Source organism: Melozone crissalis, unplaced genomic scaffold (genome assembly GCF_028551555.1).
Source record: "Melozone crissalis strain CALT ecotype California unplaced genomic scaffold, PUWL_Pcris_2 ptg000272l_1, whole genome shotgun sequence".
Lineage (NCBI taxonomy): Eukaryota > Metazoa > Chordata > Aves > Passeriformes > Passerellidae > Melozone > Melozone crissalis.
The window spans coordinates 415810-486764 of NW_026536026.1; positions in this window are offsets into that span (position 1 = coordinate 415810).

The window sequence follows — 70955 nt, forward strand, 5'->3', positions numbered from 1 at the left end:
CCTCGGCAGCCGGCGAAGTGTCTGCTGTGCTCGTTTCCAGGTCCTGGAGGTTCCACCTGGAACCCTCTGGGCGCTGTGATGTCACTGAAGTTTCAGGGGCGCTGTGCAGTGGGAGATGGGGATGGCAGAATGATCAAATCCTTGAATGGTTTGGCTTGGAAGGGACACTAAAGATGATGTGGTTCCAAGCTGAGCAAGCTCCCAGCACACCAGGTGGATGTTGCCCCTGTCCCACCTGGCCTTGGATGTTTCTGGGGATGGGGCATCCACAGCCTCTCTGCACTGGTCCCTGTGTCAGGGACAAGCACCCTGAGAGTAAAGAACTTCTTCCCATCATCAAATCTCTTCCACCTCTTGCAGTCTGATCCCATTCCTCCGTGTCCTGTCACTACAGTTCCTGAGAAAATGTGTTCTCCCACTTCCCTGTGTTTCAGACTGTTCCTACAGGGTTACACGTGTGACTTAACCTGCAGACAGGAGAGAGACAAGCCAAGTTCCCAGTCAGAAAAAATGCGGAATGTGGCTTGAGAACTGAGAGAATAAGGAAAAAGAAAAGACAAGGAAGTCTTTGGGTTGCGTGGGCTGTGGGATTCATGCCTTTTATTAGAGGCCCGGTCCTTGGTGCACTCAGTTCCTGTGTTGCAGCCTGCCCACAGCAACCTCTGCGATGGACCTGCACTCGCAGTGGTGGGAGCCGGCTTGCTTGGATGGCTGATGGATGAGGCAAGAGAGGGATCGTTGTGTGGGAATCCAAATAATGTGGATTGCGCTGAAGAGGGTCCAGAAATGGAGACAAAATGGGGCTGGGCACACAATATGGGGGTGAACAGCGCAGGATCATTACAGTAAGCCAGGACCAAATTGATACAAGAGAGTTGGAACATTCCGGGGGAGTACATATAAGGAAAGTGCAGCAGTTGAACTGGGTGATGCCAGCAAAACGTGCTGCATCACCATGAGCCTGCAAATGCCCATGGGCGACACCATTGCATTCAGAGCGGTGACTTTTTTTACCTTGGTCGCTTTGCCCTGAGGTATTACAGTTCCAGTGGTAGGCCCCTGGGCCCTCACATCTCCCCCTTTTTGTTATCTATAAAGAAGGTTTCTGCCATAGACTTTGGGAGGTATTTAGCAAAAAAGGATAAAATAACCAACACAATGAATACAAAAAACAAAACCCACACAACAGTCTTAACTAAAGATGAAAGCCAGCCTCGCAAACCCCTGTGTTTGGAAAGTCCAGTGAACCAGTTGTTGTTGCCTTCCATCTGGATCTTGTTTCCTTGATCTTTTAGCAGCTGGATGCCCTGGTATACTGACTCCCTATGTGACAGCAGGTAGAAAAAACACATGCCTTGTAGTGCCTGACAGGCATGGCCATGGACAAGAAATTGTGGCTTGTCTGTGGAAGCGCCCAGCTGAAGGCATGCGGCTCAGTGAGGAACATCCAGTTCTGTGCTGCAGTGGCTACAAACGGCAGCATCCTCTGACGTAGGCTAATTTATTATCTGGAGGCTTGGGTGTCCTAAAAGTAAACAGATAAAGAGATTAGAAGATGAAACTTAAGTTGTGTTCCCACTAAACTTTCTCTTCTGTAAGGCAAGCGTGTGAACACAGCTTATTAGAAGAATCATGTATCAATGCTAAAATATAATTTTTACAAATGTTAAGACATAGATCCTGGTTAGTGGTGTCTGAGCTATCTTGGTCTTGGTGTGTGTGGTCAACGCTGCGTAGGAGATCTTCTTCTGTCCTTCTCCTTCTTCTTTTCCAGGCTGTTGCTGCCCCTCTTAGGCTTTCATTCTGTTCTTCCTATGGTGGCTCTGGTGTTTGCCTCACCATTCCCAGAAAGAGTTTTTATGTATTTTGCTGGGATCGATCTTAGGAGTGTTGCTGTAAAGACAAGAGCATCTTCTCTTCCCCAAGTATTTAATGGAAAAGGGCCCATAATTTGTTTAGATTCAGGGTCTTTGGTCAACACAGGTGGCTGTTTTTTTAATTGGGCTGCAGTTGAATTAGTAAAATGCCTGATGACTGGGGGAGTTGCCTCCATAAATGAATTGTTCAAAAAGTTGAATACATTAAAGGCCTTGGCCAGTCTGTCAGTGGAAGATAATATCTGGATTACCCCTCTCAGTTGATCAAGGATCCTTTTGGTGGATCAGTGGGCCCTCTCAGCTATGGACTGTCCTGTGGTGAAGTGTCGTATGCCTGTGACATGTTTTATACACCAGTGGACAGAAACTTGTTGGAATCAGTGCAAGGTATAAGCAAGAGCATTATTAAATTTAATTTCCTGTAGAACTGCTAAGGTGGAAAAAACGAAAACGTAATGTTTTATAGCATCTTCTGATTTTTCACCAGCATGGGCAGAGGTGAAAACCGCAGTGGAAAAGGCATCGATTGAGACCTGGATGTATTTTAGTCTGCTGAAAAGGACTTAGTGTGGGATGTCTGATTGCCAGATGTGGAGACTCTCTATTCCTCTTGGATGGACTGCAGCTCTGGCAGAAGCAAGGCCATGTTCCTGACAATTTGGGCAGGTGGCTACAAGGGATCTTGCCGGGTCTCGGGTGTTTTTGAACATCCTGAGCATCGCAGGAATGTTTTGATGGTAGAATTGGTGGCTGATCCTAGCCTGTGTAAAACCGATCTAAGGCATATTGCAGTGGTTCAGATGTTTGAAGTATGCAATTGAGCGGCTCTTGAGTGAGAAGTAAGTATATATTGACACGGTCTGTTCCTGCAAGGGAGCACAGATGCTCTCTAGCTTTCCTGATAAGTTGTGCAATAACTTTCTGTTGGGTTGTTATCATTTTAGTAGGTTGGTGTGCTCTGAAAACACATTCAATTTCTATGAGGGGATCTGAGATAGTTGAGTCCCCCTGAAAGAATAATGCATGGAATATTGGACTTACACCAAGGATTGCCAGGGAGAAAGGAAATGTAGTGTGGTATCTGTGTGCCTGTTTAGTTTGAATCACCCAGGATGCCTTTTGTACAGTTGCTTAAGCCTCCGGTGTCAGTGATGACGGGAATTGAGTCCTTCACTGCCTTTAAGGAGCAGCAGGAACAGTGGCGTGAGATCTTCTGTGGTGATTCCCAGCAGTGGATGTACCCAACTGATGCTTCCACAGAGAATTTGGGGTTCTGGCAGAGTCTTTGGGTTTTCCTTGACGTGCAGTGTTTGTGGCGTGATGGTTCTCTCTGCAGTTTTTAGGCCGAGACACTTGCAAGGGGCTGTCCCTTGAACTTTATCTGCTGCAATCTTAAAACTTTTCTCCTGTACCGCAGTGATGACATCATGTACTGCAACATCCAAAATGATTTGAGCTTCTGCTCAAACTAATGTTGCCTTAGCTAGGCTGGCATCATGGTGTAAGGATATCCTAATGGTTGATGCTTCGGCCATTTGTGCAATGGTAGGTTTTGGGGAAAGTGACATGAGGGATGAGAGAAAGAGGAAAAAGAGACATGCAGGTCATTGGGTTAAATAGCCTGTGGAATTTATGCCATTGATTGGAGTCCAGAATCTCTGGAGCACATAATTCCTGCCTCTTCCTAAAATTTCATTGCTGGGTGAGGAGCTCAGCAGTGCTGAAAGCAGAGGCCTGTCCTTTGTGATCCCTTTGGGATGGCAGTGGAAGTGCCCTTAGTGCACAATCAGAGGCACCTTCATGGCTTCTCATGCCATGACACCAAAAGCAAATGTGCAAAGTGGCTTCCTAGAATGACATGTAGTCCTCTGAAATATCTGCAGGCAGTGGTCTGAAACTGCTTTCTGAGCCTGCTCCTTGGGATCAGCTGTGAGGGCCTGAGGGCTGGCCTGAGCCCGGTGCTGTGTCCCACTGGGAGCAGCCGCACAGGCTCACGTGCAGAGCAGGCACTGCCAGAGGCCCTGGAGATCTCACCTGCCCTGCAGCCACCACTGTCAAGGTGCTGTAGACATCAGCTGGTGCTGACTATCCCCTTGGACCCCTTGGTTTAGTCACTATGGGGAATTTCTTTCCTGAATCCCGTGGGATTTCCCCCTGGCAGGTGTGATGGGGATGCTCGGGGAGTGTGGGGCTTTGGGGGCACCTGCCCAGGCAGGGACTGAGCTGGGGCCCCTGTTGGGCCCATGGCCCCCAGCAGCAGCAGCAGCAGCAGCAGCAGCAGCAGCAGCAGCAGCAGCAGCAGCACCAGCCCCCGGCCAAAAGCCCCGTGCCCCCTGCCCAGCACAGGCTGCCCTGTCCCTGCAGCTGTCACCCGAGTGGGGCCCAAGGGCCAGTGGCCGCTGGCAGCAGCAGGAATTCGGGCAGGGTGAGGATACCCTGGCTTGACTTTTGTCTCTGGAACAAAGCGGGCTCAGGGCAGTGCTGAGCAGGCTGGGAAGCAGAGCCCAGGGCCTTTGGAGGCTGCAAGGCTTAAAGATCAGCCCCTGCAGCAGCCCAGATGCAGGTGGCCCAGTTGCCAAGGCTGTGGTGACCTTGAGAGCGTGCAGGTGGATTTTGCATGGCTGTGGCCTGCTGGCGGCTCTAGGCCCAGGAGTGCCTGTGGCTGCAGCAGGAGGGGTGGCTGAAGGTTTGCTGCCTGCTTTGGTGGCCTGGCTGCCGGGGCCAGTGCTGGGAGAGCCTCCTGTGTGAGAGCTGGTGAGAGCTGAGCTCTTGGGGACAGCGCTGTGCCCCAGGCCAGGAAGAGCAGCAGTGCCCAGTGCCAGGAGTGGTGTCAGTGGGAGCCCCTGTGCACAGGGACCCCCAGCCCCGGGGTGGCCGTGCCAGCACCCCCAGGGACCTCCAGCCCAGGGAACGTGGAACAAGTGGAACCCACAAGTGTGCAAAGGCTGCCTGTTCCCAAAGGAATGGCCAGGAGAAGTCAGGTTTTAAAGAGAAACAGTATTTATTTGCCGAAGATTGGCAAATCTAGGATTTACAGAACATGTGTCATTATAACAATTGTTATAACAACAACAACAACAATGTACAGAACATATTGACATGGGATCCGATGGGCTAACAATCTTCAAAACGTATTTACAGAAAACTTCTAACGTAGTCAACGTATTTACAGGAACTTCTAAACTCTCAAACGTATTTACAAAGGCGTGGCATCTGCGCCATGATGTGCATGAGTCCTGGAAGAAAGGAAGCAGCAGAGCTGGACTCAGCTGGCAGCACTGGGCCCAGCAGGGCTGGGAGCTGGGCCCCAGGGGCTGGGCCGGGGCTGGCAGGGCTGGCGTGGCCCCAGGCAAGCGCAGGGCAGGCCGGGGCTGGTGCTTGTGGCAGCACAATCCAGGGCCCCTGCGGGCACCGTGTCCCTGAGCGGGGCCATCCAGCCCAGCCCCAGCCTGGCGTCAGGGGACCCAGTGTGTGTGTGGGCAGGGTGTGGGAAGCATCTGCCTGTCTTACCTGTGGGGCTGCATCTTCATCCAAGGACCATGGGCTCCTCCTCATCCTTCTCGTCCACTTCCATATCTTCCATGTTATCCTCCTCATCCACCTCCATCTCTTCGTAGTTGTCCTCCTCATCTACTTCCATGTTCTCAACAGGGGAGGACATGGAAGTAGAGGAGGAGTCCACCTCCATCATCTCTTCGTCATCCAGGCCCAGGTCCACTTCCATGTCCTCCACAGTGTCTCTGTCAGTCTGCAAGGGGCAGCACAATCTCCCAGTGGGCTTCCTGTCCCACAACATCCATTCCCACATGGCTGCAGCCTGCCCAGGCCGGGTGCCCCCTGCCTGGCATGGCACTGTACCTCCATTGGCACAGCAGAGCACATTGTGCTGGGATTGGCACTCCAGAGCAGGCGGCAGGAAAAGCCCAGGCAGCAGCAGCAGCAGGTCTGTGCTGAGGGTCAGAGTGCTGGGTGAGCAGCAACTGACCCTCGGCAGCCGGCGAAGTGTCTGCTGTGCTCGTTTCCAGGTCCTGGAGGTTCCACCTGGAACCCTCTGGGCGCTGTGATGTCACTGAAGTTTCAGGGGCGCTGTGCAGTGGGAGATGGGGATGGCAGAATGATCAAATCCTTGAATGGTTTGGCTTGGAAGGGACACTAAAGATGATGTGGTTCCAAGCTGAGCAAGCTCCCAGCACACCAGGTGGATGTTGCCCCTGTCCCACCTGGCCTTGGATGTTTCTGGGGATGGGGCATCCACAGCCTCTCTGCACTGGTCCCTGTGTCAGGGACAAGCACCCTGAGAGTAAAGAACTTCTTCCCATCATCAAATCTCTTCCACCTCTTGCAGTCTGATCCCATTCCTCCGTGTCCTGTCACTACAGTTCCTGAGAAAATGTGTTCTCCCACTTCCCTGTGTTTCAGACTGTTCCTACAGGGTTACACGTGTGACTTAACCTGCAGACAGGAGAGAGACAAGCCAAGTTCCCAGTCAGAAAAAATGCGGAATGTGGCTTGAGAACTGAGAGAATAAGGAAAAAGAAAAGACAAGGAAGTCTTTGGGTTGCGTGGGCTGTGGGATTCATGCCTTTTATTAGAGGTCCAGTCCCTGGTGCACTCAGTTCTTGTGTTGCAGCCTGCCCACAGCAACCTCTGCGATGGACCTGCACTCGCAGAGGTGGGAGCCGGCTTGCTTGGATGGCTGATGGATGAGGCAAGAGAGGGATCGTTGTGTGGGAATCCAAATAATGTGGATTGCGCTGAAGAGGGTCCAGAAATGGAGACAAAATGGGGCTGGGCACACAATATGGGGGTGAACAGCGCAGGATCATTACAGTAAGCCAGGACCAAATTGATACAAGAGAGTTGGAACATTCCGGGGGAGTACATATAAGGAAAGTGCAGCAGTTGAACTGGGTGATGCCAGCAAAACGTGCTGCATCACCATGAGCCTGCAAATGCCCATGGGCGACACCATTGCATTCAGAGCGGTGACTTTTTTTACCTTGGTCGCTTTGCCCTGAGGTATTACAGTTCCAGTGGTCGGCCCCTGGGCCCTCACATCTCCCCCTTTTTGTTATCTATCAAGAAGGTTTCTGCCATAGACTTTTGGAGGTATTTAGCAAAAAAGGATAAAATAACCAACACAATGAATACAAAAAACAAAACCCACACAACAGTCTTAACTAAAGATGAAAGCCAGCCTCGCAAACCCCTGTGTTTGGAAAGTCCAGTGAACCAGTTGTTGTTGCCTTCCATCTGGATCTTGTTTCCTTGATCTTTTAGCAGCTGGATGCCCTGGTATACTGACTCCCTATGTGACAGCAGGTAGAAAAAACACATGCCTTGTAGTGCCTGACAGGCATGGCCATGGACAAGAAATTGTGGCTTGTCTGTGGAAGCGCCCAGCTGGAGGCATGCGGCTCAGTGAGGAACATCCAGTTGTCTGCTGCAGCGGCTACAAATGTCAGAATCCTCTGACGTAGGCTAATTTATTATCTGGAGGCTTGGGTGTCCTAAAAGTAAACACATAAAGAGATTAGAAGATGAAACTTAAGTTGTGTTCCCACTAAACTTTCTCTTCTGTAAGGCCAGGGTGTGAACACAGCTTATTAGAAGAATCATGTATCAATGCTAAAATATAATTTTTACAAATGTTAAGACATAGATCCTGGTTAGTGGTGTCTGAGCTACCTTGGTCTTGGTGTGTGTGGTCAACGCTGCGTAGGAGATCTTCTTCTGTCCTTCTCCTTCTTCTTTTCCAGGCTGTTGCTGCCCCTCTTAGGCTTTCATTCTGTTCTTCCTATGGTGGCTCTGGTGTTTGCCTCACCATTCCCAGAAAGAGTTTTTATGTATTTTGCTGGGATCGATCTTAGGAGTGTTGCTGTAAAGACAAGGGCATCTTCTCTTCCCCAAGTATTTAATGGAAAAGGGCCCATAATTTGTTTAGATTCAGGGTCTTTGGTCAACACAGGTGGCTGTTTTTTTAATTGGGCTGCAGTTGAATTAGTAAAATGCCTGATGACTGGGGGAGTTGCCTCCATAAATGAATTGTTCAAAAAGTTGAATACATTAAAGGCCTTGGCCAGTCTGTCAGTGGAAGATAATATCTGGATTACCCCTCTCAGTTGATCAAGGATCCTTTTGGTGGATCAGTGGGCCCTCTCAGCTATGGACTGTCCTGTGGTGAAGTGTCGTATGCCTGTGACATGTTTTATACACCAGTGGACAGAAACTTGTTGGAATCAGTGCAAGGTATAAGCAAGAGCATTATTAAATTTAATTTCCTGTAGAACTGCTAAGGTGGAAAAAACGAAAACGTAATGTTTTATAGCATCTTCTGATTTTTCACCAGCATGGGCAGAGGTGAAAACCACAGTGGAAAAGGCATCGATTGAGACCTGGATGTATTTTAGTCTGCTGAAAGGGACTTAGTGTGGGATGTCTGATTGCCAGATGTGGAGACTCTCTATTCCTCTTGGATGGACTGCAGCTCTGGCAGAAGCAAGGCCATGTTCCTGACAATTTGGGCAGGTGGCTACAAGGGATCTTGCAGGGTCTCGGGTGTTTTTGAACATCCTGAGCATCGCAGGAATGTTTTGATGGTAGAATTGGTGGCTGATCCTAGCCTGTGTAAAACCGATCTAAGGCATATTGCAGTGGTTCAGATGTTTGAAGTAGGCAATTGAGGGGCTCTTGAGTGAGAAGTAAGTATATATTGACACGGTCTGTTCCTGCAAGGGAGCACAGATGCTCTCTAGCTTTCCTGATAAGTTGTGCAATAACTTTCTGTTGGGTTGTTATCATTTTAGTAGGTTGGTGTGCTCTGAAAACGCATTCAATTTCTATGAGGGGATCTGAGATAGTTGAGTCCCCCTGAAAGAATAATGCATGGAATATTGGACTTACACCAAGGATTGCCAGGGAGAAAGGAAAAGTAGTGTGGTATCTGTGTGCCTGTTTAGTTTGAATCACCCAGGATGCCTTTTGTACAGCTGCTTAAGCCTCCGGTGTCAGTGATGACGGGAATCGAGTCCTTCACTGCCTTTAAGGAGCAGCAGGAACAGTGGCGTGAGATCTTCTGTGGTGATTCCCAGCAGTGGATGTACCCAGCTGATGCTTCCACAGAGAATTTGGGGTTCTGGCAGAGTCTTTGGGTTGTCCTTGATGTGCAGTGTTTGTGGTGTGATGGTTCTCTCTGCAGTTTTTAGGCCGAGACACTTCCAAGGGGCTGTCCTTTGAACTTTTATCTGCTGCAATCTTAAAACCTTTCTCCTGTACCACAGCGATGACATCTTGTACTGCAACATCCAAAATGATTTGAGCCCCTCCACAAACGACTGTGTCGTCCATGTAATGAAAAATGATAGTATTAGGATGTTCATTTACTGGTCCATATAACGAAAAGCGATTAGCATTAGGGCTTGAGAATTTGAACATCAAGCCATTGACAAATATTTTGTCTACTCTTCAGTCGTTGAGGCAATACAGTCCACTGGTACCTCTTTAAAGGTGCTTGTCGATTTAGTGACGGAAAAGGCAACCCTGGAGGGTGTCATTTGGCTGCATTTGGGTGTCAAAAAGTATTCATTAAGATATATATCAACCATCTGCCAATAACAGTGTAATCATAGGTACAATTGGACTAAACCTCCCTGAACTAGCCTTCCTTCAATTCTCAACCCATGCAATGTTCAAAGCAATGCTCTTCCTATGCTCAGGCTCCATCAATCACAGCCTAAATATCGAACAAGATATCCGAAAAATAGGAGGACTACAAAAACTGCTACCCACAACTACGGCATGGTGCACCATCGGCAATCTCGAGGTACCATGGAGGCTGAGGGCAGTCTGGACTGGAAGGCACCCATGTCGTCGATGACCTCATTGATTTTCCTGAGGTCCTGCAGGAGCCGCCTCTTGTCCTTGCCAGGCTTTCATATGATAATGACAGGTGCATTGCAGGGGCTAGTAGATGGTACAATGTGGCCCACAGTCAGCTGCCTCTGCAGGAGGGACTGCAGGGCCTTTAACTTTCTGCCTGGGAGGGGCCACTGATCCACCCATACGGGGTTGTTGGTCTTCCAGGTTGACTGAAGTGTGGCGCGCTGCTCTGTGGCCCCATCTAGAAATCCTGAGGTGTTGATAGGGTCTCTGGCCCTGTCCCCCTTTGGGACAAGAGGTCGTTTTCCTCAAATTGTTATTGGTGCCTGGGTGACAAAGGATCTTACTGTCGAAACTGTGCCCTCAGGACCTTCCCTGCAGATGTTACTGTGACTCCAGAAGCTGGTAGTGGCTCCCCTGGTAGCTAATACTTACCAGAGCAGTTGGAACCAGGGGCCATTCTTTAGCCAATCAGAGCAGTAAATTATAGTGACATCAGGTCTTGTATCTAATAGTCCTGAATGACATCTCCTTCTCCCTTTACATGACAAAGCGCACTTTAGAATGGGTCTATTTCTGCCTGTTGTCTGTGCCCACATCACCATTGGATCAACTGGTGTGGTGATCATGTCCAGTAGGAGGATGGCTCTGGCTCTAACTGTTCCTTTTAGAATGAAAAGGGGAGGGTCTAAGCATAGAGCCTGGACAGTTATCTCCTGCAAAGATGTCAAGGCGAGCACCTCAGGTAATGTAGTGAGTGTCTCCATCTCTTCCCTGGTGTTGGTTAAAATCAAAATGCCTCTAGGCCATTCTTCAGGCCCGTATTTGCCTGTTGGAATATGGTGAACATAAAGTTAATGGATTGGAATTGAAAAGGCCCCTACTAGCTGCCTTTAGGTTCCAGGGCAGAGCTGTCTTCTATTTTCTGCAGCGATCGAGCTGTCCTGATAGATCTGAGAAGGTCGCTGTGCTGGTTCTCCATGATGTTGGGGAGAGTATGGCGGAACAGCCTCGCATTTTGTGTCATCGTGCGTGGCCTTTCTGTGTCTGTGTGGGGTTTCCCGCAGGCCACCGGTTTTGCTGGTGTTGGAAAGCATGTGGACGAGGGGGGCAGTGAGGACAGTGGTTGTGACGCCTAGAAGCTCTCCAGTAATAGCCTTTAGTTTTGCAATTCTGTTAAAAATGCCCCATCTCTCCACATAAAAAGGAAGGTCCTTTTTCATATGTTTGTGGGTGAGAAACTTAAAGGGTATTAGCACTTCTACTACACCCTGACTGGTAGCCTTATCTAGGCTGGCATCATGGTGTACAGATGACCTAATGGTGCATGCCTTGACCATTTGTGAAAGGGCAGGTTTTGGTAAAAGTGACATGAAGGATGAGAGAAGGACAAAAATAGTACAGACATGCAAGTCATTGGGTTTAGTGGTCTGAGGGATTTATGACTGTTATTTGAGGCCAAGTGCCCTGGTGCACGTAATTCCTACATCTTCCTGAGATTTCATTGCTGGGTGAGGAGTTGAGCAGTGCTGAAAGCTGAGGCCTGTCCTTTGTGATCCCTTTGGGATGGCAGGGGAAGTGCCCTGAGTGCACATTGAGACGGACCTTCATGGCTCCTCATGCCACGACACCAAAACTAAATGTGCAAGGTGGCTTCTTTGAATGCCATTTAGTCCTTTGAAATATCTGCAGGCAGTGGTCTAAAACTGCTTTCTGAGCCTGCTCCTTGGGATCAGCTGTGAGGGCCTGAGGGCTGGCCTGAGCCCGGTGCTGTGTCCCACTGGGAGCAGCCCCACAGCCTCTCGTGAAGAGCAGGCACTGCCAGACGCTCTGGAGATCTCACTTGCCCTGCAGCCACCACTGTCAAGGTGCTGTAAACCTCAGCTGGTGCTGACTTTCCCCTTGGACCCCTTGGTTTAGTCACTATGGGGAATTTCTTTCCTGAATCCTGTGGTATTTCCCCCTGGCAGCTGTGATGGGGATGCTGGGGGAGTGTGGGGCTTTGGGGGCAGCTGCCCGGGCAGGGACTGAGCTGGGGCCCCTGTTGGGCCCATGGCCCCCAGCAGCAGCAGCAGCAGCAGCAGCAGCAGCAGCAGCAGCCCCAGGGCCGAAAGCCCTGTGCCCCCTGCCCAGCACAGGCTGCCCTGTCCCTGCAGCTGTCACCCGAGTGGGGCCCAGGGGCCAGTGGCCGCTGGCAGCAGCAGGAATGCGGGCAGGGTGAGGATGCCCTGGCTTGGCTTTTGTCTCTGGAACAAAGTGGGCTCAGGGCAGTTCAGAGCAGGCTGGGAAGCAGAGCCCAAGGCCTATGGAGGCATCAATGCCTAAAGATCAGCCCCTGCAGCAGCCCAGATGCAGGTGGCCCAGTTGCCAAGGCTGTGGTGGCCTTGAGAGCGTGCAGGTGGATTTTGAATGGCTGTGGCCTGCTGGCGGCTCTGGGCCCAGGAGTGCCTGTGGCTGCAGCAGGAAGGGTGGCTGAAGGTTTGCTGCCTGCTTTGGTGGCATGGCTGCAGGGGCCAGTGCTGTGAGAGCCCCCTGTGTGAGAGCTGGTGAGAGCTGAGCTCTTGGGGACAGCGCTGTGCCCCAGGCCAGGAAGAGCAGCAGTGCCCAGTGGCAGGAGTGGTGTCAGTGGGAGCCCCTGTGCACAGGGACCCCCAGCCCCGGGGTCGCCGTGCCAGCACCCCCAGGGACCCCCAGCCCCGGGAACGTGGCAAAAGTGGAACCCACAAATGTGCAAAGGCTGCCTGTTCCCAAAGGAATGGCCAAGAGAAGTCAGGTTTTAAAGAGAAACAGTATTTATTTGCCGAAGATTGGCAAATCTAGGATTTACAGGACATTTGTCATAACAATTGGTATAACAACAAGAACAACGATGTACAGAACATATTTAAATGGGATCTGATGGGCTAACAATCTTCAAAACGTATTTACAAAAAACTTCCAACGTAGCAAACATATTTACAAGGAACTTCTGAACTTCAAACGTATTTACAAAGGTGGGCATCAGTGCCATCATGTGCATGAGTCCTGGAAGAAAAGAAAGCAGCAGAGCTGGACTCAGCTGGCAGCACTGGGCCCAGCAGGGCTGGATGCTGGGCCCCAGGGGCTGGGCCGGGGCTGGCAGGGCTGGCGTGGCCCCAGGCAAGCACAGGGCAGGCCGGGGCTGGTGCTTGTGGCAGCACAATCCAGGCCCCCTGCGGGCACCGTGTCCCTGAGCGGGGCCATCCAGCCCAGCCCCAGCCTGGCATCAGGGGACCCAGTGTGTGTGTGGGCAGGGCGTGGGAAGCATCTGCCTGTCTTACCTGTGGGGCTCCATCTTCATCCAAGGACCATGGGCTCCTCCTCATTCTCATCCACCTCCATGTCCTCGATGTCATCCTCCGCATCCACCTCCATCTCCTCGATGTTGTCCTCCTCATCTACTTCCATGTCCTCAACAGGGGAGGACATGGAAGTAGAGGAGGAGTCCACCTCCATCATCTCTTCGTCATCCAGGCCCAGGTCCACTTCCATGTCCTCCACAGTGTCTCTGTCAGTCTGCAAGGGGCAGCACAATCTCCCAGTGGGCTTCCTGTCCCACACCATCCATTCCCACATGGCTGCAGCCTGCCCAAGCCGGGTGCCCCCTGCCTGGCATGGCACTGTACCTCCATTGGCACAGCAGAGCACATCCTGCTGGGATTGGCACTCCAGAGCAGGCGGCAGGAAAAGCCCAGGCAGCAGCAGCACCTCAGCGCTGAGGGTCAGAGTGCAGGGTGAGCAGCAACTGACCCTCGGCAGCCGGCGAAGTGTCTGCTGTGCTCGTTTCCAGGTCCTGGAGGTTCCACCTGGAACCCTCTGGGCGCTGTGATGTCACTGAAGTTTCAGGGGCGCTGTGCAGTGGGAGATGGGGATGGCAGAATGATCAAATCCTTGAATGGTTTGGCTTGGAAGAGTTCCTAAAGATGATCTGGTTCCAAGCTGAGCGACCTCTTAGCAGAGCAGGTTGCTGCGGCCCCTGTCCCACCTGGCCTTGGATGTTGCTGGGGATGGGGCATCCACAGCCTCTCTGCACTGATCCCTGTGTCAGGGACAAGCACCCTGCGAGTAAAGAACTTCTTCCCATCATCAAATCTCTTCCAACTCTTGCAGTTTGATCCCATTCCTCCTTGTCTTGTCACTACAGTTCCTGACCAAGAGCCCTCTCGCACTTTCCTGTGGGTCAGGCTGTTCCTGCAGGGTCTCATATGTGGCCTGACCTTCAGACAGGAGATAGAGAAGCCAAGTACCCAGTCACAGACAATGCAGAATGTGGCATGAGAACTGAGAGAATAAGGAAAATGCAAGGACATGCAAGGCATTGGTTTGGGTGGGCAACCGGATTCATGCGTTTTCTTAGAGGTTAGGTTCCCTGTTGCACTCAGTTCCTGTGTTGCAGCCTGCCCACAGCCAGCCTCTTTGAGGGACCTGTACTCCCAGAGCTGGGAGCACACTTGCTTTAACTGCTGGTGAACGAGGCGAGTGAGGGATCTTTGTGTGGAGCTCCAAACACTATGGATTGCACTGAAGAGGGTCCAGGAAGGGAGACAAAATGGGGCTGGGCACACAGATGGAAAATGGTGGGAAAAATCAGGGTAGCATTGCAGTGAGCCAGGACCAAAAAGGTAAAACAGAGGGGAGAACCTTCTAGGGGGTGTACATATAGGAAAATACAGCAGTTGAACTGGGTGATGCCAGCAAAACGTGCTGCATCACCATGAGCCTGCAAATGCCCTTGGGCGACACCATTGCATTCAGAGCGGTGACTTTTTTTTCCCTTGGTCACTTTGCCCTGAGGTATTACAGTTCCAGTGGTCGGCCCCTGGGCCCCAAGAACTTCCCCCTTTTTGTTGCCTTTAAAGAAGGCTTTTGCCCTAGATTTTTGCAGGCATTTAGTAAAATAGGATAAAATAAACAACACAATGAATACAATCAACATTGTCCACACAACAGTCTTAACTAAAGATGTAAACCAGCCTTTCATCCCGCCATGTTTGAAAAGTCCAGTGAACCAGTCGTTGTTGCCTTCCATCTGGATCTTGTTTCCTTGATCTTTCAGCAGCTGGATGCCCTGGTATACTGACTCTCTATGTGACAACAGGTAGAAAAAACACCTGCCTTCAAATGCCTCTCAGGCATGGCCATGGACAAGAAATTGTGGCTTGTCTGTGGAAGCGCCCAGCTGAAGGCATGTGGCTCAGTGAGGAGCATCCAGATTCCTGTTCAGTAGCAACCAATGGCAACATCCTGTGACTTTAGCTAATTTAGTATCTTGAGGCTTGGGTTGCCTAAAAGCAAACACATAAAGAGATTAGAAGATGAAACTTAAGTTGTGTTCCCACTAAACTTTCTCTTCTGTAAGCCAAGGGTGTGAACACAGCTTATTAGAAGAATCATATATCAATGCTAAAATATAATTTTTACAAATGTTAAGACATAGATCCTGGTTAGTGGTGTCTGAGCTATCTTGGTCTTGGTGTGTGTGGTCAACGCTGCTTAGGAGATCTTCTTCTGTCCTTCTCCTTCTTCTTTTCCAGGCTGCTGCTGTCCCTCTTAGGCTTCCATTCTGTTCTTCTGGTGGTAGCTCTGGTGTTTGCCTCACCGTTCCCAGAAAGAGTTTTAATGTATTTTGCTGGGATCAATCTTAGGAGTGTTGCTCAAGAGACATGGGCATCTTCGCTTTCCAAGTAATTAATGGGTAGGTGCCCATAAATTGTTTAGATTCAGGTTCTTTGAGCAACACAGGTGGCTGTTCTTTTAATTGGGCTGCAGTTGAATTAGTAAAATGCCTGATGACTGGGGGAGTTGCCTCCATAAATGAATTGTTCAAAAAGTTGAATACATTAAAGGCCTTGTCCAGTCTCTCAATGGAAGATAATATCTGGTTTCCCCCTCTCAGTTGATCAAGGATCCTTTTGATGGCTCAATTGGGCCTCTCGGCTATGGACTGTCCTGTCGTGGAGTGTGGTATGCCTGTGACATGTTTTATACCCCAATGGTCGGAAACTTGTTGGAATCAGTGCAAGATATAAGCAAGAGCATTATCAGTTTTAATTTCCGGTGGAATTGCTAAGGTGGAAAAAACGAAAACGTAATGTTTTATAGCATCTTCTGATTTTTCACCAGCATGGACAGAGCCAAAAAACACACTTGTAAAGGCGTCGATTGAGACATGGATGTATTTTAGTCTGTCCAAAGGAGCTTAGTGTGTGATGTCTGATTGCCAGATGTGGAGACTCTCTAGTCCTCTTGGACTGACTGCAGCTCTGAGAGAAGCAAGGCCATGTTCCTGACAATTTGGGCAGGTGGCTACAATGGATCTTCCTGGTCTGGTGTAATTTTGAACATCCTGAGCAGCACAGGAATGTTTTGGTGTTAGAATAGGTGGCCGATATTTGCCTGTATAAAGACTGTCTAAGGCGTATTGCAGTGTTTCAGATGTTTGAAGTAGGCAATTGAGGTGCTCTGGAGTGAGAAGTAAGTATATATTCACAAGGTCTGTTCCTGCAAGGGAGCACAGACGCTCTCTAGCTTTCCTGATTAGTTGTGTAATAACTTTCTGTTGGGTTGTTATCATTTTAGTAGGTTGGTGTGCTCTGAAAACGCATTCAATGTCTTTGAGGGGACCTGCAATAGTTGAGTGCCCCCGAAAAAATAATGTATGGAATATTGGACTTACACCAAGCATTGCCAGGGAGAAAGGAAAAGTAGTGTGGTATCTGTGTGCCTGTTTAGTTTGAATCCCCCAGGAGACCTTTTGTACGGCTGCTTCAGCCTCCGGTGTCAGTGATCACGGGAATCGAGTACTTCTCTGCCTTTAAGGAGCGGAAACAGTGGCGTGAGATCTTCTGTGGTGATTCCCAGCAATGAACGTACCCCACTGATCATTCCACAGAGCGTTTGCAGTTCTGACCGAGTCTTTGGTTTGTCCTTGATGTGCAGTGTTTGGGGTGTGATGGTTTTATCTGCGCTCTTTAGCCCAAGGTACTTCCAAGCGACTGTCTTTTGAACTTTATCTGCTGCAATCTCAAAAACCTTTCTGTTGTACCACAGTGATGTCATCTTGTACTGCAACGTCCAAAATGATTTGGCCTTCTGCACAAATTACTGTATCGTCCATGTAATGAAAAATGATAGCATTAGGATGTCTTTTCTGTCTGGGCGAGAGATTTTGGGCTCAAAGCCATTGACAAATAGTTGAGCTAGTCTTCTCGCTTTGAGGCAATGCAGTCCCCTGGTACCTCTGTGAAGGTGTTTTTCAGTTTAGGGGCGGAAAAGGCAAACCGGGGGGGTGTCATTTGGATGCATGAGGGCATCAAAAAAGTATTGAATTGAATTGAATTGAATTGAATTGAATTGAGAAAGTCTCTGTGCTGTTTCTCCACGATGTTGGGGAGAGTGGGGCGGAACGGCCTCGCGTTTGGTGTCATCACGCAGGGCCTTTCTGTGTCTTTATGGGGTTTCCCGCAGGCCACCAGTTTTGCTGGTGTTGGAAAGCGTGTGGATGAGGGGGGAAGTGAGGACAGTGGCTGTGACAGCTAGAAGGTCCCTGGTAATAGCCTTTATTTTTACAATTCTGTTGAAAATGCCCCATCTCCCTACACTTAAAGCCAGGTCCTTTTTCATGTGTATGTCAGGGAATAACTTGGGAGGCTACTAGCACCTCTACCACACCCTTACTGGTAGCCTTAGCTTGGCTGGCGTGACAGTGTTGGGATGCCCTAAGTGTGCATGCCTCGACCATTTGTGCAATGCTAGGCTTTGTGTTGACTGGTAGCGAAGGAAAAATGTCTTTAAAGGTGTTGTTAGCATTTGTTTCAGCAAGTTTATTAAGAAGTTCCTTCCTGGCTTTTGGATGTTCACCTTGCTTCTCTATTGCTTGTGGAAGGTGGTCAATAAATTTTAGAAAGGATTGCCCAGGTCCCTGCAGAATGTCTGGGAAATCTAGAGTAGGTGTTGTTCCATTGGCTGTCTGCATGAGAGCTGTCTTTGAAGCACTTCTATCTCTTCTAACAGAGCTCTGGGAAGGTCTATTGAATGAGGTTTTGTGAAATCTTCCTCACGGGCTAGATGGACTAGTGGTAGGTGTGCCCACCTGTCTTCCCTAGTATAGTCTTCTAATAATTGTTTTATTAGATTTTTCTCCATTCCTTCCCACAGAATAATTTCAGTGGGAGAAAGTAGGATGTGCATAAAATGGAGCAGATCGTGAGGCACCATAACATGTGCAGTGAAGGTGGCATTTAACAAATTATTAAAATATGGTGACCTCCTCCCATGGTCTTTCACTGCTTTACAAAGGTCTTTCATCTCCCGTGTGTGACAGCTTCTCATCAGGGGTTAGCCCCACACTGGTACTGCACCGGTGCTGCTTGTATTTTAGCCACCAATTCCCAATCCCCCTCTTCTGCCACCAGCTTCCACATCCTTGTCCAAGAATCCTCAGGCTCATGCTGAAGATGGGATGAACCTTCCCTCTCCTCGCCAGAAGAGGGAACTTGTTCTTTGGCAGAGGAGCGGGGCCTTGGTGTGACTGGCCAGGCCCGGTGTTGTGGGCCTTTGGTAGCCAAGATGGCGGCCTTCCGGTTACCGCCCCTCACACTTCCGGCTCTGACAGTGTGGGGTCCACAAGGGGCTGAGTTGGAGGGGCTAGGGCAGCGGGAGTAGGCAAGGAAGCGCTGGATCCCAATGCAGGGGTGGTACCTGACACAGAGCTGGGACCCAACACAGGGGGAGGACCCGATGAGAGAGCTGGGGGTGGGAGGGAGTTTGACATTGACAACCCCCTCCAGAGGAGGGACTCCATTTTGTGAGCTATCTGAGGGGGATCCAGGGAGGAGAGGTACTGGAGAATGGGTTAGGGTAGAATCCAGGCCGGTGTTACCTGGGCAGGGGGTGGAGAAGGAGGGAAGATGTCAGACAGCAGGTGGCTTGTTTGTGCTTTACAGCAGTTCCTGTCTCTCACCCTTATCTTGGTATCAGTGGGTTCAGGAATGCCAGGGGCAGAACTCAAAAAATTATTTGAGTATTAGAGCATTGAACCCTTGAGAAAACTCCATAAATCATATGAAAAATTGGGTAAAATTTTGCGACTCTTATCCCTCTCTGAGTTTTCAAAAGAAAGAATCTTTCCCGAACTGAGTCCCAAAATGCTACATGACAAATTGAATCAACAGAAATATCTGGGAACTCCTTTAAAAGCCAATGAACAAATGACTTCCAGCCTCCCTTAATACAAGTCTTCCCCCATGAAAGGAGAACCTCCCTAGTAGGAACATATATGTCCCTAACAACTCTGGATAATTTGCTACCCAGAGCTGCCCCTGATGTAAAGGGTGGCCCACCCACAGGACTAAAATATCACCCAAGGATCCTGCACTGCAGGTGGCTGTGGGATCTCAGTCTCTCAGAACTGGGGTGCAGGGTGAACGAGACCGCCCCTGGGGGGCTCGGGAGTCCTGGAATGTTGCCAGAAATGTCTGGTGGCTGGACTTTGATCCCACATGGGAGATGACATCAGTATGAGGACGGGAGGATTTCACTGGGGTGAATGGTGAAGGGACAAGTTAATTGGAGTGTGAGATACAGGGTTTAAGATCCCTGTACAGGGGGGTCTAGAGAGGTAAGATGGAGGAATTGGAGCGTGCCCTTCTCCTTCTTCTTCTTCCTCTAGGCCTCCATCTTCTGTGGTGATGTTGGCACTCCAGGATTGGACCTTACTAGGGGAACACTGGTTAATAAGGGTAGAAGGTATTGGAGAAAAATGATAAATATTGTATACGTAACTCCGGGTATAAAGATAGGTGGCCGCCCCAGGGGCTCTCAGTGTGTGCCCATGGCTGACTGCTGAGCAGAACTCTGTCAGGCCAAGAGAAAATCTTTTAGATAAGCAATTAATAAACACCGAGACCGAGAACAAATCTGAAGCTTCCTCTCGTCCTTTCGAACCCGGGGGCCCAAGGCCATCTTTGGGCTTTTCCCAGACCATCTAAACAGCACCCAAAATCCGACAGGTGGCTGTCTCCCCATTCATTGCTCTGGTGGCTCTGGATGCAGAGGTTTAAAAATATCCCCTGAGCTTCACCCGCTGAGCCAGCCCTCATCCCTCATGCTGCTGCTGGGTGCTGGCGCGGCATTCAGCAAGCCCTGATAAAACTGATAAAACATTGCATTTAGAGGGCTGCCACACTTTACTTTAATTTGTCATTTTTGTTGTGAGGTATTATAGTTCCACTACTAGGCCCCTGGGTCTGCACAACCCTGCGTCCTCCTGAGATATCATTGCTAGTGAGGAGCTCAGCAGTGCTGAAAGCGGAGGCCTGTCCTTTGTGTTCCCTTTGGGATGGCAGTGGAAGCGCCCTGAGTGCACATTCAGAGGCACCTTCGTGGCTTCTCATGCCGCGACACCAAAACTAAATGTGCAAAGTGGCTTCTTTGAATGACATTCAATCTTTCGAAATATCTACAGGAAGTGGTCTGGAAATGCTTTCTGAGCCTGCTGGTTGGGATCAGCTGTAAGGGGCTGAGGGCTGGCCTGAGCCCAGTGCTGTGTCCCACTGGGAGCAGCCCCACAGCCTCACGTGCAGAGCAGGCACTGCCAGAGGCCCTGGAGATCTCACCTGCCCTGCAGCCACCTTTGTCAAGTGGCTGTAAACGTCAGCTGGTGCTGACTTTCCCCTTGGACACCTTGGTTTAGTCACTATGGGGAATTTCTTTCCTGAATCCCGTGGGATTTCCCCCTGGCAGGTGTGATGGGGATGCTCGGGGAGTGTGGGGCTTTGTGGGCAACTGCCCGGGCAGGGGCTGAGCTCGGGGCCCTGTTGGGGCCATGGCCCCCAGCAGCAGCAGCAGCAGCAGCATCTGCAGCAGCAGCAGCAGCCGCCCCGGGGCCCAAAGCCCCGTGCCCCCTGCCCAGCACAGGCTGCCCTGTCCCTGCAGCTGTCACCCGAGTGGGGCCCAGGGCCCAGTGGCCACTGGCAGCAGCAGGAATGCGGGCAGGGTGAGATGCCCTGGCTTGGCTTTTGTCTCTGGAACAATGCGGGCTCAGGGCAGTGCAGACCAGGCTGGGAAGCAGAGCCCAGGGCCTATGGAGGCGCCAAGGCTTAAAGATCAGCTCCTGCCGTAGCCCAGATGCAGGTGGCCCAGTTGCCAAGGCTGTGGTGGCCGTGAGAGTGTGCAGGTGGATTTTGCATGGCTGTGGCCTGCTGGCGGCTCTGGGCCCAGGAGTGCCTATGGCTGCAGCAGGAAGGGTGGCTGAAGGTTTGCTGGCTGCTTTGGTGGCATGGCTGCAGGGCCAGTGCTGTGAGAGCCCCCTGTGTGAGAGGTGGTGAGAGCTGAGCTCTTGGGGACAGCGCTGTGCCCCAGGCCAGGAAGAGCAGCAGTGCCCAGTGCCAGGAGTGGTTTCAGTGGGAGCCCCTGTGCACAGGAACCCCCAGCCCCGGGGTGGCCGTGCCAGCACCCCCAGGGACCTCCAGTCCAGGGAACGCGGAACAAGTGGAACCCACAAGTGTGCAAAGGCTGCCTGTTCCCAAAGGAATGGCCAGGAGAAGTCAGGTTTTAAAGAGAAACAGTATTTTTTTGCCGAAGATTGGCAAATCTAGGATTTACAGAACATATGTCATTATAACAATTGTTATAACAACAACAACAACAATGTACAGAACATATTTACATGGGATCCGATGGGCTAACAATCTTCAAAACGTATTTACAAAAAACTTCCAACGTAGCAAACATATTTACAAGGAACTTCTGAACTTCAAACGTATTTACAAAGGTGGGCATCAGTGCCATCTTGAGCCTGAGTCCTGGAAGAAAGGAAGCAGCAGAGCTGGACTCAGCTGGCAGCACTGGGCCCAGCAGGGCTGGGAGCTGGGCCCCAGGGGCTGGGCCGGGGCTGGCAGGGCTGGCGTGGCCCCAGGCAAGCGCAGGGCAGGCCGGGGCTGGTGCTTGTGGCAGCACAATCCAGGCCCCCTGCGGGCACCGTGTCCCTGAGCGGGGCCATCCAGCCCAGCCCCAGCCTGGCATCAGGGGACCCAGCGTGTGTGTGGGCAGGGCGTGGGAAGCATCTGCCTGTCTTACCTGTGGGGCTCCATCTTCATCCAAGGACCATGGGCTCCTCCTCATCCTTCTCGCCCACTTCCGTGTCCTCGATGTTGTCCTCCTCAACCACCTCCATCTCCTCGATGGTCTCCTCCTCCTCTACTTCCATGTCCTCAACAGGGGAGGACATGGAAGTAGAGGAGGAGTCCACCTCCATCATCTCTTCGTCATCCAGGCCCAGGTCCACATCCATTGCCTCCTCAATGTCTCTGTCAGTCTGCAAGGGGCAGCACAATCTCCCAGTGGGCTTCCTGTCCCACACCATCCATTCCCACATGGCTGCACCCTGCCCAAGCCGGATGCCCCCTGCCTGGCATGGCACTGTACCTCCATTGGCACAGGTGAGCACATTGTGCTGAGATTGGCGCTCCAGAGCTGGCGGCAGGAAAAGCCCAGGCAGCAGCAGCAGGTCTGTGCTGAGGGTCAGAGTGCAGGGTGAGCAGCAACTGACCCTTGGCAGCCGCTGAAGTGTCTGCTGTGCTCGTTTCCAGGTCCTGGAGGTTCCACCTGGAACCCTCTGGGCGCTGTGATGTCACTGAAGTTTCAGGGGCGCTGTGCAGTGGGAGATGGGGATGGCAGAATGATCAAATCCTTGAATGGTTTGGCTTGGAAGGGACCCTCAAGATGATGTGGTTCCAAGCTGAGCAAGCTCCCAGCACGCTAGGTTGCTGTGGCCCCTGTCCCACCTGGCCTTGGATGTTGCTGGGGATGGGGCATCCACAGCCTCTCTGCACTGGTCCCTGTGTCAGGGACAAGCACCCTGAGAGTAAAGAACTTCTTCCCATCATCAAATCTCTTCCACCTCTTGCAGTTTGATCCCATTCCTCATTGTCCCGTCACTAAAGTTCCTGACCAAGAGTCCTCTCCCACTTCTCTGTAGTCCCTTCCCTCATTGGAAAGTTGCTGAGGTCTCCTATGACTCTCTGTACAATGCTCATAAGATGAAATCTGCAAGTTGAAGCTTGTAGGCCCTCTGCAGTTATATAGTGGCACTGGGGTGGTTCCTCAATTGCAACACGAAATTCTGAGGTATCAATTCATCAGCTGTTTTTATTGTGGTGGGATCTGAAAATTTTGGTCAGCAGAGCCCTATATTGCCAGGGGGAGCTGTCTGTGAGCCTGACACAGAATCCAGCACTCAGACTAATCTTTTCTTGAGTGTGGTAGCTTTTTTCATTCCTTTCCTCCTGCCCTTAGCCATTGCTAGAATGTCACAGTGAAAATAGAATTGAGGCCATTTTTCACTCATTACATGTTCTTGTTTGTTTTGTTTCTTCTGCAAGGCTGGGCAAGGTTGATCTCGATGCAAATTCATTCACATCTGAGGAGCTTAAAAAGGCCTTGGCTAAAATGAAGGAAAGTGAGAAGGCAGAAAGGAAGGTGAGTTTCCCATTTCTAAAGCAATGCACATTGCAGGGATCTGAAAACACCCTGTTACACTCTGCTGAAACACAATGGTTAAAATGATTGCTTGGAAAACACTGTGCAAACTAATTTTGTGGTGAATATGGACCTGAAATACCTTTATTAACCTGTTAGTGATATTGTTCCCTGACTTTTCTGTACGACTCGAAGATTCTGTGAGTGGTTTGGGTTGGATATGACCTTAAAGCTGATCCAGTCCCACCCCTGCCATGGGCAGGGACACCTTCCACTATCTCAGGTTGCTCCAAGCCCCATTCAAGCTGGCCTTTGACATTTCCAGGGATCCAGGGGCAGCCACAGCTGCTCTGAACAATGTAATTTATCTGTTTCACTGCAGCTCAATTCACAAAAATGTCTGCAGACCCCAAAGGGAACTGGATTGCAGCTGACGGTATTAACAGAGGGTATTTCCCTTTACTCTCCTTGCTTTGGCTTTCCAACCTTGTGCTCTGGATAGCAAAACCCAAGTGGCCATGGGGAAGCAGGGGCTGACATTTCCTTACACAAGCTCCAAGTTGTCCATTTAGTTACAAAACAACCCACAACCCGAAGTAAATAGGTGGGAAGATGTGTGACTCATCAGGTACATCAGAGCCTCTTTCCCTTCTCCCCCTCAGCAGTATTTCTTTAACCCTCGCTCCTCCTGCTGCCTTGGTCTTGGCTCACTCAAACAAAAACTGAGAGGAGTCAAGGCTCTAAAGTTCTGGCGTCACAGAAAGGCTTTTTCTTCCCTTATGTGGCAGCAGGGCATGATTTCATTTGCTGGAGATTATTTCCATAGCAGCATTGCTGATTGATTGCAGGACTGCTGAAAAGGGCTGCTGGAAATGAGGATCATTGAAATGCAAAAATTAGTGATACTCTATTAGGTGAAAATAAGCCATATTTTAAAACCCCCTGTTAGAATAGCTTTTGTCCCAGCAACTGGGCTAAAAGCAGCTACATCTAATGGACCTAAAGTATTCCATTTGCAGTCACTCCTGCAGAGAGCAAATCCATCCCTGAAGGCTCAGTGTCAGAGGAAATGGAGTTACACCGAGCCTCTCTGTGCTCCGGCAGAGGCAGCTCGGGGAGGGATGGGTTTGGTGTGGTACCTCTGGTAATTTATCATTCCATTGACACAGCTTTCACCTCCGTTGCTCACTTGTTTTTCCTCCAGCCCTCTCTGATCCCTCATGGGGAGCAGGACAGTGCAAACCCTCCAGCTGAGGCTCACTCCGCATACAAACACATCTTGGCATTTGTGACAAATGCCTTCCAAAAGGGGCTTTCTGCCTTTCTCCTGTCCTTGGGGCAGCCCAGCTCCAGCATGTCTGTTCAGGGCAGCCCTTGGGGTGCTGTTACTGCGAGGGAGATGAGCTCAGGACAGGCTGTGTGCTGGCCAAGCCCCATGGCACAGCACGTCAGCTGCCCCCAGCTTATCACTGCTCCTTCTGCCTCCATTTCTGACAGCTTCTGTCCTCACACCTCTCCCTAGGAGATAGACCCTTCCAGGAATTTGCTCAACACTTGGAAAGGCAAAAGCATCTTTGTCTGTGTCTGAGAACTCGTTGGAGTCACTGGGCACTTTGGGCTGGATGGGACCTCTGGAGCTCTCCAGCCTCATGTCCGGTTCCAGAGAGGTTCAGCTGTAAGATCAGGGAGGTGCCTCAGGGCTTTTTGCAGCCAGGTTTTGAGAAGATCCACTTGCAGGCAAGCAGAGAACAGCAGTACTGCTGCCTGTGGGCTTGATGTTGAATTGGATGGAAATGGGATGTAGAAATAGTGCACAAATGCTGTAGAGATGTAGAAGTGGTGCACAGAGCTCTACTGTTCACTCATATTGTGGGTATATCACAGCTAACTGGGTTCCTGGGCTTCTCAGAAGGAACCTGCCCCTGCACTTCTGATGTAGAGCAATAAATCCATTGGCACAGACAGCCAGGTTCCCTTTGTGAATTTTGGGGCTGGCATTCCTTTCTGTGTCTGTCTTGTCTCTCTTCATCTCCTATCTTGTTATCTCACATCTGGTTTTTCCTCCTTTTGTTTCCAAGGCCCGAGAGGAAGAGGTGAGGAAGAAGTTCCGGCCCATAGAGCAGCTGAAGGAGGAGTTTGAAAAGCTGAACATGAAGATAGAAACAGATTATGAAATTATGGTTAAATTAATCAGCAAATTCAACAGCTCTGCCTCCACGCTGGATGAGAAAGTCGCGGCGCTTTATGATCTCGAATATTATGTTCACCAGGTAACAAGAATGCCTCAGTAACTACCTTGTAAAATCCAGGGGATACGGTGTCATAAACGGGGCTTTATTTTTCTTATCAGTATCAGGTAATACAAATTGCTTAATTACCATAATCCTGGGACAATAACAGACAGCAGAGGACTAGTGCAGGCTTATTTTATATCCAGGTTGGAATTAATCATCGCTTGTGCCAGGAGCCAGCAGTATCCTGGTGGTTGCCTGATTTGTTGTCTGTTCTCAGGCTGGTTTTCTTATCCTCTCTTTTTCCTTTTTTATCTCCTTAATGTTACAAAATGGGGTTTTAGCTGCCATTTTTGGGTAAGTAGAGTGGTGGTTGCTCAGAAAATAATTATTTTCTCTCTGCTTCCATGGAAAGCTGCCGTGGTTGATGGTAGGTGCCTTTATATCAGTTCACAGAAAACGTCTTTGTACCAGGAAAGGTGACAGCCACCCCAAACCCCCTATTTTGTCTTGGTGTGAGTAAGCAGTGGCAAGCAGAGCCTCGCTGTGCTAATTAGCTCTGTGTGAGGGTGAACATATTTCCTGGCATCTCGCTTCCTGGGGTTTGTGCTCACACTTTTCCCCCCTCTCTCTGATCTCTCTTGCTCTGCTTTCAGCTCACACATTCCTACCTCCCCTTGGATGCAGCTGCAGGCACAGAGCTCTGCTGCCCTGGGCTTGGTGCCTGCCTTGGTGCCACCCCTGGGAGGGTGTCTGGGCATCCAGCCTCTGCTCTGCCGTGTGGGAAGGGACTTGGCTTCTCCCTCCCCAGTGACTGGGGAGAGTCTGGAGTGCACTGGGAGAGTTTCCAATGGCACTTTGTCATTTCAGAGGGTGAATAGGACAACTCTTGGGAGGTGCCAGTGCAAGCCCTTTCACTGGAACAGCACTTGTTGAACCAAATGTGGTATTTGGAGGCAGGTAGCTGAAGTGTTGCTGCTGTGAGAGAGAGAGTCCATGTGCCAGCTGATACAAGTGTTATTTCCAGGGCTCTTTGTCTTGAATTTCCACTCTGAATTGTCATTGTGGGCATGCAGAGGCTTCCTTGCTGTTTGTTCTCCCTGCTTTTGTGTCACTGACAGCATCTGTGTGACTCAGAGAATAACTGTGAACAATGGGCACCCAAAGAGCTTCATATTTGTACTCAGGGCTAATCTTGCCTGATTAAGGGTGCCAGAGCATCAGGCCATTGTGCTAAAAAGCAACCCCCAAATGCCCTGGCATGCCTTGAATTCCAGCATAGCGATCTGGACTATTCCAGCAGAAAATCCCTGCAGCACAGGATGGGGCAAACAATTTCAGAATGGCAGAGGAGCAGGGACTGGAGCATCAAAGGGAAGCACATGCAGCATCAAAGGGGTCAGAGAGGGGGAATGGCAGGAGGCTGGCAGGAGCACAGGGGCTCCTTTGTGCGCCGATCACAGCGCTGCTCTGTGCCCGCGCTGTCGGGGCAGATGGCTGGGCAGCACCTTCTCGTCAGGCAGGAAGCTGAGAAGAAATATGACTTGTCTCTAAGCCAGCATGGCTTTTCCTCCTCTTTCTTCTTCCAGTCAGTTGAATGCATCCAGAGCATTATCTCTGCTTGGGACTGACTTTAGCAGCAGTGGCTTAATGTAATTACTGAACAGCAGCCAAAGGACGCTGGTGCTGCATAACTCTGGAAGGGCTGAACTGCCAGGACTCCTCTGCAGCGAGTCACAGCCCTGCTGTGGGAGCAGGGGATCCTTGCAGATGTGGGTGGCCAAGGACTTGTGTAGGGCCACTTTGCAAGTCCCACCTTCCCCAGCCTCCATCAGAGCAGTACCATGCCGTGCCGTGGCTTTTCCGAACTGTTCAGCTCCCGGCCATCCTGCTGCTGTCTCCGGGACACAGGATGCCCTGTGGAGTGGCAAATGCCATGCCCTGGAGGACGTGCAAGCAAAGGCTGCTCCCTGCTCTGTGCCGTGGTCACCCTGGAGCAGTGGGTGCGGGGCAGCTCGTGCCTCGGAGCGTGCCGTGGGAGCCATGGCTGGTGCCCAGCCCGGGGAGATGCTCTCTCCTGCCTTTGAAGAGTCAGCCCAAGGGCTCTGCCTTTGCTCAGCTTTTGGTTGCCAGCTCTAGTTTGCTTCTCCTCAGCCATGATTCAGCTTGGCATGTTCGGGAGCCCGTCTTGGAGAAGGAGTAGGAAGGTTTGGCTTGCTGGGTTATCTGTAACGCATAAAACCCAAATGCAAATGTGAAGAGGGAAGAGCGTAACTCATAAACAGCATTCACGGTGCTTGCACAGCAGTGTGTGGAGCCAAGGCCCATTCTCAGGCATTGCAGGCTCTTCCTCTCAATTATTTACTCTGCTTATCTTCCCCTCTCCTCTGCTCTGACATGCTACACCATCTCTCTCTGCTAATTTCCTCTCCATCGTGTGCAGTTGACATGCTGCTTTCCCTCGCTCTTCTTTTCTAACATTTTCTCTCTCACCTTCCCTCCCTATTTTCTTTCTCCTCCAATTCAAACCTGCTCCCTGAATAACTGCTGTCATATTTGCTCTTCTCCCATCCCTCCCCTCGCCTGCTTTGGCTGTGCACTTTACTCAAGAGCTCTTTTGATCTTTGGTTTTTCTTCTGTGCTGATTTCAGTGGACTGAAGTGAGGTAGAAGCTGCTGCCTTGCAGCATCCACTGCTCCCCAGAGAGGTTAATACCTTCAAGTTGTTAAGTTTGGGGATTTTGTTAGTTTTAGAACTGGAGCTCTCACAACAGACTCTGGTTAAAAAAGATAAACACATCTTCAGAATAAGCTTTACAGCACAACAGCACACTTTACATTCTGCTGTTGTGGTGTCTCACTGACGCTGGGGCAGCACAAAGGACTCTGGTGCTGCTGAGGTTACAGCAGGGGATGGTTTTACCACTCCAGCTGCTGGATGCAAATTCCTGCCTGTCCATATATTCCCTCTCATGCAGAAGTCAATGTCTGATTCCAGCACTAAACCAGTTTTTACAGAGGCTGAGTAATAAAAGGACCCACTAGCAGCTGAAATTGCCTTGCTGCATAGATTTCTTTGTAGATAAAGATGGGTCTGCAGAAAAGTGAGAGCTCTGGCAGGCCTGGTTTATAGGGACAGTTAAAAGAACAGCATCTGAAAGGATACAAAAGCTGCTGCAAATCCTGAATCAGCCCCAGCAGACCTGCAGAGAGCAGCTTTGCAGAGGGACAGGTGGGTATTGTCCCACTGGGGAGCAGAGATGAGCTGGAGCTCCCCAGGTCCTGCTTTGGTTGGTAACGACAGACCTGTAGGACACAAAGCTTCTTCTCCTGGGTACCTGAAATATCTGACTTAGGGCCAATTTTGATGAAGGTACATGGTTGAGATACATATAACACTGAGCATGAAGTCATTGACTAGAAGAGGGTCCCACATGCCCTGCATGGCTTGTGGTCCTGTTCCTCCTCATCAGGGGGTCGGCTTGCCCTGCTGATAACTCATTTTTATATTCTGTTTCCATCAGCCAACGATTGCTGTTGTGTCCCTGTCTTTCAGAGAGATATGTTGAATTTCTAAACCTGATTTTTCTGTGCAGGCAGAAACTGATTTTTCTGTGCAGGCAGTTCTGAGCATTCATCAGATCCTCTTTTAAACTGAAAAAAAAATCATTGAATACCAAAATGCATTGAATTTGACTTTGGACTGAATTTTGTACTTGAAGTAGTTTGTGCTGTTTCTCTAAATTTTGTCTATGAGCATCCAGAGCCTTTTCTGGTCTCCTCTCCAAGAGCAGATGCCCGCTGGGACTGTGCCTGGCTAGCCCCTGATCCACTTAGAGCCAGAGGCTGATGAATTCCCACTAATGTGCAAAGTTTTCCCTACTGGCAGTTAATCCATTATTGTTTGCTTAGAAAAGTCATTGTGGGGCTGCTCCCTGGGGAAGCTCCTGGATGACCCCTCCAAGCTGGGACTGGCTTTTTCCTTCCTTGTCCATGGGAAGTTGTTGATGGAACTCATGGAGAACTCCCAGAACTGCCCATGCTACTCGCTCCCATGCCCCCTTTGCACCCTGTTGGTGCTGACAGGCTCCTAAACATCTCTGACTCCTGGTGCTACAATTACAGCATCAATTAATTAACTTCATTTGCAAAACATGCAATTCCCTGGATCCCTAGTAAAGGCTTGCTCAGGGGAGAGCAAAGAGCTGGAGTTTTTTGACATCAGCAGATATATTGAGTTTTTGACACCACCTGAATTGCCAAAGTACATGTCAAGAGCAGTTTTGATAGCTATAATCAAAGTATTTGAGTTTCCAGTGATGCCTTCTGAGTGTGACAATGTCCTCACACAAGGACACTGTGCCTGGGCAGCTGTGACATCTCTGCTCATGGGCAGGGCTGTGCTAAGCTCAGCCACAGCCATTCCCTCGGAATTTTTAATCCCTTATAAAACTCCCTGCTGGTCAAAGCAGGAGGGAAGGGATGCTGTGGATGTGAAGGGAGGTGCTCTCCAGGGGCTGGGGCTTTGTGCTGATGGAAGCTGCTCTCTCCCAGGTGGACAATGCCAAGGATTTCCTGTCCATGGGTGGGCTCCGGCTGGTGATCAAGGGGCTGAACAGCAGCGAGGCCTCGCTGAAGGAACACACTGCCTTTGTCCTGGGAGCTGCCCTGTCAAGGTGAGACCTGCCCTCACCTGGGCTCTGTGCCTCTCTCCACCTCCCTTGGTTTATTTCTGATAGCAGAGACCAAAAGCTGTGTTGTGACACACCACAAAACTGTCTTGTCCCCTTCCTTGCCCTTGCAACATCTGTTTCCCCTTCTCCTCAGTGTGTCCTTATCTTGCTCATTGGACACATCCAGAAGTAATGTGGTGTCAAATCTATGATTGTTTCTTGGTTTCCCTGGGCTCCCTGTTTCTACAAAGTCCAAGGAAGGAATAATTCTCCTTCTGTCCCACTGACAGCTCTCTCTGGGGGAAGATGTAACAGAGGGTACAGTTACAAGCACCCCAGTGAGCACCTTTGTCCTTCCTCATCCTTGCTCCTGGGCTGCCTCAGGATGGCAAGGTGCTGATTTGAGCAGCTCCCGTGGTCTTTAGAGAGAGATTTGGGCCCCATGAACACGTGCCTCTGACATCAAAGGCGTGTTGATTAGATGTGGGGTCAGGAATAAGGGTCAGCAGCCAGAATCCAGAGGAGACTGACCTGCAGAATATTTGAGGTTCAGGGGAAGGAGCCTGCTCTTCCTAATGCTGGGGCATCCTGTGTAGCGCTGGCTACAGGAGGTATCCTGTGGGCTCCATGGGTTTTCCTGGTGCCCCTTTTTTGATTTATGGGTTTTGGGGCTTTGCAGGGGATGTGTTGCTCATTCAGAGGTGCAGAGGCTTTAGAAATGCATTGGATAGACTCAAATTCAGGATCAGAAGTGCAGAGTGAAAATTGAAGGTCAGGACTGTTTTATCTGCATATTTCTACACCTAAAAATACAGCCACCTTCTCCAGCATCATAAATTATTTATGGCCTAGTCTAACACATGGTGCATGCACAGACCTGCATTTACTTGGCAATCTCATACGCAATGCCGTTGGCCCTCAGCGTGTGTGGAGTGATGGGCCTCATGGACAGGAGCAGGTACCCAGGTTTATACCAGGGAAGGATCCAGCTTCTAGTCTGAAACAGAGCCTGATTTAGGGATGACAGGAAGATACATGAGAAACAAAACCTGCTCTTCATATTCTGGTGTATCTTTGTCTCTGAAACAATACCAGAGTGGTTTGCTCAGGTTCTTTATGTAGACTCTTTCTGCATACAGAGAAGATCATGCAGAGGATCTGGAAACATTTGCAGGTAACTTATGAAATGACAGGGGCTGCTAAAGAGCTTCTTTCCAGATGTACCTGCCATGACATGGCCAGGACTCCAAAAATTCATTGTCTCATGGTACCTGACAGTGTAGCAGTGGCCACGAGAGTCACACTTTTGTGTAGTGTTTCTTACTCAAGTGCAAAAATCTTCTTTGGAGAGAGCCTCTCATCTGATAGGACAACATTAAACTGCTGCTTTGCAAACTTGTGGACCTTTTTTCTTTGAAGGACATTCTGGCAGATGGTAATTTGGAGTGGTTTGGATGATACATGGTGTGAGAGCTCTGCTCCAAAATGTGAGGGATATTATGCCTTGGTTTGAGTTTGCTTTTTCTCCCCTTGCTGTGCTTAAGCTTTCTCAGTAGACACCTACATGCCAACTTGTCTGCTGTGTGCTCACTTGTTTAATTCGTTTGTTCATACATTTTCTCAGCTTACTCCATGCTCTAGTTAAACTGTTGGGGGCATTTCAGGTACTTCACACAGCATTTTGTGTTTTTCTGAGGGCTTGTTTTTTATTTCCTTCCCTCATGGTTGTTCCTGAGAGCCTTAGAGAGGTGGTAGGGATTTCCAGTAAATTCCCAGAGGTATCACAGCTCGCTGGGCTGCAGGGACACGATCTGCTCTGTGCATGTGTGCCTGGGGCTGGTGTCAGATCCTCTGCTGGATGCTGAGCCTGGGAAGAGGCAATGGTCTGCTGCTCACCAAATGGATCTGTGGCCACCTCCCAGGTCTCTTCAGCCAGGCTGGCTCAGGCCAGTGGTTTCAAGCCAGGCAAACATTCCCAGAGGGAAATCTGGGCATGATGAGAGCAGCTCCAGAGCCTGGCACAGGAGGTCAGTAACTCCTGGCACAGCTCAGTCTGGAAGAGGGAGTTTGGCCTTGACTGTAGACAAGTGTTTAACACAGGAGGAAACCACTGGAGACAGAGTGATTCCAGACATGCCTGGGACACATCCAGAACTTTTCAGCTCTCAGAAATACCCAGATCTTCTCCAGATTTGCACTGTCCTTAACTCTGCTCAGGTAGTCAAGCAGGTAAGGGATGGAACAAACAGCTGCAGCCCCCAGGTCCTGCCTGCACATGGCCCTGCCAGGACGTGGCTCAGAGCTCTGGCTGTGTTGGAAGCCCATTGGAACAAAAAGGTTTTCCAGGGGATCAGCATCTTGAGCCAACAGGCCAGGGGGCTGGCCAAGACTTGGATCAGCAAAGGCAGCAGGAGGAGAAGGCACAACAGGGCCAGCTCAGAATTTCCCCTTCCTGATATTATCGCTCCTATTTATTTGGCTTAAAGCAGACTTGAAAAGCAGCCATAGCACAGCATGACTGGGACATGAACATGCACTGCATGTGCAGCCAGGGTTGTCCTGCAGAGCAGCTCCTGCAGCCCTCAGGGCTCTTGGCCAGCCCAGGGCATGTGCCACCTGCCAGGGGCAGCTCTCAGCCTGCCTGGCAGCTGCCCATGGATGCTGCTGGGGAGAAGTTGGAGGTGGAAGGAGCCACCCCCATCAGAGCAGATTTCTCCTGCTCTGGAGATGGTGCTGCATGGCCAGGGCTGCTCTCAGCTTTCTCCTGAAGGGAAGGGAAAGGGGCTGTCAGCTTTGGCTGTGTCACTGAGACTCCTGCACTGTCAGCCTGGGCATCAGCAGATGGGCCCCAGATCTCCCTCAGAAAGCCTCCTTAGCCTCCTCTCCCTACAGAGAGCAGCAGCAGCACCTTGGATTGCAGCATCTCTGTCTGGCCTGCCCTTAAGGCCCTGCTGCCATGGAGATGCCCCTGGGAAGTGCCCTGTGCTGGGAGGTGTCTGCAGGGCACAGCTGAGCCCCCAGGGCTTGGCTGGGCTCTGGCAGCACTGGCAGGGACAAGGCTTGGATAGAGAGGAACAGTTCCTAGTAGGCAAAGTTACAGGCAGCAGAGAGCCAGACCCATCCTTGGTATCCCTTTCTGTTCAGGTGCACTGGGAAAGAGAGACGGGCTTAGAGAAATTGACTTTTAAACTGGAGTCTTTAGAAACTCCACTTTTGTTTTTAAACATGTTTAAAATTTCATCACCCTGAAATAAGAGGAGATGTAATAGGCATAGGGCACCTTTGTGGGAACAGCAGGTCTGACTGTTCTGGGGCACAGGGAGCCCTGTTTTCCCTTTTGGGCTTCCCTGGGGTTCAGGCTGAGAGCAATGCTGAAGATGAGGAAGGGACTCAAAAGCATAAACCCAATCAAAAATAAAAAAAGCTTAGTGAAATTCCCCCACAGATAGAAAAGTAGTTTTGAGGGAATTCCTAAAATAACCTCATAGGATTGACTCAAAGCGCTTGTCAATGTCTTCTTTCAACAGTCCACCATGGCCAGAGTGAAAAAATGTCCAACAGCAGCTCCATCAGGCACTTCCTCCTGCTGGCATTGGCAGACACGCGGCTGCTGCAGCTCCTGCACTTCTGCCTCTTGCTGGGCATCTCCCTGGCTGCCCTCCTGGGCAACGGCCTCATCATCAGCGCCGTAGCCTGCAGCCACCACCTGCACACGCCCATGTTCTTCTTCCTGCTCAACCTGGCCCTCAGCGACCTGGGCTCCATCTGCACCACTGTCCCCAAAGCCATGCACAATTCCCTCTGGAACACCAGCACCATCTCCTACTCAGGATGTGCTGCACAGCTCTTTTTCATAATGTTCTTCCTCTCAGCACAGTATTTCCTCCTGACCATCAGGTGCTACGACCGCTACGTGTCCATCTGCAAACCCCTGCACTACAGGACCCTCCTGGGCAGCAGAGCTTGTGCCCACATGGCAGCAGCTGCCTGGGCCAGTGCCTTTCTCAGTGCTGTCATGCACACGGCCAATACATTTTCCCTGCCCCTGTGCCATGGCAGTGCCCTGGGCCAGTTCTTCTGTGAAATGCCTCAGATCCTCAAGCTCTCCTTCTCCAAATCCTACCTCAGGGAAATTGAGGTTTCTCTTTTCTCTATCTCTATAGCTTTTGGTTGTTTTGTTTTCATTGCTTTCTCCTATGTGCAGATCTTCAGGGCTGTGCTGAGGATCCCCTCTGAGCAGGGACGGCACAAAGCCTTTTCCACCTGCCTCCCTCACCTGGCTGTGGTCTCCCTGTTCATCAGCACTGGCTTTTTTGCCTACTTGAAGCCCCCCTCCATGTCCTCCCCATCCCTGGATCTGGTGGTTTCAGTTCTGTACTTGGTGGTTCCTCCAGTTTTGAACCCCCTCATCTACAGCCTGAGGAACCAGGAGCTCAAGGCTACAGTGTGGAGACTGACAACTGGATGGTTTCAGAAACATTAAACGGCTGGCCAGTTTCTGCAAATAATCTATAATAAAAGTCATCTTGGATAGTTCTGTTGATTTGGGGTTTTTTCCCCTCTGTTTTAGTTTGTATTATTGTCTCGAAATCTAGGCTTTTCTTTATTCCATTTCTCATTTTCTTTCTCTTAAATTGTCCTGTGGCCCCAGACTTGTCAAGGAGGAGCTGTGCTTTTAGTGGCTGTAAATGAACTAAAGGCTCTCCCAGCAAAGTTTTAACTACAGATTCCCCTTCTGTTGCCTTGTGTGGAGGTGCAGCAGCAATGTCTGTGTGCAGAGCTGGGGGCAGATCAGTGCTGGCCCAGCAGCTGTGCCCAGCACCAGCAGCACTTGGTGTTGCCCTGATGTTGCTGCAGGGCCTGAGTGCTCTCGGGGTCAGGCACAGCCCTGGGTGTGGCAGTGCCGGGGCTGCAGCAGGGACAGGCCATGGGCACTGCTGGGGCAGCGCTGACGCCTCAGCCCAGGGCCTGGGGGCTCCAGGCTCCTTGCCCAGGCTCTCTCAAGAACACGGCCAGGCCAATGCTCTGCACAGAAACCCCCGTGAGCAGCCCCCGGCTGGCCGTGGGCAGGCTGGGGGCAAACAGCATGGCTGGGGCTCTGCAAGGGCCCTGGGGCAGATGGGAAGGAGCAGCAGAGCAGGGGCTGATCCATCCCCAGTGCGCTGCACAGCTCAGGGCAGCGTCCCAGAGCATCCTCATGCAGCTGCCAACAACATCCCCCCTCTGCAGCCCTGGCCTCTCCCCCAGCTCACACAGGTGCCCCATCCTTGCAGGCACAGACACGGCAGCACTGGCTCAGCAGCCCCTCTTTGCATTGCACACAGCAGGGGGAGCACCCCCATGCTGATGCTGTGGGGACAGGACCCTGAGGGAGCACAAATGCCATCAGCCCCTGGGGCCAGCAAGGGCTGGGGGACACCAGGGAAACCACTCAGCTTTGTCCTGGCCTCTGCAGTCAGCCAGAAAGTTTGTTCCCATCAGCTGGGAGTTTCCTGTCCCACTGCAGACGCTGTTGCTCAGAGCCAGGGCTGCCTGGCAGCCACCCCCAAACTGCCCTGAGCATTTCCTTGGCTTCACCTTTGCTTTCTTTCCTCTTCCTGCTGCAAATTTCTTCCTATTGCCCACCCCTCTTCCCTCCCCTGCAAACAGCCCATCCCTTTTTCCCCTTTTCTCTCTGGCCCCACTCCCCATTGCAGTTCCTGACTTGGCCCCATGGGAACGTCCCTTGGGGAGCAGGATCATCCTACAAGTGCTGCAGGAATTGTCTGCAGGCTCCTGCAGTGCCTGGTGCTGCTCCCTTGCCAGAGGCACCCCAGGCCAGAGAGGCACATCTGGGCTGCTGTGTCTGGCTCTGGGGCTCCCTGTTCTGGGCAGTGGAGGAGGAGCTGCAGAGGCTCTGCAGGACTGACAGGATGGGCTTTGGGGCTGGCAGGAGAAGCTGAGGGACCTGGGCTGCTGGAGCTCCTGAAGAGGAGGCCCAGGGCTCATCCTGCAACTGCTCCAAGGGTGGTTCCAGAGAATCCCAGAATCAGCAAGGCTGGAACAGGCCATGGAGAACATGAAAACCACCCTGTGCCCTGACACCGCCTTGTCTGCCCTGAGCCTCCACTTCTCCAGGATAAACAACCCCAGCTACCTCAGCTGCTCCTCACAGGACTTGTGCTCCCTCCCCAGCCTTGCTACCCTTCTCTGGACATGCTCCAGCCCCTCCATGTTCTTCCTAAATATGGGGGACCCAGAACTGCAAACAGCACTTGAGGTTCTGCCCAAACAGTGCTGAGCACAGGGGAAGAATCCCTGCCCTGCTCCTGCTGGCCACACCATTCCTGAGCCAGGCCAGGAGCCATTGGCCTTCTTGGCCACTTGGGCACACTGCTGCCTCATGCCCAGCCAGCTCTCCATCAGTCCCTGCAGGTCCCTTTCTGCCTGGCTGCTCTCCAGCCACTCTGTCCCCAGCTTGTAGTGCTGCAGGGGTTGTTGTGGCCAAAGTGCAGGACCCGGTACTTGGACTTGTGAAACGTCACCTTCTTGGATCTGGGCCCTGGATCCAGCCTGTCCAGGGCCCTGTGCAGAGCCCTCCTACCCTGCAGCAGATCAACATTCCCAGACAACTTGGTGTCACCAGAGTTCCATGAGGCCCCCGAGTGTCCCAATGCTCTCCATGATTCCATGAGGCCACCCAGTGTCACAATGTCCCTTTGGTTTCAAGGGACCCCTTGATGTCACAAATTCACTTGGATCCTTGCGCCCTGCAGTGTCACAATGGATCCTTGGCCCCCAAGGCCTTCCGTGTCACAGTGTATTCTTGGTTCCATGAGGTCTGGCAGTGCAGCAATGCTCTCCTTGGTTCCACAGTGTCACAATGGTCTCTTGGTCCCAAGGGCCACCACCTTGTCAAACATGTTTCCTTTATTCCAGGAGTACCTGAGGTGTGGTGGTTTTCACAGGGGTCACAGAACAAAGGAAGAGACAAGAAACTTGAATCCATGTTTCAGAAAGCTGATTTATAAATTTATGATATATATTATATATATTAAAATAAAATTATATACTAAAACTATCGTAAAAGAATAGAAGAAGGGATTTCATCAGAAGGCTAGCAAGCAATAGAAAAGAATGGAATGATAATAAAATCTTGTGACTGACCAGAGAGTCCGAGAAAGCCAAACTGTGATTGGACATTAAAAACCACCACATGAGACCAATCAAGGTCCCCCTTTGCATTCCAAAGCAGCAGATAATTATTGCTTACATTTCATTTCTGAGGCGTCTCTGCTTCTCAGGAGAAAAATACCTAGCAAAAGGATTTTTCATAAAATATGTCCACATAAAATATGTGACACTGAGGAGCAGCACTGTCCCCTTGGTTCCATGGGGCCCTGCAGTGTCACAATGGCCCCATCATGACACCAGGTCCTGCTCTGTCACAATGCCCTGCATGGTTCCACAAGGCCCTGCAGGGTCACAGTGGCCTCTTGGTTCCCTGAGGCCTCAGAGGGCCACCATGAATTCCTTGGTGCTGCAGTGTCACAATGGAGCCCTGGTGACACAAGATCCTGCAGTGTCACCAGGGACCCTTGGTTCCATGGGGCACCACAGGGTCACAATTGTTCCCTCAGTTCCCAGAGTCCTTGCAATGGAGCAATGGCCCCTTGATTCCATTGTGCCCATGCTCTCCCAACGGTCTCCTTGGTTCTGCAATGGCACAATGGCCCCTTGGTTCCACAAGGTCCTGCAGTGTCACAGTGACCTCTGTGGTTCCACCAGGACCCAGACTGTTACAATGGACCCCTTGCTTCCATTCAGTCCCACAGTGTCACAATGGCCTCTTGGCTCTGTGCTGCCATGTCGTACACAATGTCACCATGGTTCTCTTAGTGTCACCAGGCCCCGCAGTGTCACAATGGCCCCTTGCTTCCCCAGGGCCCTGCAGTGTCACAGTCATCAGAGAATCAACCAGGCTGGAAAAGACCTTGGAGAGCATCAGGTCCAACCTGGAACCCAACACCACCTTGTCACCCAGACCATGCACTGAGTGCCACATCCAGTCTTTCCATAAACATTTCCAGGGACAGTGACTCACCCACTGCCCTGGGCAGCCAGTTCCTGTGACCTAACAGTGTGCTGCCCAACCAGTACTGAGCACAGGGGAAGAATCACTGCCCTGCTCCTGCTGGGCACACAATTCCTGATCCATAGGAGTGCCAGGGGTTGGATAAGGGAAATGGTGGGGAGAAATTGTGATTGATTGATTGATTGTCAGCCATAAAGGGTCTTGATTTTCATACGTATTCATGCTGCATTAGGAGCTGCTGGGGGTCAATATCAACTGGACACTGCATTGCTGATATCAATCTATAAACAGGAAAAAAATAGGACAAAACAGTTCTCTCTGCATTTTTTTCAGTACAGTATATTCACTTTGAATACATTTCTGAAATGTGTGTAATTAATCACAGAAGAACTGAAAACTTATATTATTCCCAAGGGCTTGTCTTGTTTGGGTGATTTGAAGAAATGTTTAACAGCCTTTTCCAGTGAATTCCTGAACTGAAGAGCTCAAGAAAGAAGAGGCCTCTGGAGTAGTAAAATTCATCAGCAACCTCCAAGTGCCAGCAGATCCATCCCCATCAGAGCAACAATGAACAGAAATGGGCACAGCTTTGTGGCTGCCCCAGCTTTGGCATGGGCCCTGGGCCTGGAGCAGGAGCAACTCTTGAGGGCCCCAAGGCTGGGGCTCTTGTGCTGCCCTGGGCAGATGGGATGGCAGCAGGGGCTGCAGAGCTCTCAGCACCTCAGCCCAAGGGGAGCAGGGAAGCCAGGGAGCCTCCTTTGGCCTTGGCCAAGCACCTTCCCCCCATGGCTGGGGCTGAGTCCTGTGGCAGCTGCAGCTGCTGCTGTGCCCTTGCCAGGGGCTGAGGCCGTGGGGCAGTGCCCAGAGCAGCCTGGCTTGAGCAGAGCTGTGGGGCCAGAGCCGGCTGGGCTGGGCTGGGGAGAGGCCCTTGGTGCTGCCCAGAGCTCAGGGCAGCTGGCAGAGCTTGCAGGGAGCTGGGCTGGGCTCAGACAGCCTGGCCCAGAAACCATCAGTGTCCACCTCAGCCTGGCTGAGCATGCAGGGACAGGACTCTGGCCAGGCCTTGTGGGGAAGGGCCAGCGCCTGTGCAAGGCATTGCAAACAGGCAAGTGGCCCAGAGAGGAGGCTGCTCTGTGCCCTTGGTGGCATGGACAGAGCAGGGAGGGGGCCCAGGACATTTGTCAGTGCCAGCCTCTGTGCCCGTGTGTTGGCAGCCCTGGCTGCTGAGGCCAGCTTTGGCCTGGGCTGAGTTTGGCTGTGGCCCAGCTCCATCCTCCTGCGGGGCTCAGGGCCTATTCACAGCCATGGCCAGCCCTGGCTGCCTCTCTGCTGGCCCAGAGGCCGGCAGAGCCCGGGGCAGGGCTCTCTGTGCAGCCTCACAGGTGCCAGGGGCTCTGCAGGAGCTGGCAGAGGCTGCCCAGCAGGGAGGCCATGGGGCACAGAGCCCCAAGGCTGCTGTGGGCACCACGGCACAGGGGCCGTTCCCAGTCGCAATGCTCCTGGCCTGGGCTGGGCCTGCACAGGGGCTGGGCCACCATGGCTGGGCCGGCACAGGGCCACAAAGGGGCCACGCAGCCGCTGCCAGGGCTGACAGCAAGGCCAGGCACACACAAGCAATTGCTGAGCATGGCCTGCGCTGGCCAGGCCTGACTGTGCCAAAGGCAGAGCTCAGCTGCCCTTGGGGCTGCAGGAACAGTGCAGAGCCCAAAGAGCCTCCATGGCTGTGCTGGAGACCAAGGCTGCAGGAGGGAAATGCAGGGCTGCTGAGGGATGGGGAGGGCATTGAATTCCAGCACACACCTCAGCTCTCTGATGATCCTGGCACCATGCTGGGCCCTGTTTCAGACTGGAGCAGAGCAGATGTTGATGGGCCAGGAGCCCTGTGGGGCTGTCAGGGACCTGCAGCTTGCAAGGTGCCCTACTCTCTCTCAGGTGCTCTCAGAGAGATCCAATCCCAGCTGGGCACCTCAGGGCACAAGTGGCACTGCCTGTTCATGGGCACACAACTGATGTCTGCCTGGATAGGGGCACAGGTTTAAATACTTGTTAGTTTCTAATATACAAACAAATCTTTATTATCTGGGTAATCTGAGTACTTTGAAGTTATAGCAAAGTTTTCCCATCAAAAACAGGGATTTCCTGGAAGCATATTGATGGCAGAAGGAGAAAAAATACTGATCTTCCCCTCTGCTTGTGTCCGCAATATTCATTCTATGATTTAATCTTTCTTTTCCATCAGGTGTTTCCAGCCCTCCTGGTTAAATGGCCATGTCTAAGGACATCTCTTCTTTTAAAGCAGGTGGATCTATGTACTTCCTGCTGCCCCCAGATTTACTCCTCTAGGTCCTCTCTGGTCATTGAAGTACCTCTCAAAGGACTGATTTCATACTTTGATCTGCAAGAATTTGCCCAATATTTCTGAAGTTCAAATAAATATATAATTAAACATCATCTCATTTCTGTTTATATTTATCACAGTATTGTGTTTTCTTATGTCCTTTTTTTAGAATTCTTCCTGTACAGAAATCCCTTGGGGATTGGGGGTATGTCAGATGCTTCTGGGACATCCCAGAGAGCTGAGGGAAGAGCTGTGATGGTTCTTAACCTGTTCAAATGTTCAACTTGTGTTTGTTGGCAAGAAACCTTTCTGTGCCTCTGGATGCCACCAGTCCCTGACCACAAAGGACACAAACCTGATGAGTTGTGGTTCCCACTGCAGGGGCTGCACTTGGACCTTGGCTCTGCACAGGAGAGCTCTTCATCCCCTTTCCCTATGTTCCTCCCTCTGGTCATGGAGGGAGCTCCTGACTTCAGTGTATGACTGCTGTGTGCAAAGAGCAAATCTGGGCAGAATCAGAGTATGGAGGGTTTGCACGGGAGGATCTGTTGAGATCTGTGCTGTGCACAGAAGGTGTTTTCCATTGCTCTGAGACTGTCTGCTGTGGAAAGTGGATTCAATATCCAGCAGAGGAATGACTTTTGCATTTGATGGAGCTGTGCCTTCCCTTGGCTTTGTTGGCTGACAAGAAATGAACATCCCTCTGTGTCTCAGGCAGCTCCTTCTCCGAGAAAAGCAGGTGGGAGTTGGAGCCAAGGAGCTGAAAGCTGCAGGTGCAGCCTGGGCTGGAGGGAGCTCAGATTTGCACAAGGCTGCTCTGAGTGCCAGGGCTTGGATGGGGGAAATGGTGGGGTGGGGGTAGTGACAGAGTCTGATTGATTGTCAGCCATGAAGAGTCTTGATTTTCATCTTTATTCAAATTGCATGAGGAGGTACTTGGATTCAATGTCAATTGGAGACTGCACAGACTGATTTATGAACAGGAAAAAACTGAAGAAGGACCTAAAAAAAGTTTTCTCATTATCTTTGTAAATAGAATATATTCCGTTTGAACACACTACTGAAATCGGTCAAGTTAACCACAGATGATTTGAAAACTGAAATCAAATTATTCCCTGAGGCTTGGCTTGTTAAGGTGTTCTCAATGTCAATGAGCCCTGGGACACTGAATTCCTGCACTGAAGAGCTCAAGGCTGAACAAGCCTCTGGAACAGGAAAATTCAGCAGCAGCCTCCAAGTTGCTGAGGATGTCAGCAGCCCCCACTGAGGCCATCCCTGCCCAGAGACCGTGGGGGAATGGGCAGACAAGGAGAGCGTCCCTGGGGCTGGGACAGCACAACTCAGAGGCACCAGAGGCTCCAGCTGGGAAATGGAGTGTGGAATGTGGCTGGGAAAGCCCTGCCTGGGCTGTGCCCAGCAGGACAGACAAGCCCTGACTCCCATCCACTAAAAAACTTTCTCAATGAGAGATTTAAAAGAAATTACAATTGTTTGTTTCCTCTGAGTTGGACGCAGTGCAGAAATTCTGACAAGAGATCATCAGGAGCTCGAAAGAACAAGACAGCTTTTACTAGTTATATTAGAAAATTATGGAAACTTGGCAAATGGTTTAATATGACATTCAATGAAATAAAAAACCCCACTTATCAAAGCTTTAAATTGGACCACTCACCTTCACAAACTCTAAGCCTGTGCAGTTTTAAGTTACTCAAGATTTGCAAGAGAAGAGAAATGGAAGAAATATACACAGAAAGAGAAAAACAAAAAACATGTACAGAAGCACCCACACAGCTACCAAGTCCTGGATTCCAGGAGTGTTCAGATGGAAATTCCAAGTGGAGGTAGGGTCAAGATGTGTGCTTGCCTTGTGGTCAGCTTGGTTTCCCTGGGCCCTTCCCCCAGGTGGGACTTGGGCTCATTTGGTCCCTCAGGAGCTGGGCTGGGGGCTGTGGAGGTGGCTGTGGAGCATTGCCTGTGCTGTGCCAGGGACTGGCAGACACTGCTGGGCTGGGAGAGAGGCTCTGGGGGGATTGGGGTTCCAGGGCACAGCAGCATTGGAGTTCCAGGGCAGGGCAAGGCTGGACCTGCCCCTTCCTCCCCTGTGCAAAAATGTTTTGAGCCAACAATCTCCTCCAGTCTCTCACAACAGGGAATGTTGGAGGTGAAATCCCAATTCTGTCCATGGGTGCCTGGAGGAGAAGGACAGTTCTATTCCACAGGAAGGAAAACACAGGGCTCCAGTGTTTGGAAGGCAGCTGAGAGCCTCACAAGGCCAAGGCCTGGCAGACTTGTCAATAAGGGCAGATTTTGTCTGGGAGCATTTTTGAACTGAAGGAATTTTGGAGGTGGAAGGCCAGTCTTGGCCATGGGCACCTGGAAAAGCAGGACAGTTCTTTCCACAGGAAGGAAAGCATGGAGCCTTCCCCAGTATTTTGGGGACAGATGGGAAGTGACCCTCATGAAACCACTGGCAACTAGACTTGTCCTGGCAATATTCCTACTGGAACAATCTCTGGATATAGGGAAATTTGGAGGTGAAATCCCAATTCTGGCCATGGGTGCCTGGCGGAAAAGAACAGTTCTTTTCCATTGGGAAGGAAAGCACAGAGGACCAGTGTTTCAGAAGCAGATGACAAGAGAGTCTTAATGTTCCAAGGTCAGCTGGACCAGTCAGGTGGCCCCTGGGAGGCCAAACCAGCAAGACCTGTTCCATCTTCCCTTGGTTTTGTGGGGCCCCATAGTGTCACAATGGTGCCTTGGATCCATAAGGCCCCACAGTGCCATAATGGTGTTACATGGCTTTGCAAGGGTTCCTCAGGGGTAAAGAGATAGATGAGAATCTTGGCTTCATGATCAGAAGGCTGGATTTATTAATTCATTATATATAATACATTATGACTATACTAAAAGGAATAGAGAGAAAACTTCAGAAGCTGCTAAGCTAAGAAAAGAATAGGAATAGCAATAAACAAGAGAGCTCTCTGTGAACCTGTCCCAGAGAGCTTGGTCCTGATTGGCCCTTAATTGTAAACATGGATAATGGGCCAATCATAGGTGCATCTGCTACATTCCACAGCAGCAGATAACAATTGTTTACATTCTTCTTCTGGGGCCTCAGCTTCCCAGAAGAGGAAAAATCCCAAAGAAAGGATTTTTATGAAAAAATATCAGTGACATATTGGTGTCTTGTTTCCATGGGGTCCAGCAGTGTCACAATGTCCCCTCGGCTCCACAAGGCCCTGAAGTCTCACAATGGTCCCACTGATTCCATGAGGCCTTGCAGTGTCACAGTGGTCTCCATGGTTCCCCAGGCCCCACAATGTCACGTGACTCCTCTGTTCCACGAGGTCTGCAATGTCACAATGGACCTTAGGACCCTGAGGGTTTGCCGTGCCACAATGGTCTCCTTTGGCTCCACAGTGTCACAATGGACCATTGATGACATGAGGGCCTGCAATGTCACACTGGACCTTTGGTTCCAGGCAGCCCTGCAATGTCACAAAGGCCTCTTGGTTTCACGAGGCCTTACAGTATCACAATGGTCCTCTTGGTTTCTGTGGGGACCTCCAGGGTCCCAGTGGTCTCACTGGTTCCATGAGGCCTCACAGTGACATAATGCTTTGGTTATTCCATGGGGCCTCGTAATGTCACAATGGTCTCCATGATTCCATGGTGCCCCTCAGTGTCACAATGGTCTCCTTCATTCCATGAGGCTGTGAAGTGTCCTAATGGTCTCTCCACAGTTCGATGAGGCCCTGCAATGTCACAGTTTGGACCCTTGGCTCCATGGAGTCTTGCAGTGTCACAATGGCCCCTTGGTTCCATGACTCCCCAAAGTGTCATAATGGTCTCCACAGTTTGAGGACTCCTGGCAGTGTCACAATGCACCCTTGGTTTGATGGCGCCTCTCAGTGTCACAATGATCCCTACATTTCATGGAGCCACACAGTGTCAGGACAGTCCCCTTGGTTCCATGAGGCTCAGCAATGTCACAGTGGTCTCCATGATTGCATGAGGTCCCACAGTGTCACAGTGGTCCCTTGGTCTCACAAGGCCCCACAGTGTCACAGTTGTCCCTTGGTTCCATGGGCCCTGTACTGCTGCATTCCCCCCTCCCCTTCTCAGGCCGCCCTGCCAGCTGAGAAATGCTCCTTGGGCCTGGGCCTTGGCCAACAGCCCCTGGGCTCAGCTCCTCTGCAGCTCATCACAAACACTCTCTGCTCCAGGCACTGCTGCTGCCCAGCCAGCTCCTGGTTCCTGTAGGAGCAGCCCTGGGAGCTGTTTTTGTTCCCTCAGCGACACAACATCCCTGTTCTCACACTGCCAAAGAAAGCTGTTGATGCCAAGTGTGGCCAGGATGAACCATTGCTGGGACTGAAGCCCCTCTCTTGGGGCCCTACAAACAGTGCTACAAAAGGAGCCCTTGGAGCTCTCCTGAGCCAGCGACTCCCTCTGAGTGGGGCCTCTCCCAGCCGGGAACTCTCCCGTTTGCTGCACTCGGGGATCTCAAACAATAATGGAGCCTGGGCCGATCCCCCCACTCCTCCAGGCTCAACCCTTCACCCACTGGGGAGGTGCCAAAGGATCCACAGTGAGCATTTCCTGCCCTCAGGGGAATTTCTCACAGGTGCCTTGCACTGACTCTTGGTGTCTGTGTGCACACAGGAGTGCCTGTGCTGGGGAAATGTGGCAGAAATGCTGCTGTCTGAGGGGTTGTTGTGCCTTGGATAGCTGAGTCAGTCAGGCCTGTAGGGAAGGTTAAATCACAAGGCCTAAATGAAGTTAAATGCTGCTGAGAGGTTTTCTTTTGCTAAGCGGTTACCTTTAGTATAAGTTATATGTTAAGTTCAGTATTGTTAAGTGTTATTCCTCTGTTAAATTGCGTAGTCATAGGTTTAAGTTAGGTTACATGCTGTTATACTCTGCTCTTTTGCTAAACTGTGAGGTTGAAAGTATCAGTTAAGGTTAATGTATTAGTAAAGTCCTGTTAAGTTTGAGCTCTGTTAAGCTTTCAGGCCATGTTCCTTTTATCCTTGCCCTTGCTGTCCTTGTGTCACACACACACACAGAGGGACAGTTCTAGGTTCATTTCTGGTTTGATTGCCTGGATTCTGTTTGGTTTTGTTGTTGCTTTGTTTCCTTGGTGTGCCTGAAGTGCCCAGTCAAGAGCAAAGTGACTCTTGCCAAGGAACTTTGTGCTGCTGTCCCTTAATATTCAATCTGGTTTTTGCCGATCCCTTACTGGAGAGCACTTTTCAGTGCTCTCAAGCCCTCGTTCGTAACAGGGTGAAGGAGCCCTGGCCCAGGCTCTGGCCCTAGGGGACACGGGGATGCTGCCAGGGGGTCCCTGTCCCCCTGTCCCACCCCCAGGGCCCCGGCCCCCATCCCCATGTCAGGCTCTGGGGTCGATCTCGTGGAACATCCTCTGGGGGAGGCTGCAGGGCCGGGGGCGGGGGGACCTGGGGGGACAGGGGACCCTGCTGTGCATGAGCAGGGTTGAACTGCTCTGGGGGGAGCTGTGAGGGGGGCCGGGGTAGAGTGACCTCCCCAGTGACCTCACACAGCCCCTGTGATGTCACACAGCCCCCGTGATGTCACACAGCCACCTGTGATGTCACTCAGCCCCTCTAAAGTCACACTGACCCTGTGATATCACACTGACCCTGTGATGTCACAGAGCCAACTCTATGTCAACCTGTGATTTCATAGAGCAGTGCTGTGACATCGCAGAAGACTGATGTCACAAAGTCACCCTGTGATGTCACAATCTGGTCTGTGATGTCATAGCCTCCTCTATGATGTTACACAGCCACCAGGTGATGTCACAACCCACTCTCTGATGCCTCAGAGCCACCCTCTATGATGGCAGACACTGCTCTATGGCCTCACACCCTGCTCTGTGATGTCACGGCCAGCTCTGTGATGTCACAGAACCCTTAAGAACTCAGTTCTATTGAAACACTGAAGTTTCTTGTACTTTGAAGAGATCCCACTGAGGGACATGACTGAGAAAGTGTCCCCAGGCCCCAGGCAGAGCAGAGAACTGCAGGCACTGATGGCAGCTGCGGACAAAGAGAAGCCAAGTCTTGGTGCCCTGGAGCACAGCAGGGTCTGTGCCACCAAGGGCTGTGAGGAGACACCTTGTCCTGAGGCCTTGGGGCCTCCTGGCACAGCCCCAGCCAGGCTGGTCACTGTCAGCCCCTTGTCCTGCCCTCAGCATCCCCCCCTAGCCCACATCCCAGTGGCCTCAAGGATCTGCTGGAAGGAGTCCCTGGGGAGCCTTGCTCAGCAATGGCCCTGGGGGCTCCTGAATGCTCCCTGCAGGGACTGCAGGTGTTTCAAAGGACTTTGGGTTTTGCTTTTGCCTTGGCGTCTCTGAGAGCTTTGTGCAGTCATGGCCTCCAATTATGTGTTGTAATTAGTCCCTGCAGAGGCTTTCTCAGTAACACCACTCAGTGGGGCACATTAATGCTTCAAGGTACTTCAGTTCTTTTAAGGTACTTGGTGTTTCCCTTTGGATACAGACTCTGGGAGAGGTTTGTGAAATCATGGCCCCAATTATCTGTGTTAATTAGTCCCTGGAGAACTTTGTACTGACACGAAATGGGGCTCATTATTGCTTTGAGACTCAAGGTGTTGAAGGTACTTTGGGTTTTCCTTTCCACACTGTCTGAGAGGGTTTTGTGCCATCCTGGCCACCAATTCTCTCCTGCAAGGAGTGCATGAGGAGCCTGTGTTGGAGAGGGACCTCAGTGGGAGCCATGAATGCCTGGAGACACTTGGGGTGTTTCCTCTGCCTTTGACTCCTGGCAAGGTTTGTGCAATCTCCTCCCAGGCCCTGAGGTTCAAGGGCTCAGCTCCAAATGCACAGTGAGGCTCATGAGGATCAAGCAAGTCCTGACAAACCCTGGCTCTGCCTTGATTTCCCTCTGCTCCAGTGTAGTTCATTAGGAGGTTTTCCTTTGACAGTTATGGAGAAATAGTTCCAAGACCTTCCAGGAAATATGTAGTCCTATTTTAAAGGGTGTCTTTTATTGCTGTTCCTATTACACAAGAGATGATTGCAGCATTCAGTGACTGATATTGATCCAGGGACTCTCCTAAGGAGCCCTGGCCTGCTCAGAGAAGCTGTGCCTTGAGCTCTGAGCCAGTGTAGACAACCTTGCTCCACATTCCCCAAGCCCATCGTGTCTCTCCTCACTCACCTGGAACCTGCTTTGCTTGGAGAAGTGGCTGCACACAGCCAAAGAGGGATTTTCCTTCTTTGATTTTTGAAGCAATCTAAAACTCCTGAGTTTCCCCATTGCAAACAGACATCCTCCTAAAGTGTGTGCCAAGCCCAAGCTGCCACCAGGAGCACTCCAGACCTGCCCTGGGCCAGCTGTGAGGGTGGATCATCATCCCAACATGCAGTGGTGCCATTGCAAGGGACTGTTGCCATGGACACTGCAATGACCCCCACTGCTGGGTTTGGGTGCCATGGCAACCCCCATCAGTTCAGGTTTCCTTGGAAACCAGCCCAAGGAGCCATTTTTGAAGCCAGGTTCCATGGCCCCTTGCCTGCAGAGCTGTTGCTGTCCTCGGCTGCCATGGCAACCCTGGGACAAAGCGGTGCCAGGGCTGTTCCAGGTACAATTGCAGTGACGCTCATTGGTGCCACCAGGTGCCATGGCAATGGCCACGGGGACCCGTTCCTTGGTTTGGTGCCGTAGCAGCCGATGCCTGGAGCCGTTGTGATGTTGGTGGCCATGGAAAGCTGCCCTGACCCCTTGCTCAGGGCTGGTGTCAGTGCCCAGAGCCAGAGGGGATCCCTTGCTGGGGGCTGTGCCATGGCCACCTGCCCTGTGCCGACCGCACTGCCAGGGACAAAGGCCAGCTCAGCCAGACAGAAAGGGGCGGGGCTGGGCACTGTTGCCATGGCAACTGGCACTGGGGGGGACACCTGGGTCACCTGGCCTGGCAGTTGCCATGGAAACCCCTGGCAGGGACTGAGGGCACAGCCCCTGGCACTGAGACACTGCTGGGCCGGGTGCTGAGCACAGCGCTGAGCACGCAGAGATGGTTTTGTTCTTGCTGAGCTGCAGCACAGCCAAGGCCTGTCCTGCCCCTCGTCCAGCCACGCTGGGGAGGGGCTGGGGCTGTGGGGGAGCTGGGCAGGGACACAGCCAGGACAGGGGAGCCCAACTGACCCCGGGGTACCCAGACCAGAGCACATCATGCTCAGGGTATGAAGGGGGGAACAGGGAGGAAGGGGGGAATTTGGGAGTGAGGGCTTTTGCCTTTCCAGGGAACACAGGCAAGAGGGAGCCCTGTTTCACCAGTGGGCAGGGTCACGACCAAAGACACAGACACCAACTGAAGGAATTGTGTCATTTATATCATCCACAGATGCAAAGATTTACAAAAGGATAAGCTCAACAAAGCACATCATCATTAGCAATGAATTACAAAAGAAGCTCAGCAATCCATCATAAGCCATCATTACATTTTGATGACCAATCCATTGGTGAAACACCAGAGGTGTTTGTGGCAGACAAAGATTCTGGCTGACTATCAAGGTACACCTTACAGACATCAGCAGTACTTTAGTGACACCGTTCTTCATTCTTTTTTCTCAATCTCATTCGAGTTAGGAACAAGAATTCTGTTGTCCATGGAGCTGGCACCTTTTTAATTCCAGAATAATGCCCCCAGGCCCTTTGCTGTTCAGCTTTACCATGCTGTCTGTGTCTAACAAGGCTTGGGGGGCCCTTTCCCCTCTGGCTGGAAGGGGCTGGGTCCCAGTCCCTGAGGGGCACCCAGCCTCCTGGATGGAATTCCTGTGCAAGTCCCTCAGTGTCACAGCAGCCTTCACAGGGAGCCCCATGGATCAGAGCATTTCCCAAAGGGTCCCTTGGGGCAAACAGGGAGATCTGGTTTGGCAGGATGTGTAAAACAATATCCTGGCAGATGTCCTTGTTCTCACACAGAATCCTTGGCTGCAGGGACACATTCCCATTGTTCCTGCCCAGGGTTCAGGACTCAGAGTTGTCTTTCCTAGGAGCTGCTCCTTCAGCTGCCTCGGGAGGGCCATTTGGCCTCTGGACCCACACTCTGGCTCCATTATTAGGGCTGCTGGATCCAAACCCTTTATCTCCACAAATGGTGGTGACTGGAGCTGGATCTCCTTTTTTCACAATTGTTCTTAAAACTGCAATATCGATAATCGTGCTACCCTGTCATGGGGTTGAATAATCCAATCCTGGTCACTATTGTTTAACACAATTACTGTAATTTCTCCTTGATATTCTGCATCAATTCCTCCTGCCATGACAGGAACACTTTGCAAGGCCAAGCTCCAAGGGAGCAGTTACCAAAGCAAAGTGTCCTGGAGGAATCTGAATTCCTGTTTCAGTACTGATAGCTCTCATTTGCTTTGAATTTATCCTCATTAATTCCAATGCATGAAGGCCCAGCCCTGCAGCCTCTGGGCTGGCCCTGCCAGGGGCCATCACAGCCAGAACAATTTCCCAGGCAGCCCAAGTCTCACTGCCAATGGTTGGATTTGCAAATTGGGGGCAGCCGTGCACAGCCAGGGGGTTTCCATTTCCCCCGTGGGCCATTGTGAAGGGCATGGAGCACATCTGGCAGATGGGTTCTCCGTGGTTCCCATCTCCTCATTTTTTCAACTGCTCTTTTAACAACCCCTTCACCCATGAAACCAATCCGGCAGCTTGTGGATAGTCTGGTACATGAAAAACCCTGCAGGCAAAATCACAGTATTTTTCACAGCAACAGACAAAGCACTCTGCATCACAGTATCAGCAAACCCTGTAAAAATCACCAATTTCCTCCCTTCCTCCTTTTTCCATTGTATACAATCTCACAAAGTTGACCACTGACTTTAAGGTCATGGCCAGTCCTCTTCTGTAGGGTATTTAGTGTTACATCCCTGAGCAGCCAAAGCTACCAAATTAGCATTGTCAGAACTATTTCACATTATTATTGTTTTATATGTACATATTGATATAGAAATATAGATATAGATATGTAGATATAGCCATATATATAAATATATAAACATATATTAAGGTCTTATCATACTATAAATCTGTATATAGTTATTTATTATATTGATATTTCACTTGCTCAAGTCCATCTGAGCATAAGATTAAAACCTTCTTCTGTTGCTCCATGTGGGAGCATTCCAACAATCATTGTTCCTTCTGAAGGTGCTGTTTCCTATGTACTCTCAACAAATTCACCCTCGTCTGCCCAAATCCACAAGGTCTTTTTCTTTTTCATGTGCAATTTTTGGATGCATTTGAAGACATCCAGGGGTTCAACCTCTTTTACCCGACTGCCCCACTGCTCCCACAGGGCTCTGACCTCAGCCCACTCCAGAGCCAGAGAACTCCAGGGAAGGGCTTCCCAGCTGGGAATTTCTGATGGGACTGATTCCTCACATTAATATTGAACAAGTAACATTTTGTTGTCATCTGGCCAGACTGTGCCAGTTTTGTTTTACCAGTGGGCAGGGTCAGCACCAAAGACACAGACTCCAATTGAAGGAATCAGTGTCATTCCCTGCAGTTCAGAGCAGCAAAGAATCACAAAAGGAGCAGCTCAGCAACGCACCCAACCATCCCCACCAAAGACTACCTGCAGTGATTAACAAAGATCCAGCAGCATTTACCCTCAGCCTTTACCATCCCCCAGACCCACACAGCAGCTGGGGAAGCTGTCACAGCCAAGGGCTGCAGAGCCACTCCTGGGCACTGGGAATTCCTGCAGGTGCCTCCAGCCCCAGGTGAGGCTCCAACCCCGCTGGGAGAGGGCCCAGCTCTGACAGTGCTGAATGAACAAACTGACAGCACTGCTAGTGTGGCAACATCTGCTTTCATCCTCCTCTTGGGTCCCTCCCAAAGCCTGGCCAGGGATCAAGGAGGAACCAAGGGAGGTGACATTGATCCTTCAGCCCCAAACAAGGCCAGATGTCAGATTTCATGGCCTTGTCTGGCTTCTGAATACACAAAGGTCAATACATGTTTCACTAATGAGTGGCTACATCTATCTCAGTGCTAATGATCATGCACATTTCATTAGGGAGCAGATACAAAGATAACGTTTGGTTGGAAGGTTCATCCAGAGGCCACCTTTGGCTCAGGGCCTGCTGTCCAGGCCTCACTCAGGGCTGGTGTCCAGGCCTTGGCACTACAGGGACGTGTTTTAGTGCTGGGCTTGGCACTGCCCGGTGAGCGGCTGCACTGGGTGAGCTCAGAGGGCTTTTCCAACAAAAAGGATTCTGTGATTCCATGATTCTATCCATTGCATTGAGCTGGGGCTATTTTAGCAGCATTACTTGGCTCCAAAAGTTCCCTCTTGCCCAGCTCCTGTGGCCTGAGGCTTCAGCTCCTTCAGCTCCTGGTGCTGAGCTGCTCATGCTGAACAAGACAAATCAGAGAGAAGAACACAGTCCATGCAATTCCTTCTGGGACACGGAGAGGGGAGGCTGTGCAAACAGGAGCATTGTTTGGTGTGGCCTCCTCTCTGCCCTTCACGCCTTTCAGCGTTTTGAACCAGCCAAGAGCTTTCTCCAAGAGTGCAATGGAGCAGCTGTTCCTGCTCCGAGGCCTGGCTCTCTCCAGTCTCTGCCCTTGCCTGGTTCTGTCCCTCTTGCTGTGCCCTCTGTTTCCCCAGTGCTCGCTGGCTGCTGCCCAGGACTGTGGCACTGGCACAGATCCAGTGCTCCAGAGCCTCCTTTCTGTGCCCTTGGAGCTGCCTGGGCACAGCAGCCTTTTCCATCTGGAAGCTCCCCATGGACAGGGAGTGCCCAGCTCTGTTCCCTGCACAGCCTCCAGGAGCCCAGGGCTGCCATCTCCAGTCCCTGCTGGCACTGGGGGCTCCCAGGTGCCTCAGGCTGCTGTGACACTGCTGCACACGGGAGGGAAGAGGGGCAGGGGCTGTGCTCAAAGTCAGCTCCATCTGCTGCTGCTGCTGCTGCTGCTGCTGCTGCTGCTGCTGCTGGTGCTGCTTCTGTGGGGTCATTTGTGCAGCCCCAGCCCAGAGTCAGGGATCAGATCCTGCCAGTCTCTTCCAGCCCTGGCTGCTCAGAGTTTGGGCCTTGGAGCCTCAGGTGGCCAAAGGCAGCTGCTGCTGATCCCTCTGTGTGCCCGTGTTCAGCAGTGCTGCTCCATCAGTCTGTGCCCAGCAACGGGGAAAAGCCGGGCTCTGCCTGAGCAGCTCAGCCAGCAGGAAGGGAGCTGCTCCACACGGGAACCAGGAGCAAAGGACATTCCTTTGATAGGACATGTTTTCTATTTAAAGGAAAAAAAAGGAAAAAGGAAAAAAAATAGGTAAATTGTAAAAGATAGGAATAAAATCCAGGTGTTAGTGAAAAAACAAAACATAAAGGCAAAGTTAAATTCTTTGCATTAAGAGGTAAATGATCTTTTTAAAAAGAGAACTCAGGTATTTACATTGTAAATGTGCTGATGGCATGCATCCATTTTACTGACCTCAGCAGCCTTTTAAAAGATTTTGGGCTTTGTTTCCAAACATTCGAAATTTGTATTTTAAATTGTGCTCGAAGCAAGAAGAAATTGCTTTGTGCCCTTCCAGCTCCAAGCAGGACTGGGAATGGAAACTCTGTCAAACCCCAAATCCTTCAGAAGATGACCTTCCTTCTCAGCCTGGGAATGAGCTGCACATTCCCTTTGAAACTGTCAGGGATTTCTTAGAGAAACAAAGTCCCACTTACGGCTTTTTGCTCTGGTTTGGAAGTGCAGAAGGGCAATTCTCCATCCACCAGCTCCAGACTGCACTGCCTCAGGAGCATGGCCCACTCGCCAGCTTTGGCCCACTTGTGGCACTTCTAGAGGAGGAAGAAAGTGCAATTGCACAATTCCAGCCAATCAAGAAGGAAGAATGGGACAGACAAAACACCCTGTGCAGATCCAGGCGTTCAGCTGGGACTGTGGAGAGTTTGGGTCCTTGCCAGTTGGATGTGTGTCCCCAGCTGCAATCTCTGGGCCTGCAGCAGAGTCTCACTCACCCGCCAAAGCAGAAAGCTCAGGCACTGTGCTCGCAACGGGCTCGTCTGATGCAGAGCTGTCAGAGCAATGTGAGGGCAGAGCCAGCCCAGCTGGGCCCAGGGCTGAGCCCAGCAGAGCCCTGGCAGAGCCCAGAGCAGCCTCAGCACCCGCAGAGCCCGGCTGCAAGGAGAGAAAGCAGAAACCCCTTGTCAGCTGAGGGCTCCTGTGCCCTTGTGCCAAGGCCTGCGGTGCCCAGGCCATGCTGGCTGTGCCCAGAGCTGTGCCCAGAGCTGCCCATCCCTGCTGCCTTTGGCAGCAGAGCAGGAGGGCAGCACATGTGCCCAGCCTGCAGCCAGCCACGGCACATCCAGCCCTCAGCAGCTGCCCAGAGCAGGATGCTCCTGTGCTCGCTGCCAGCTCCCAAAAGCTCTGATCCCACCCTGCCAAGCACACAGGGACCCACCTCACGCCAACCACGGCTGCAAGAAAAGCTGCTCCCAAACCACGGCCTCAGCCTTCTCCAAGGGCATGGCCCATCCACACCACAGCTGCTCCCAAGCACTTCCCCATCCACACTGGACCACCTTGAATGCTTCCTCTGGAAAAATAAACAACACATTCTTGAAAAGATATTAGATGCAAAAAGGGAAAACAAGAAAAACGGTAAAAACTCTTATCTGTGTCAGGGCCTTGAGGAAGGCCCAACCCCCACATGCCAGGGAAAAACCCAGCCATGGGTGAGGGAAGCCCACACTTTCTCTCTTCCCCCCTGCACTGCCGCCAAAAATCACAGTGACCCCAAAGCAAACAAGGGCAGTGAAGCAGCCCAAGCCCTTCCTTGCCTGCACAGCAAAGCAGCTGTGCTCAGGTTCTGGAGTCCCACCTCTGCTCCCACCATGGGGGTTTGTTTGTGTTGGCCTGGCTGCCCCAGCCCCAGCCCCAGCCCGGGGCACGGTGGGTGCTGGGGGCTTTTGGGAGGGCCAGGAGCCCACTCCCATTTCATACCCACCCCAGCCCATGCCCCAGCCCTGCCAAAAGCAGCTGGGCAGCCACTGAAGAATGAGTTGCATCTGCCCCAGCAAAGGGGGAACCTTTGGTTCCCAGCCAGGCTGGGCAATGCCCAAATCTGAGAGCATCCCCCTGCATGTGGACTCATCTGCAAATTCACTGTGGAGCCTGGCTTTGAAGAAGGTGCCAGAATCAAAGTCCATCATCTTCAGCTGGCCAGGCTGAGGAAGAGCTTGTCATCCTTGGTGTCCTCCTCACTCTCTCCAGCAGCAGCATCCCCACCCGGTACAGCTTCTCCAGGGGCTCCTTCTCCTTCCCTGGGGGCAGACCAGGCTCTCAGGGCTCTGCCCAGGGCCCCAGCTGTCAGGGAACCAGGACAAGCAAAACCAGCTTGGATGGCGGCCACCAGTGCTGGGCAGAGCAGCTCAGCTTCAGCCCAAGGGCTGCGTGTTCCCATCCCATGACCCCGGTGCAGTGACACTGGCAGCACAAAAAGGGCTGGGTTCCTTTGCTTCTCATTACCAAGGCACGTGTGGAGCTGGAACTTACCAGGGCCCTGGATCAAAGTATGCCTGTGGCTCTCTCCCTTCTTCTAGGGAAGATGAATATCCTGCATCCAAGGATGACAGAACAGCTCTTCTAATGAGGGCCTTTCCAAGTCCAGCATGGATAAACACCGCCTGATCAGATCTTGGCACTCTGGGCAGAGAAACCAGAAACCACCACTTAGTTGGAGAAGGCTCCTATTGGCTTTGCCCCACCATTCCCATGCACAGGCCATGCTGGATGTGCTCAAAGCTGGGCCTAAACTTTCCCATCCATTCCCTGTTTTGGAGGAGAGCAGGACATTTGCCACCTCCTCAGCAGCTGCCAGAGCAGGATGCCCACGAGCCTGCTGCTGTCTCCCAGCACTGGGATTCCCCCCGTGCCCAGAGATGAGGATCCACCTTGAGAGAGCCGTTCTGGCAGCGAGAGCTGATGGTCCCAGCTGATGTTCTGGCACCTCCTGAAAGGGTGCTCCCCACAGACCATCTGGTGCAGCAGGATGCCCAGGGACCAGATGGTAGCTGGCTTGCCATAGTACCAGCCAAAGTGGGTCCATTCCGGGGGGCTGTATGACCGTGTTCCTATGGAATACAGATGGAGTTCATCAGGGGGATGAGGCTGTTCCCAGAGCCTGGCCCCAGCATCCCTAGGCATGTGGGGGCTGCCCCAGTGGCACACAGGGTGAGCATTGCCCTCTCACCAGCACCTGGGACTTGTGTACAGACTTGGGGTTGGAAAAGAAGCCACTGGTGTTTCAAGAGGTCAGTGGAAGCCCTGGCAAGGCCTGACCATAACAAGGAAGAACCCACCCAGTGCTGGGAAAAACCATGCTCTCATCCTCCCGGCCTGCATTGCCCCAAAAACCATTATGAACCCCAACAGACCAGGTGAGTGGAGCAGTCCAAGCCCTTTCTCACCTGCACACCAAACCGGCTGGGCACAGGTTCTGGTTCTCCCTCTCTGCTACCCCCACCCACGGGTATTTTTGTTGGGCTGGCTGCCCCAGCACCAGTTCTGGGCAGAGTGGGGGGCAAAGGCTGCCAGCAGGGCTGGAAGATGGCTACCCACTCAGCCCTGAGTTTCAAAAGAAACTCGCTGAAGACTCAGTGACATGAAGGGCCGCAAAAGAGAGAATCCCTGCTGCCACAGTCAGCTTGGGCTGGGAGATGTTGGGTCATGAGATGCTGGGCCCAGGAGCCCTGCGTGGGCTCACCTGCAAAGTGCGTGTAGGCTGTGTCCTGCAGGTAGGTGCCACAGCCAAAGTCAATCAATTTGGCCTGCCCGGTGGCCAGATCAACCAGGATGTTCCCTGGTTTGATGTCGCGGTGCAGGACCCCGCAGCTGGTGCAGTGCCGCACGGCCTCCAGCACCTGGCGGAACAGCTCCCGCGCCTCCTCCTCGGGCAGGAACCGCCGTGCCCGAATGAAACGATGCAGGTCCTGACACCGCTCTGGCCGCTCCAGCACCATCAAGATGTCCTTGGGGAACTCAAGCCACTCCAGCATCTGGACCACACCGGGGAAGCCAGTGGACACCTTGGCCAGCAGCACAATCTCCAGGGGTGCGCTGGTGCCATCGGGCTGCGGGAGGAGCACAATGCCGTCAGTGGAGCCGATGCCGTGCCGGGGCTCGTGAAGCCCTCAGCCAGCCCGGGATGCTCTGCGCCCTGCGCTGGCCCCACGCCCGCTCTCCCTCGGGGCGCCCTGGCGGCTCCCACCGTGCCGGGCCTCGGCTCAGTCCCGCCCGGCACGGTCCGGCTGCTGCCGCTGGCCCTGCTCACTCACCAGCTTGCCCCAGTGCAGGACGCGGTTCCGTGGCACCCTTTTGATGGCCACCTGCAAGTCAAGGGGAGCAGAGGGCTCAGCTCACCGCCTTCCCTGCCCAGCCCCATTCTCTGCCCTCCTCCTCCTCCTCCTCCGCCCCCTCCCCTCGTCCGCCGCTCACCGGGGCGCCGTCCGAGAGCCGCGTGGCCGCGAAGACGCTGCCGAAGCCGCCGCGCCCCAGCAGCGAACCCAGCCTGTACTGCTCCTGCAGGGCCTGCTGAGTCTGCCCTGCGGGCGGGACGCGGCGGTCAGCGCTCGGCCCGGGGCCAGCAACGGCCCCCGAGCGCCTCTCAAGCGCCCCGGGCCGGCCATGCCCAGGCGTTCGCTCCCGGGAACGCGGCACGGGAGGCTCGGGGCTGGCGGCCGCGCTGCCGAGCGGCGGAGCTCGGGCCGGGGAAGCCGCAGCGGAAGCGGCGGGAGCGGCCGCGCCGCCTGTGTCCTCCGCGGGCCCCGGGAGGAGCCGGGGCCGGGGTCGGGACTGGACCCTGCCTCGGGTCCGGGGCCGGGCTCGGGCCAGGCGGAGCCGAAGGGCGGCGATGCCGCCCCCGCACCAGGCACTGATGCCCGCCCAGCAGCGCCACCGCCAGTACGGCCAGAGCCAGGCGGAGGCGAGACCGCGGCGGGACGGCCGGGGCCGGGCTCGGGGCAGCCCCGCCCGGGGCCGGGGGCGGGCCGGGGGCATGGCCTGGCCCGGCAGGGGAGAGGGAGGCGGGGAGAGGAGAGGGACGCCGGGCAAGGGACCCCGAGAGAAGGGTGCCCGACAGCGGGAGAGAGAGAGAACAATGAGAATGAGAGTGAGAATGAGAATGAGAATGAGAATGAGAATGAGAATGAGAAGCAGTGTTTAGGGTCTGTGGTCTTTTTTCTGCCGACGCTCTTGCTCCTGCTGCCGCTGCTGCCGCCGCTGCCGCCGCTGCAACTGAGGCACCGGGGCCGTTCGTCCCCGTGTCCGTTCCCCGCTCGCCCCACGAGCCCCACGTTCGAGCCCCGCGCGCCCCGGGGACAGCCCCTCCGTCTGCCTAAACACGGGAACCTTCCAGCGCTGAGCCCGGATGCAGAGCCCTGACTCCTGCGCACTGGCACAGCGATCCCCTCGCCTGCTGCTGTGCATTGTCCTTGCTGAGGGTCAAACACTGTCGGGCCACCTTCCCTTGGGGTAGGATTCCTACCTGAGCCCAGCACTGCACTTACATGTCCAGTGTTGCTTTCCAGTAAAAACAGGAGAAGGAAAACTGTGTGTGGCTCATGGTATTTTAGAACGCCTAAAAATCCCTAAGTCACTGATCTTAGAGGTGAGGTACATCTGGAATTACTGGGATGCAGCATGGAAAAGGGGAGCATAGAAATAAATAGAGGAAAACATCTTGGATTGTTTCTTCCATTTTCATTTCACTTTTGGAAAGCTGTTTCAGTTTTACAGGAATCTTCTCCTGTCTGCTCTTCCCAAGAATTTCTCATGGAGAACAAGGTCAAGCTTCTGTCACAAGATTTGCCACCAGGAAATTATGCCACTGGTGAAGTTTTCATTGTGACTGTTTGTGCTGGCTTAGGGCAAATTTTGGGAGGAAATCTCCAAAAGGAATACATCTAGAAAGAAAGTTCAAGCAGCCCCTACCCCTACTAGTTCAGGAAAAGACTTCCCTCGAGAAAAGTGAAAAAAACCTCAGTTTATTAAACAAGTAAAGTATTCACAAGCATGAAAAATGAATAATATTAAATAAAACCTCGGACAGTGCTGAAGAGATGGAAAATTCAGAAAGTCCTTGTTGTGGGTTGTAGTTGGCTCACTCGGTCTCTTCTAAGTCCCTCTGGTGCTGGAATGCAGCGTCCCAGAGCTCGGGGGGCCACAGGTGTGAGCTGCAGGTGTTTGTCTGGGTTTTCAGTCCAGAGCAGGTTTAAACAGTTCCAAGAAAAAGGAAAGTCACAGTCCGAGGAACTTCTCTTCCTAAGCTAGCTAAAACCAAATTGCTAGACCTGGGCTGTGAAGGCATCGGGAAATTTCCAAATCTGTGCACTGGCAGTCTAGGCAAACACTAGATCTGGATGGTGCTGGAGTCAGAACCTTGAAATTTCCAAACTTTAGATTTCTGTGCCAGCAAATCACTGGACTTGGGCTGTGCGGGCACCAGGAAATTTCCAAATCTGGGTACTGGGGAAGCAAACACAAGATATGGGAGGTGCCAGACCCAGTAGCAGGAAGTTGCCGGGTTTTGGATTTCTGTGCCAGCAAATTGCTGCACTTGAGCTGTGCCAGAATAGGGAAATTTTCAGGTCAAGGCACTGGCAGTGGCAGCAAACCCCACATTTCAGGAAGGATTGGATCTGGACCCTTCCCTTCCCTTCCCTTCCCTTCCCTTCCCTTCCCTTCCCTTCCCTTCCCTTCCCTTCCCTTCCCTTCCCTTCCCTTCCTCCACAAGGTGCGAGAGGGGCCAGACAGCAGCCAGGCAGAAAGGGACCTGCAGGGACTGATGGACAGCAGGCTGGGCATGAGGCAGCAGTGTGCCCAGGTGGCCAAGAAGGCCAATGGCTCCTGGCCTGGATCAGGAATGGTGTGGCCAGCAGGAGCAGGGCAGGGATTCTTCCCCTGTGCTCAGCAATGCTTGGGCAGCACCTCAAGTGCTGTTTGCAGTTCTGGAGCCCCCAATTTAGGAAGAACATGGAGGGGCTGGAGCGTGTCCAGAGAAGGGCAACAAGGCTGGGGAGGGGTCAGGAGCACAAGTGCTGTAAGGAGTTGCTGAGGAAGCTGAGGTTGTTTATCCTGGAGAAGAGGAGGCTCAGGGGAGACAAGGCGGTGTCAGGGCACAAGCTGGACTTGATGATCTCCATGGCCTGTTCCAGCCTTGCTGATTCTGGGATTCTCTGGAACCACCCTTGGAGCAGTTGCAGGATGAGCCCTGGGCCCCCTCTTGAGAAGCTCCAGCAGCCCAGGTCCCTCAGCTTCTCCTGCCAGCCCCAAAGCCCATCCTGTCAGTCCTGCAGAGCCTCTGCAGCTCCTCCTCACTGCCCAGAACAGGGAGCCCCAGAGGCAGACACAGCAGCCCAGATGTGCCCCCCTGGCCTGGGGTGCCTCTGGCAAGGGAGCAGCACCAGGCACTGCAGGAGCCTGCAGACAATTCCTGCAGCACTTGTAGGATGATCCTGCTGCCCAAGGGACGTTCCCATGGGGCCAAGTCAGGAACTGCAATGGGGAGTGGGGCCAGAGAGGAAAGGGGAAACAGGGATGGGCTGTTTGCAGGGGAGGGAACAGGGGTGGGCAATAGGAAGAAACTTGCAGCAGGAAGAGTGAAAAAAGCAAAGGTGAAGTCAAGGAAATGCTGAAGGCATTTTGGGGGTGGCTGCTAGGCAGCCCTGGCTCTGAGCAACAGCGTCTGCACTGGGACAGGGAACTCTCAGCGGATGGGAACAAACTCTCTGCCTGACTGCAGAGGCCAAGAAAAAACTGAGTGGTTTCCCCGGTGTCCCCCAGCCCTTGCTGGCCCATGGGGCTGATGGCATTTGTGCTCCCTCAGGTTCATGTCCCCACACCAAGAGCATGGGGGTGCTCCCCCTGCTGTGTGCAATGCAAAGAGGGGCTGCTGAGCCAGTGCTGCCGTGTCTGTGCCTGCAAGGATGGGGCACCTGTGTGAGCTGGGGGAGAGGCCAGGGCTGCAGAGGGGGGATGTTGTTGGCAGCTCCATGAGGATGCTCTGGGACGCTGCCCTGAGCTGTCCAGCCCACTGGGGATGGATCAGCCCCTGCTCTGCTGCTCCTTCCCATCTCCCCCAGGGCCCTTGCAGAGCCCCAGCCATGCTGTTTGCCCCCAGCCTGCCCACGGCCAGCCTGAGGCTGCTCACGGGGGTTTCTGTGCTGAGCATTGGCCTGGCCATGTTCTTGAGAGAGCCTGGGCAAGGAGCCTGGAGCCCCCAGGCCCTGGCCTGAGGCGTCAGCGCTGCCCCAGCAGTGCCCATGGCCTGTCCCTGCTGCAGCCCCGGCAGTGCCACCCCCAGGGCTGTGCCCGGCCCCAAGAGCACTCAGGCCCTGCAGCAACACCAGGGCCACCAGGGCAGCGGGGCAGGGCCACGGCAGCAGCACTGGCAACACCAAGTGCGGCTGCTGCTGCTGGGCACAGCTGCTGGGCCAGCACTGATCTGCCCCCAGCTCTGCACACAGACATTGGTGCTGCACCTCCAGAGAAGGCAACAAAAGGCATCTCTGCAGAAAACTTGGCTGGGAGATCCTTTAGTTCCTTTAAAGCCACCAAGACTGCAGCCCCTCCTTGACACAGTCTGTGGCCACAGGAACTCTTGAGATACACAAAATGTGAAATGGAATGAACTGTGGCTTTTCTTTTGGAAAATATGGAAAAACTACAATCAAGGGAAAAAAAACCACCAGCAAGAAAACCAACAAGAGCTATCTAAGATGACTTTTATTACAAGTGATTTGCAAAAACTGTCATCTAATTTAGTCTTTCTGAATGCATCCAGCCATCAGTCTCCACACGGCAGCCTTGAGCTCCTGGTTCCTCAGGCTGTAGATGAGGGGGTTCAGGGCTGGAGTCACTACCGAGTACAGAACTGACAGGGTCAGATCCAGGGATGGAGAGGACATGGAGGGGGGCTTTAGATAGGAAAATATATCAGTGCTGATAAACAGGGAGACCACAACCAGGTGAGGGAGACAGGTGGAAAAGGCTTTGTGCCGTCCCTGCTCAGAGGGGATCCTCAGCACAGCCCTCAAGATCTGCACATAGGAGAAAACAACGAACACAAAACAACCAAAAGCTAAGGAGGCAGTGAAAACAGAAACTCCAAGTTCCCTGATGTAGGGTTTGGAGCAGGAGAGCTTGAGGATCTGGGGGATTTCACAGAAGAACTGGCCCAGGGCATTGCCATGGCACAGGGGCAGGGAAAATGTATTGGCCGTGTGCATGAGAGCAGTTAGAAAGGCACTGGCCCAGGCAGCTGCTGCCATGTGGGCACAAGCTCTGCTGCCCAGGAGGGTCCCGTAGTGCAGGGGTTTGCAGATGGACACGTAGCGGTCGTAGCACATGATGGTCAGGAGAGAAAACTCTGCTATGATAAAGAAGAGAAAGAAAAAGAGCTGAGCAGCACATCCTGTGTAGGAGATGTCCCTGGTGTCCCAGAGGGAATTGTGCATGGCTTTGGGGACAGTGGTGCAGATGGAGCCCAGGTCAGTGAGGGCCAGGTTGAGCAGGAAGAAGAACATGGGCGTGTGCAGGTGGTGGCTGCAGGCTACGGTGCTGATGATGAGGCCGTTGGAGGGCCTGCCAGGAGGGCAGCCAGGGAGATGCCCAGCAAGAGGCAGAAGTGCAGGAGCTGCAGCAGCCGCGTGTCTGCCAATGCCAGCAGGAGGAAGTGCCTGATGGAGCTGCTGTTGGACATTTGCTGATCCTTGGCATGTGGACCTGTTCATGGAGAAAAAGACAGTGTAGAGATAGAGGAGACACCCGTAAGCAAAATCAAAGCAATTTCCCATACGCTGTCCCCTGTAAGTGACACAGACCTCCTTTTGTGTTCAAGTGTTCTGCAGTTTTCTTTTTAAGCTCCCTCCATGTCTGTCTTGGTATTCTTGGATATCATAAGCCCTCAGCATTTTTGCTGCCCCCCGGGAGAATAGAGTGATTTCTCTGAGACAAAGTGATGAGTGGAGACTAAGGGGAGGTGTTCTTTCATTCTGATCTGTTCAGATTTTGTCAGGGGTTTAAACTTTAGCAGGTGGAGGGTGATCAACTTCCCATGTTTATTCCCAAAAATGCCTTAGGTACTGCTGAGAGCAGATGGATCCACCACAGCCCAGCTCCACATTTGTGGCCAAGGGCTCTCTTTGCTCATTTCACCAACCCAGCAGCATTTTCAGTGTAACAACACCGCTGCCTTTCCCCACCAATCTTATATCTCAGAGATACTCCAGGACAGGTTTGCGCCCTGGATTGAAGCTCCCAGCTTGGACTGAAATCTCAGGGACACTTCCAAGTGTCCTTATGATGGTATTGGATGAAGGGAGATGCAGCTCCTTCCCTGGCTGCACTGACAGCATTGCCCAGAGCTGGGCACTGGGGACAGCGTCACCCTGAGCCAGCGGTGCCCCCTGCCAGAGCCCCCAGGGCCGGGCAGATGCTCCCAGCCCTGTGCTCTGCAGAGGGAACTGGGCCCGGGGCTGCAGAGCTGCCCCACGGCTCTGCTGCAGCTCTGCCTGCACAGGAGGGGCTGCACACCTTGGAGCCCCGGCCCTGAGGGCAAAGGCTTGGCTGGGGCACAGGAGGGAGGGGGCTTGTTCAGAGGGAGGGGCTGCACTGGAGGGGATCCTGTGGGCATCTCTAAACTCTCCCTGCCACAGCATTGCTGGGTTTTGTTTTCTTTCATTCCCTGATCTTCTCTCTGCTTCCTGCAGATTTCCCTGCTGCAGGTGTTTCCCTGTGCCTGATCTCTCTGTGCCAGCACTCACAGACCCCAAAAAATCTCTGTGCACTCTCCTTGGTCCTACAGAACCCTGCCTGTTTGCAGGGCACTGGATGGGGCAGGTTCTGTTTGCAGCTTGGAGAAAGGACAGCTCAGACTGAGCCTGATGGGTCATGCAAAGGTGATGCTGGTGCTGTCCATGGGCAGAGGAGTGGCTGAAAGTACATTAGGAATCTCCTGTGAACCTATTGATCACTAAAAGTAACAGTTCAGATTTCTCAGGTACTTGTCAAAATTCATAATCATCCTTTAATATTTATACCCCCTCCCCGTCATCCTCCAATAGTAGGAAACTGAATACAGTCTTAGGAATTTTCCTCATTTTTATCAAAATCCTTGTCTTGGAAATATTCTGTGACTGATCAGAACCCCTCAGTACATCAGAGCTTCATGAGCATTTCACCTCCCCTGCACCAAAAATACCCAGAGTTGTACTCACAGAGTCTATAGGCATTGGAATGGTCCAGCAGCAGGAGATGGCTCCAGGAGCTGCAGCTGCATTGTCCTGCAGCCAGAGGCTCCTGTGCCAAGGGCTGGCAGTGATTCTGCCCCAGGCACTTCTCAGCACCTTCCCAGCCGTGACTGATTGAAGCTCTCTGTGCCTCTGTGCTGTGCCTGGGCTGGCTGCAGGCAGTGTCCCAGCCCTGCTGGGCTGGCAGAAGAGCTGCTCATCAGGAGAAATGTGCTTTTGAAGCTCTTCTTGGTTACCAGGAGCTGCATCTGTACCAGGAGCCCAGCTCAGCTCAGCAGCACAGATACAGGACTAGGACTGTAATGAGCCTCTGGGGCTTTGTGCTCAGGCCCTGAACATCAGTCCCTGAGAAGGAGCTGAAGAAACCTCTCCAGAACTCCAAGTCAGAATCCAACTCCAAAGTTTCTTGGACTTGTAATGGGTCCCACTGAGGGACACGACTGAAAAAGTGTCCCCAGACCCCAGGCAGAGCAGAGAACTGGAGGCAGTGATGACAGGTGGGGACAAAGAGAAGCCAAGTCGTGGTGCCCTGGGGAACAGCAGGGTCTGTGCCACCAAGGGCTGTGAGGAGACACCTTGTGCTGAGGCCCTGGGGCCTCCTGGCGCAGCCCCAGCCAGGCTGGGCACTGTCAGCCCCTTGTCCTGCCCTCAGCATCCCCCCCTAGCCCACATCCCAGTGGCCTCAAGGATCTGCTGGAAGGAGTCCCTGGGGAGCCTTGCTCAGGAATGGGGACTCCTGAATGCTCCCTGCAGGGATTGCAGGTTTTTCAAAGGACTTTGGGTTTGGCTTTTGCCTTGGAGTCTCTGAGAGCTTTGTGCAATGATGGCCTCCAATTATCTGCTGTAATTAGTCCCTGGAGAGGCTTTGTCAGTAACAACACTCAGTGGTGCTCATTAATGCTTCAAGGTACTTCAGTTCTTTTAAGGTACTTGGTGTTTCCGTTTTGATACAGACTCTGTGAGAGGTTTGTGCAATCATGGCCGCAGGTATCTACTTTAACAAGTCCCTTGGGAGCTTTGTACTGACACTCAGTGGGGCTCATTAATACTTTGAGATACTCAAGGTTTTTAAGGTACTTTGGAATTTCCTTTCCATGCTGAGTCTCTGAGAGGTTTTTGTGCCATTCTGGCCTTCAATTCTGTCCTCCAAGGAGTCCACGAGGAGCCTGTGTTGGGGATGGACCTCAGTGGGAGCCATGAATGCCTTGAGACACTTTGCGGTTTTCTTCTGACTTTGACTCCTGGAAAGGTTTGTGCAATCTCCTCTCAGGCCCTAAGGTTCAAGGGCTCAGCTCCAAATGCACAGTGAGGCGCATGAGGATCAAGCAAATCCTGACAAACCATGGCTCTGCCTTGATTTCCCTCTGCTCTCATGGAGCTCATCAGGAAGCTGTCTGTAGTGGTTTTTGTTCACTAATTTGAGATTTCTTGGAGAATACAGCAATGATTGTGATGGGTTCAGTGTTGGCTATATACCAGTACACTCACTAGATTATACGTACTTATTTCCTGCTGTGAGGTAGGATTAGGAGAAAGGTAAAGTAGCCTCAAAACTTCAAAAGGGTATAAAGAAAAGTTTATTACCAGTAACTAGAAGAAAGAGTAATATGAATGCAAAAAAAACTTTTGGAACACTTCTCCTCTCCCTGCAAGCTTTTCTTTCTTACTGACAATGAAAGAGACAAAACCTAAAATTTTCAGTCACTTTGCCACCTCTAGAATAGTTTTTCTTCAATTCACGTAGGGAAAGGAGTCTCTCTTCCATGCTATGGAAGCTTTACAAGAAAACATATTTCTCGTGGCTCTCAATTCCCATGAACATCAGCCTCCCAGAAAATCTGCAATCGTGAAGTCCCTCCCATTTTTTCACATCTTTTGCCACATCTGTGTTTATGGGCATGTTAGTTTATGGGGTATTAGTTTAAAGATGAGCTGCTTAGGAACAAAGGTTCTCTTCATCTATTTCTGAAATCATCTTCATATCTACAAACAGAGGTCTTCTTCTCTTCATGAGGCACAGGGTCTCATCACTAGTCTCTCTTTCTCTGTTCAAATTTCTCATGGGATCATAGCTACTTCAAGGTTTGCTTACTTTAGCATGGAGGTTTTTGCTGAACAAGTCATCTTCCCATGCTTTTCAATGCCTTATAGGGAAAAAGAGAGTCTGATGTATCAATTACATCCTTCTCCATTGCTTTCCAAGAGGATTTCAGCTCCAAGATCAAGACATCTTCTCATCCCTCCTATCTGGGACTCAGCTTCCACTTCACTGACCTCCATGTCTTTGTGCTGCTCATGTATGTATCTGCACTTTGTCCTTTTCTCTCCCTCGAGGGAGGATGGAAGCACTGAAAGAGTTCATATCTCACCCGGGGCCTGCAGATGGTTCTGTGACCCCAGCCGGGCTCGGTGCTTGTGGCCGGAGCTGTTTTATGATGGAGGTTTCTGCAGCAGCTGCGCTGGGCCTGTGTCAGGATGGGCCGCGCTGGGGCAGGGCCAGGATCTCAGCAGCCAGGCCAGACCACAGCAGCAGCATGGCCGGGGCCGATGGCTTCTCCTCCCCCTGCCTGGGGCTTGCGGCTGAACCCCAACGGTGGCAGAATCTTGGCCGAGCCGGCCCGGCCCGGGGCTGCTCCTGGGGCCCGGTGGATCATGGCTCAGCCCGGGCTGGCGGCAGGGCAGGGCTCAGCAGAGCCCAGATGGTCACAACTGCAGCCATGGCCCGGCCGGGCCTCGGCCCCGCGGCCTCCCCTGCCCTGCCCAGCAGCCAATGGGGCCTGGCGGGGTCCCTGGGAATGGGCCCGGCCCCACGGCAGGAGCCGCCTGGCCCGGCCTGGCTGAGATGGGGGCCGGGTCGGCCTTGTTACCTCTTTGCCAGCCAGAAGGGAAAGAGACCCTCTGTCCTGGTTTGAAAAGCAAGTGAGTTTTTTGGGATGCTGTAGTTAAACCAATAGGTGCCCAGATTTGAATATTGGCACGTGGTGTGGCCACTGATGACATGGATACGCCTCTGAGAACACAGGGGGTTAAAAGCAGAGAACTGCCAAGAAAACTTTCTTTTGGTTCTGGTGGGTGAAAGAAACCTATGTTGTTAGCTTTTTCTGCTATTTGAAATATTCCTGATTGTTGGATCCAAATTATTCCTAATTGCTGTAAGTTTCTTGTTCACTGCATGTATTATTTTGCTATGATGTTTCATCATACTTATAAAAAAAGACATGCATCTCATTCTTAAAAAACAAAAAAGAAGAGGAATGAACGCCTTATGAACATTCAAGTAATGCAATATGTACATGAGAAATTTGGACAACTAATCATTTTGAATAATGCAATATTTACATGAGAAATTTGGAAAAAAGATCATCACATCTAAATCCCAATAGGCTCTATCACAGTGAAGCCTAATTAATTCATTAACTTCAGGAGAAGATGTGCCTGTGTTTTATCATCAGCAGTTCAAAGCAGTCACCTGTTCATTCCATCAGATACTGATCAGTTCTGAAAAAATGAGGCCCAGTGAAAGGAGAAATAACCCCATCACCTTGCAGCCTTTGTGGCCAGAGCAGGAGCAGAAGGAGCACTGCCAAGACATGGCTGTGGCTGGAAACTGACAGAGGCAATTTGCCAACAAAAGCCTCATGGCATCCTCATGGTACAGTGCTCCTACGAACCTTCTGCAGTTATTCCCTGTTCCAGTGCCCAGGAGGACATTCAGTGATGTCAAAGATCAGCATTTCCAGCTCACAGACTTTCTCATCCTTCTCAACTAATTGGAAACAATGGTCATTTCTTTTCATTTCCCTAAGAGACATTGGACATTTTTCTTTGGTTTTCTCATGCTGCAAAACCCTGTGTCAATGACTTGATAGAATTTGGTAAGTTTTGTTGATTGTAATTGGTCATTTATCTATCTTATCCCATATCTAATAGATAACCAGTGACAACTGTGATAATACCCTCACAAGAGTGAGCTGTTTTTACATCAGAACATAGGAGCCTTTTTTAAATGAACGAAAAGGGGGAGATGTCATAGACAGGCAGAATAATGATAAAAGAAAGGCCTTTTGAAATCAGGCCTTCTTCTGCCATATTAATAGCTGGCCTGTCATCTCTTCTGAGTGCAGCTAAGCAGTTACAAGTTCCCATGTGAAGCTATTTGGAGAATGAGACTTTGTGAACAATCTATTCTGAGGGTGAAAAACTGCAAAAATGCACCTGCAACAACAAGGGATTAGTCCCATGAGACTCGGTGAAGAGAACAGGTAAACAATACAATAGAGAGATTTGATGCACAAGTAAAATCTAATTTATTAACCAATAACAGAAGAACTGCTAAGAAATCTATGAACTAACTAACGTTGCACACGAGGTCTGTCAAACTGTGTAAAACGAATTTTGTGAATAAAGAGTAAAGAGTTCTCCAGCTCAGCTGGGTCTTCTGGGATTGCAGTTCCCCCCTTCTTTAGGGCTTTGCTTTCGCACTTCTTAGGGCTTTGGTTTCGCTCTTCTCGGGAGCTTTGGGTTCCTTCTTCTTTAGGGCTTTGGTTTCCTTCTTTTCTGGCGCTCTGGTTTCCTTCTCTGGGATTTTGGTTTCCTTCCTCTCTGGGAATTTGGTTTCCTTCTTTTCTGGGATTTTGCTTTCCTTCTTCTCTGGGATTCTGCTTTCCTTCCTCTGTGATGCTTTCGCATGGGCTTCTTTCTCCTCCCGGGTCTTGGTTTTCCCCTTCGCTGGTTTTGGAGCTTGCTTCCCAACAGAGACACTCTTCTTTTCCTTCTTCTGCCTCTCTTCCTCCTTCCCCCTGTCTTCCTCCTCTAAGGCTTTTGCCTCCTCCTCGACCTTTTGAGCTGGCTCCTTCAGCTCCCTTCTGCAGACAAAACAGAAAACATGGCTGAGAGTCCCACCAGAAACTTGGGCTCCCTACTCCTGGCTGGCCCTGCACTTCATTCCTTGACCCTGAGGCCATTTCCATGAATTCTCCTCAACCCACAGAGGTTGGGAACATCCCAAGTGAGGGCATGGGTGGAAGGGGACCTCCAGGACCAGCCAAACCTGAGCTTTGTCATCATAAGGTGTTGACTGTGCCAGCTCCCTCTGAAGGCACAGCCAGACCCCTCCAGCCCCTGCCAAAGGCTGATCCAGCAGCTCTCTGCGCTGGTGCCTGGAAATGCCCTTTGTCTCTTGGCTTCCCAGTTTAAAGCAGAGCACAGATTGCTGACATCTGCTTAGCTCTCCTACAGTTCTTACTCAGCTCATTCAGCCCCCTTCTCCCTGGGCATAGCTGAAGCATGATTTTAAAAAGTTCAGATTTCAGCTGAGGGTTAGAAGCAATTCCCATAGATCAGGATGTAGGTTAGATAGGCAGACCATAGGTTAATGATTATGAGATGCTTAAGCTGGAGCTGATTGTTCTATTGTTTACCATTAGGAGCTTCTTTCTAGAAGGAAGTGGAGGAAGTGAACTGTTATAAGAACATCTTGAAACCAGTAGAACAATGGTTAGCACCTGGGCTTGATGTCAATCAATCACTAAGTTGGGGACCTTGGATAGTGCCAGAGGGTCACAGAGATCTGATGAAGATATTCCTGACTTCATCCCTTAAGACCACTGACGCAATTCGAGACCACCAACCGAATTCAAGGGAAGAATTGCACAGGAGTGAAGGACAAATGACCTCATTTGAATACAGAGCAGGGATGGGAGGTGCTGGGGTTGTGCAGATGTATTGTATGTAAGATCTTGGGAAATAAAGAGAGGGCAAAGAACCTTGGACAGCGTGGTCATGCCTTTTAGGGACGGCTCTGGTGCCGCCCGCCGGTGTTATTAAACATCCCATAATCTAACTTTAATTAGTTAGAGTCTCTGTCCGTGATCTTCGGTTTTAATGACTCCTAGCCTGCTCCTTCATGAGAACAATCCTATCAGTCAGAAAGCAAAGGCTGCAGGAACCCCTCTCCTGCAAGACAGGCTCTTGTCAGGCAGATTTCCTGCTGGAACCCAGCTGGGACCAAGCAAACCAGTGCTGGCTGCCATGGAAACCATTGGAAGCAGCCTCATCCATCTCCTCCCCATGAAACCAACTTCAGCCTGGCCTGAAGAAGTCCTGATGCACAGGCTTGCTTTAAGCAGCCTCCACTCCCAGCTCCACACTTGTGCCTGTGTGTCCTGAGCTGGGCTGCCTTGCTGGAGCTGAGCTTCTCCTGTGCTTGCCTACGGCTGCAGCTGCAGGGGAGCCTAAAGGACAGGAGCTTTTCTGGCTGCTGCGCCACCATAAGGAGAACCCTGGCAGATCAGCAGTGCAAGGACTTCATCTGTGGCAGGAGCAGGACCCAAAGCAAGGTTTGCTCTGTGCCCCACGCCTGCCCATACCACAATCCCACTGTTCTGGTGAAGAAGGCAGATGATGAAGAAGATGCCACTCAACACCATGGACTTCAAGACACCTCTAGAGGTGGTGCCAAGGCAAGCCCAGAGCCCAGCTCTCTGCAGACAGCAGCTAAGCCAGCAGGGCTCAGAACTCAAATAGAGAAGAAGATGTTCTGTCTCAACAGAAGAAGGTCCTTCCTCTCTTGGCAGCCAGGGAGCTCAGAGTAGCCATCCCTGTGTTGCTGCTGGCCTTTGCTCTGCAGCTCCTCTGAGCTCAGAGGCCTTGGAGCAGGGAAGCCCTGCAGGGACAATAACCCATGGCAGAGCAGGAACCCACGGAAGGCTGACTCACCTGTCCCTGAGAGGGGCCTGAGAGCCACAGTTGATCTCCTGGGGGCTCAGGGAGGAGCTGACACATGAGGCCGCCCTGGGCACCAGCACCTCGGAGGTGGAGCCTCCCTCCATGTGGTACAGCTCCGGGACATTGCAGGTGGTGTTGAGCTGGCCAGAGAAGGTGGAGGAGACCTGCTGGCTCTCTCCTGGCTGCAGCACACCTGGCAGTGGCAGGATACTGAAAGCCTGGACGGAAGACAGGAGAGATTGAGGTGTTGAGCATGGAAATGGAGGCAGAAGAGCATCTTGGAGCAAAGTGCAGCTGTAGCCAGAGGGGCCTATTCCACAAACACTGCCAGAATCACCC